At 40.0% G+C, this 72,089-nt stretch overlaps 1 protein-coding gene and 1 non-coding gene across 7 annotated transcripts; one reads left to right on the plus strand and one right to left on the minus strand.

The window, feature by feature from the left end:
* The first annotated feature begins 18,375 nt into the window (after positions 1-18,375).
* Positions 18,376-18,482, plus strand: LOC136228298 (small nucleolar RNA R71). The gene has a single exon (XR_010688627.1). It is a non-coding gene; the product is annotated as a small nucleolar RNA R71 (small nucleolar RNA).
* A 24,285-nt stretch (positions 18,483-42,767) lies between these two features.
* LOC136227442 (protein EI24 homolog) lies at positions 42,768-51,601 on the minus strand. 6 transcript variants are annotated; one of them, XR_010688069.1, is made up of 13 exons: positions 51,346-51,548; positions 50,988-51,053; positions 49,612-49,762; positions 48,425-48,477; positions 47,962-48,102; positions 47,780-47,843; positions 47,504-47,589; positions 47,340-47,422; positions 46,440-46,516; positions 46,236-46,351; positions 45,445-45,545; positions 43,387-43,547; positions 42,768-43,280 (listed from the first exon to the last, which is right to left on the minus strand). XR_010688069.1 is itself a non-coding variant. In XM_066016109.1 (13 exons), the coding sequence occupies exons 2-12, from the start codon at positions 51,465-51,467 to the stop codon at positions 45,479-45,481; spliced, it is 1,026 nt and encodes a 341-aa protein (XP_065872181.1). In that variant the 5' UTR covers position 51,468; positions 51,583-51,601; the 3' UTR covers positions 45,044-45,355; positions 45,445-45,478. The 6 variants fall into 6 exon arrangements, 4 of the variants coding, with proteins under 4 accessions (XP_065872182.1, XP_065872181.1, XP_065872180.1 ...); XR_010688068.1 differs by having other exon boundaries at positions 43,364-43,547; XM_066016109.1 differs by lacking the exons at positions 42,768-43,280; positions 43,387-43,547 and adding exons at positions 45,044-45,355; positions 51,583-51,601 and having other exon boundaries at positions 51,346-51,468.
* Between the last annotated feature and the right edge of the window lie 20,488 nt (positions 51,602-72,089).

Consider the following 72,089-nt stretch of genomic DNA (forward strand, 5'->3'; position numbering starts at 1 on the left):
ACATAAAAACACCCCAATTCTCGTATGAATATTATGTTAAACTTAGTCAATTTCATGCCTAACAGTGATGAAGCACATAATTCTGATTGAGGAACAGATCCTAAGGCTTTTCAGTGCTTATCTGGAAGGACCTGCCCTCGTGTGGTTTCATGCATTACCGCTGGGAACGAATAGAGATTGGAAAGAACTGGCGAAGGCATTCATCACCCAATATAGCTTCAACACTATGTTTGAGGTTACTTTGAGGGAGCTAGAGAGCACCAAGCAGCAGGTTGGGGAGTCCTTGTCCGACTTTGTGAGTAGGTGGAGAGCTAAGGCGGCAGTTATGAAACAGAAGCCATCGGAGCAGGATCAGATCCGGGTGGTAATCGGCAATACTTTGCCATATGTTAGGAATGAGCTGTGGTATATGCCTTTCACCGATTTTAACCAGATGTATAGCTATGCCTTGACAGTTGATGGAGAGCCGAAGATAGCTCATACTAAGTGGACGAAGTTGTTAGAAATTAGGCTAAGGTATAGCAGCGGAAATATAAAAATTTTAACCTATTTCCATTTAACCACAAGATCCGTTAACCGTTATTTCATATAAAGAAGGATAAGAAGAAATACCTTTTAGAAGTTCTATCCACTGTTGCAAACGAAGTGCCCACAACTTCAAAAGAGATAGAAAATGTCTACCAATCTTCCCCTATCCGAAACAGACCTTCCAGACCTCCGAACGACAATCCCTTCGGTGGAAACGTGGAAAAATATGTCTAGAAGCTCCTGTCCAAACATCGCGACGATCTGACTGTTCAATCTCCGGGAATCCGTGAAATTGTGGACTGGCCTGATGTAGGAGTAGTAAAACGAATTTCTCCCTTTTGTTGTTTTTTCTTCTTCGAGTTCCCAAACACGAAATAAAACACGGGAAGATTAATTTAGTATCAACCATTGAATAGCAACCAAAGTAGATTGCCTCTAACTAATCAACACAAGATCAAGGATAAAAGAAATAGATGAAAATTAATTGATCAAACGAAGCCGTAGAGAAATCTCGTCCTCGAACTAGGGGTGTCAAATTTTCTCTCTCTTGGACTAGGTGAATTTCTAAAATCACAAGTAGGGTATGGCTTGCTTGGATTTCGAAAATCTCAAGGGAAGGGGTATTTATAATCTCTTGTATCTAATCCCTAGTTAGATAGAATTAGGTTACTGAATAGGAATTCCATTCGGAATAGAATTCCTAATTATTATCTCACTATATATCTAATATATTAAGGATAATAATAATAACCTTATTGGATAATAATAGGAGTATATTAATCTAATTAAAACTCCTAACTTAATTATCTCTTAATTAATTTAATTCATATTCCTAATCTAATTAGGATTAACAAAATCAAATTAATTATTCATGTATATCACTACATGAATTTCGACCCCCTTATGTCCATGGGCCTTATTGGGCTCAATTGGGCTTCTATCAATTAATTAACATCTATCTCTCTTTTAGGTTCCAAGTCTTATGTGTGATCCATTAGGTTCTTATTGCTTCTAGCCGTATGCAACGTTATTAAATTAATTTTCAAAGAATTATATTTAATCTTTTCATAACGGAATGATGTACAGAGTATGTGATTAGCAAGTCCGTAATCATTCCCCCAGAGCTATAAGAAGACAGGTTGATTCTGTCGTTAACCTTTCCGTATTAGTTACAGTATAATTCGATCCTTTTTCAACTACATCCTTGAACTGAATCTTATGACTATGGGTGATGTCAAGTCACATATAGCGAGACGTTCGTTTTACTTGTACAGGCCGAGTCAACTCAAAAAGATAGGTTAAGTGAAATCTGTATTTCTTACTCTTAAGCTATCACCTTGCAAGGATTTAGAGTCGAGTCTTCCACAAGCGATCCATGGATGTATCTCCCATTTATCGGGAGTGATAAATGCTCAATCCAATATATAACGACTCCGCAATTACTTCCTATGATACCCAACGTCTACTGTTCACACCCCATAGTCATCTCTCTTAAGGATCGTGTTACACCAGAGTCAAAGCATCACATTCCGTAATCCAGAATACCAATTAATATTCCTTTGAGTCTGAGAATTAGTTATACCTATTAATACCAATGAGATGAACAGGTGACAAGGATGAATCTACCCATCCTGTTATCTCAAATCGGATCCCCAATCCTAATGAACAACGTTTCATCGGATCTATGTAACTGTCCAGATATCTGTATATATGAAGCTTGTGAGATCAGCTTTCTGTCGGACAGAAGACATTGTTACATACAAGTCTCAACAGTGATATGTCAATCCCAAACATATCACTTGACTTGGGGTGGTTTTAAGTTTATCAGTTTACTATAAAGTTTTGTCTCACTTTATGCTTGTATGAACACTTTATAATCACTTTAAATAAACTTACGGATTTCCTTTTATTAGACTTTATTTAGTGCTTAAAAGAGATTGCCTTTATATAGTTATAAAACATATATCTCATTAAACAAATGATATAAAGAACAATTCATTTGCATTAAGTTTGTATCCTAGAACAATTGTCTATAGGACACTAAACCCCAACATACTCCCACTTGGACTAAAGCCAATTGTTTCTAAAACTTATCCCAGTAGAAATTAAATGACGATCATGTATTCTCTGGGTTAAAGGCTTTATCAACGGATCTGCAACGTTGTCCTCTGTAGGTACTCTTTCTATTCTCACATCTCCTCTAGCCACAATCTCTCTAATGATGTGGTATCGCTTAAGGTAATGCTTGGATGCATTATGAGACCGTGGTTCCTTTTCTTGTGCAATGGCTCCATTGTTATCATAGTACAGTGTAATGGGATTGACAATGTCAGGCACCACACCTAGTTCTGTATGAACTTTCTAATCCAAACCGCTTCCTTTACTGCTTCCGCAGCTGCGATATACTCTGACTCGGTCGTAGAGAAAGCTACGCTTCCCTGCTTGGAACTCTTCCAACTGATCGCGCCCCCATTCAAGATAAACAGGTATCCTGATTGGGATTTATAATCATTCTCATCTGTGAGATGACTTGCGTCTGAAAATCCTTCTATTTTCAGATCACCTTCTCCGTACACTAGGAACATATCTTTAGTTCTTCTCAAGTACTTAAGAATGTTCTTGACGGCAATCCAATGCTTATCTCCCGGATTCCCTTGGTAACGACTCGTTACAGATAACGCGAACGCTACGTCAGGTCTAGTGCATAGCATAGCATACATAATCGAACCGATTGCGCTGGCGTACGGGACTACAGCCATGCGTCGTTTATCATCATCGGTTTTAGGACATTGATGATTGTTTAACTTTACTCCATGTAACATGGGTAAGTTACCTCGTTTCGATTCAAGCATGCTAAACCGATTTAGCACCTTTTCAATGTATGTAGCCTGTGAAAGACCAAGCAGTCTTCTCGATCTATCTCTATAGATCTTTATACCAAGTATATAAGCTGCTTCACCAAGGTCTTTCATTGAGAAGTTACCAGATAACCATACTTTAACTGACTGTAAGAGAGAAACGTCATTTCCCATTAATAATATATCGTCCACATATAGTATGAGAAATGCTATAGAGCTCCCACTTGCTTTCTTGTAAATGCAAGCTTCTTCGCAATTTTGTTCAAAACCAAATTGTTTTATGGTTTCGTCAAAACGCTTATTCCAGCTTCTAGATGCTTGCTTGAGTCCATAAATGGATCTCTGAAGTTTGCAAACTTTATTTGCATCCTTCGACATGAAACCTTCAGGCTGCATCATATATACATCCTCAAGCAGGTTTCTGTTTAAGAAAGCTGTTTTCACATCCATTTGCCAAATCTCATAATCGTAGTGAGCGGCAATTGCAAGCATGATTCTGATTGATTTGGACATAGCCACAGGAGAGAAAGTTTCGTCATAATCAATTCCTTGCTTCTGACGATATCCTTTCGCTACTAACCTAGCTTTGTAGGTGCTAACCTTTCCATCCATGTCTGTCTTCTTTTTGAAGATCCACCTGCACCCAATGGGTATTATCCCTTCGGGTGGATCAACCAAAGTCCACACTTGGTTAGTATACATGGAATCCATTTCAGAATCCATGGCCTCAAGCCATGCTTTAGAATCTGGACTAGTAAGAGCCTCTTCATAGTTTTCCGGTTCGTCGTCTAACACGGGAACCTCATTATCATCTCCAACTAGAAAACCATATCTAACTGGGAGTTCAAAAACTCTTTATGATCTACGAATAAGTGGCACTGGTGGTGAAATATAGCGCGATGCAAATTGGGCCTATCAGACACCCGTTGCCAACTATCGGCAAGTATAATGAAGGCAAGGACCCCATGGAGCACTTGCATTTTTATCTATCTGCTATGGGTCCCCTAGGCTTCAAAGAAGAGGAAATTACGAGTTTGTTTTGCAACTCGTTGGAAGAAGAATCACTGGTGTGGTATATGTCTCTTTCGATGAATGTTAAGGTGAATTGGGCTGAAATGAGTAAGAGATCCATCAAGAAATACACCGTATGGGGACATCCGGAAGAAATGCATGAGTCATCCGATGAGGAGACACCGGAGGTGGTATTAACCATGGCTAAGTACAAGGGAGATGAGAACCCCATCGATCACATAAACTGTTTTCGTGCCTACATGTATGACGCAGGACTCTATCGAAGTGAGTTGGTTCAGCATTTTCTAAAGACACTCACAGGAGAAGCTTTGATATGGCACCGAATGCTCTCGGGGAAGACAAAAGGGGATTGGGGATCCCTCATGGAGGCCTTTGTACGGAGATACGACACATACATTCCGTGGACATGGTCGTTGGAGGATTTAGAAAGGATCAAGCAGTTTCCCGATGAAGCATTCGTGGATTACGCAAGAAGATGGAGGTTCAAGTATGCCTCATGTCAGGTCGCTTTGAGCAATCAAGAGCAACTTATATGCATTCGAAAGGGGGCTATTCCACTTGTGGCAAAGAGGTTGAGCATGGTGTTCTTGAAAGATTATGATGAATTGATAGGCTGGGCTCAGTATGGATCGTCGGACCCTTCCTATGTAAATCCGAACGTCCCTCACATGATGGATCTTATGGTCGTGGATATTTGGGGAAGTTCCTCGGACGAGGAAGGTATCAATCAGAGAGCTCCAATCAATATCTGCGATGAGTCCGATGAAGAGCCGGAAATTGTTGTTATGATGAGGTCGGACCGAGTGGCCGAAGGAAAGATCCTGCCAGGATTTGAGATCTTCAATGATGTTACCGACTGGGGCAAAGGAAAGACAAACTACTTCATAGAGGAGATCATGATGCTAGACCTGAATGCTGAGGAGCAAGTTATCACCGCATAGGCAACCGGGGGAGCGGTGGATGAACCAAGCACCTCCAAGGCCCATGAGAACCCTGAGAACCCCGATGATGACAACTATATTACTACTTTGTTTGAATCCGATGATGTACTAGCCAATACTATCAATGAAATGAATTCTGATTTTTCTTACTTGCTTGATGTTGATTCTGATCATTCCATGCATTCTCATTCATATAACATGCCTACATTTGAAATCAATGCAATAGAAATGTCAACTTTCAATCTTGGCACGGATGAAAATCCTAAACTTATGAAAACTGCTCAAGAATTAACTATTGAAGAGAGGAAAGAATTTGAGAGAATAATTAAAAAATACGAAATAGTGTTTGCTTGGACGTACGAAGACATGCCAGGAATTGATAAATCCATCGTAGCTCACCGCATTCCAACATACCCCGATGCTAAACCCGTAAACAAAAGCTCTGACGCATGAGGCCAGAATGGGCAGATAAGATCAGGGAAGAAGTGAAGAAACAGTTGGAGGCAGGTTTCATCGAAGTAATCGACTATCCTCCGTGGGTCGCAAATGTGGTGCCAATCGCAAAGAAAGATGGTAAAGTGAGAATGTGCGTCGATTACAGAGATCTCAACAAGGCTTGCCCCAAAGATGAGTTTGTGCTGCCTTACATCGACGTATTGATTGACAGTGCGGCATCCAACGTCTTACACACAAATGTGGATGGTTTCATGGGCTACATGCAGGTTCAGATGGCCGAGAAGCACAAAGCAAAGACCTCGTTCACTATTGAGTGGGGGACGTACTGCTATAGAGTAATGTCGTTTGGTTGGAAAAACGCCGGGGCAACTTATCAGCGAGTGGCTATGGCACTATTCCACGACATGATACACAAAGAGGTGGAGGTCTATGTGGATGACATGATGGTCAAGTCAGATGCGAAAGAAGGGCATTTCGCGGCACTTGAGAAATTTTTGGCCTGAATCGCAGAATTCAAGCTAAGGTTGAACCCGAAGAAGTGCTTCTTTGGCGTTTCGTCAGGAAAAATCTTAGGCTACATAATCAGTGACAAGGGGATTGAGGTGGATCCCGATAAAGTGAAGGCCATACAGGAAATGCCAGCACCGAAGAATGAGAAAGAAGTAAGAGGGTTCCTAGGGCAGGTTCAGTATATCAGTCGGTTCATAGCACGACTCACCACGATCTGCGAACCAATCTTTAAACTGCTGTGGAAAGATCAACCCATGGTTTGGAACGACAAGTGCCAGCAAGCGTTGGAAAGCGTCCAGACCTATTTGACTAATCCACCGGTTTTGAGGCCGCCTAAACTCGGAAAACCACTTCTCTTATATATAGCGATCGAGGAGTGATCCATTGGAGCAATGTTGGCCCAAGAAGGGGACACCAGTGTGGAGCATGCGGTGTATTATCTGAGTAAGAAGTTATTGGAATACAAGCTTAAGTATAATATGATCGAAAAGACGTGTGTGGCAGTCGTATGGCTAACAAAGAAGTTGCGGCACTATTTTCAGTCTTACAAAGTGATCATTATTTCCCGGATGGATCCCGTGAAGTATCTGTGCCAAACTCCATCCTTAACAGGGAAGCTGGCCCGGTGGTTGTTGCTTTTATCTGAATTCGACATCGAATACGTAACGAAGAAGGTTATCAAGGGAAGAGCCGTAGCGGAATTTCTGGCCAATCAACCCCTAAGCGCAGAAGAAGAAGATATAAACTATGACTTCCCCGATGAACATCTGAATGCGATAGAAGTTATACCGTGGAAAATGTTCTTTGATGGAGCGGTTAACTCGAATGGAGCCGGGATAGGAGTGTTGCTTATCTCACCAGAAGGGGAAAGGATCCCAATGGCAAAGAAGCTATCATTCCCTCTCACTAATAATATGGCCGAGTATGAAGCATGCATCTATGGGTTAGAATCATTAGCAGCGTTTGGAGAATCGTATGTCGAAATCTGGGGCGACTCAAAGCTGATTATCGAACAAGCACAAGGAAATTGGGAAGTAAGGGAACAAAGGTTGCGCCCATACCTAGATCATCTGGAGGGGTTGGCACAGAGGTTCAGCGAGGGCCGCTTTTATCATATTCCTCGAGCGCAGAACCAAGCAGCGGATGCTTTGGCCACTTTGGTGTCGGTATGGGATAATCCTCGGAACCTTGCCTCAAAGCCGCTGGTGCTGAGTTGGTCTCACAAACCATGTTATGAAGATGTAATGTTGTTAGGAGTGGATGAAAAGCCTTGGTATTTCGGCATCGTGAACTTCATGAAAAGTGGAACTTATCCGGCAGAATCAGAACTTAGGGATCAGGCCGTGATCAGAAGGTTAGCTCAGCAATTCGTCATCCACAATGATTTGCTTTACAAAAGGCACACCGATGGTTTACAATTGAGATGCTTAGACGAAGGAGAAGCCCGTGGAGCGATGGAGTCAGTGCACTCGGGAATTTAAGGAGCCTATATAGGAGGAGCAGTGTTAGCAAAGAGAATCGTAAGGTAAGGCTTCTATTGGCTCACCATGGAAAGAGATTGCAACGAATATGCGAAGAAATGTCATGATTGTCAAATCCACGGGGATTATAATCATCTGCCAGCTATGGAGCTACACGGTTGGCACTTGTTTGGCCGTTTGCAGCTTGCGGCAGCGATGTCATCAGCGAGGTGAGGCCTAATGCGTCTAGTGGACACAAGTTCATCGCAGTTGCCATTGATTACTTCACCAAGTGGGTAGAGGCAGAATCGTTTAGTAAGTTGGGATCAAAGCAGATGAGGAAGTTTATTGAAAAGCACCTAATCACTAGGTTCGGGGTGCCTCATCACATGATCACGGATAACGGGGTCCAGTTTCAGGGAGAAGTGAAAAATCTCTTCCAGGAATATGGTATTGAGCATCACAGATCTTCCCCATACCGTCTGCAAGCTATGGGGCAGTAGAGGCAACAAATAAGAACCTTAAGAGGATTCTCGTAAAGACCGTAGAGTCACATCGGAATTGGCACGAACAACTTCCACTTGCATTATGGGCCTACTGCACGACTATTAGAACACCTACTAGGGCAACGCCATTCTCCTTAGTATATGGGGCAGAAGCAGTTCTGCCGATTGAGATCGAGAAGCGGTCGTTGAGAATTACGGTAGAAGCGGAGATTCCTGAAGCGGAATGGGTGAAGAAACGGTATGAACAGTTGGCATTGGTCGACGAGAAAAGGATGGAGGCCCTTTACCACGTGCAGCTATATCAAAGGAGGAGGGCCCGAGCCTTTAACAAGAAGGTTAAGGCTAGTCCTATTAAAGAGGGAGACTTGGTGCTGAAACAGATCCGGATGACGCACGCTCACCCTAGGGGCAAGTTTAGGCCAAACTGGGAAGGACCGTTTCTCGTAAAGAAGATGCTAAGTAAAGGGGCGGTGAAGCTAACTACTATGGATGGCATTGAGTTCTCCGAACCTACCAATCTGGATAGGCTTAAGAAATACTTTTCGTAAAAAAAAAGAGAAATAAAAATTCCCGATAGGTTGAAAACCCGCAAAGGGCGATCTATGCAACAATAAGGGACATCCCAATGAGTGAAAACCCAAGAGGGCGCTCATTTGAAAATTCCGGGATAATAAATGGAGAGTTGAAAAATCATTGGGACTTGAAAACCGAAAAAAGGCGGGTCCTGGTAACAATGGTTATGTCTTGAGCAATTACAAAAATAATGTATAATTGGCTAAGTATTTCTGTTGTTTGTAAATAAATAAAGGCATGAATATATTTGAAGAGAATGATTGGAATAGTTACGATCGACTGAATGCATTGTATTATAAATCATGGGTCTTTCCTCCTTTCATAAAGCAAGTTTTATTAAAACCCCACCCAAACCAAAAAGCCACAATCAATCAACTTCACTAAAGAGTACAAACCCCACACGTGGATTATTGGAAAGCATAAAATGGTACAACACCTACCGCCAAGTGGTCATCGTAAGCCAAAACCTTGACCCTCCTAAGCCCTTCGGCTGGCCTCAACCTTCAAAGCCAACACCCTCGCCTTATAAGAATCATCTGTGACAAAGGTGGTCCCAAACCTCGGGGTGAAGTATGAAGAAGTCCACGAAGCAAGGACCTCCGGGGTATAATTGGGCCAAGAACAACAGCTATAGGTATCCGAGAGATTATCCCAGTTAACCTCCAGGGTCGCCACGCCCTGGGCCGTCAAAGGATGGACCTCTATCATCCCCAAGTCAGGGATAAATGCTTGGAACACATTGTATTGACGTGACACCCGTGGGGTATAATAGCAGGAGGATGAGCGAAGACCAACGCAAAACATTCTCCTCCCGCCAAAGCCGGTCGAAACCCTAGTCAAACGCCACCAGGGGCACATCCACATGATATCCTGATCAGAAACGCCCTCCAAGAAAATTCTCCATTGGTCAAAAGACAAGCCTCGCACCCTCAAAGTCCGATGGAGGTGCCACTTGGGTGAATACGACGAATAGGGTCCATTGAGGTCATACCGAGTCAAAGGGGGAGTCATCATTTGAAACTTCTCTTGGACCCAAATCTAAAAAGGAAAGGAAGAAGGAATGAACAAATGGAACTCAAGGAGATACATACTGAAGCATAAAGTATATCTGAAGTAGCAAAGGGCTCCCAGACAGACGGGAGGATTGTCCAGTCATCCAACTTCTCTGGCAGTCATCCAGGCCTAATAGTGTCTCCATGAGGATGGTGGGATAAACAGAGTGACCGTTGCCCAGCCGGGGAAGCAAAGTCAGAATATGATAATCCCCCTTTCCGGTAGAGGATACTAGGAGGTAATGGCTGAGAAGGAGAAACCTCACCGAGTTATTGAAACCAACAGTTGAGGGGGAGATGCTCAATATATGAGAGAGGAGATCCGGCAACTTGACAAAGTGGTGCTGGTCCGTCATAGAATGGACCCTTGCCTTGGAAAGCTCAAGGAGGGAGCACATCAATCTCGGGTACGAGGGGTTAGGATCAAGGAAAGGCTGGTCGGAAAGGGGTAACGAAGTGAGAATCCATGATGGCCTCAAACTCTTCTAAGAGGGGACACAACTCCTGGGGACCAAAGCGGAACACATGGTAATCAGGGTCCCAGAAAGTGATGGCAGCCCGGATTAAGAAGGGATCCATTTTGACTTCTCGCAAATATTTTAAGGCAGCTAGTTGGGGACAATCGAGAAGGTCCCAATCTAGACGGCGTATAAAAGAGTGAAGAACATCAGAATTGGAATCAGCCATGATGAGAAGTGTGAGAGAAAGGAAGGGATGGAAGCCTTTTTATAAGCAAATGGAATGATGTCATGGGCGTAAGGACAGGTGATGTCATGGGCGTAAGCGCAGGTGATGTCAAGAGTACAAAGAATATCGGGGGAAATAAACGTAAAAGGCAAAAAAGAGTCAGAAATACTGCGACGGGCGGAAGTCGGGTTCTGCAGAAGGATACAGTGGGGATGCTAGTCGACGAGAGACAACCAGAAGGTTGGAATTGCCGTAAAACGTCATTTGTGCGCATTCATTTCATACATACATGCATATACCACTACACGCATACAAAAATGATAAAAGAAAAAAGGGAAAAAGGTATGATGTGACGTAAAGGTAAAAAGTAAATAAATAATTACCAAGTGCACAAACCTCCGATTCGCAGTCCGTTTCAGCCTGCGTTTTTGCCAAACAGTGACCATAGTCCAGGGAGACGACTCCAGACAACAGTCAAAATTTACAGAACAGTGGCGCCAGTCAAGATACAAACAACAGTCCTCAGGAAAATAATTTTTAGCTCGAAAAGATTCCAGACGAAAGGATAAGGTCATTCCTATCAACGACTTCAGCATGCGAGATAGTAACTCCAGTCGGAACGCAGACGACGGTAGGTCGAAATCCAAAATCACCCGAGTGCGCGCACTATAGGGTGGATAGAAAGAGCTATATTACCTGCGGTCAATGTAGAGACTAGGGTCGCTAGAAAGAGCCATATTACCTGCGGTCGATTTAGAGACTAGGGTCGCTAGAGAGAGTAACTTTACCTGCGGTCGATGTAGAGACTAGGGTCGCTAGAAAGAGCCATATTACATGCGGTCGATTTAGAGACTAGGGTCGCTAGAAAGAGCTATATTACTTGCGGTTGATATAGAGACTGGGGTCGCTAGAAAGAGCAACTTTACCTGCGGTCGATGTAGAGACTAGGGTCGCTAGAAAGAGCCATATTACCTGCGGTCGATGTAGAGACTAGGGTCGCTAGAAAGAGCCATATTACCTGCGGTCGATTTAGAGACTATGGTCGCTAGAAAGAGCAACTTTACCTGCGGTCGATGTAGAGACTAGGGTCGCTAGAAAGAGCAACTTTACCTGCGGTCGATGTAGAGACTAGGGTCGCTAGAAAGAGCAACTTTACCTACGGTCGATTTAGAGACTAGGGTCGCTAGAAAGAGCCACTTACCTGCGGTCGATGTAGAGACTAGGGTCGCTAGAAAGAGCCATTTACCTGCGGTTGGTATAGAAACTAGGGTCGCTATAAAAAGCTAGGGGAAGACGGTTGATGAAGAGACTGGAGACAAGGAAGGAACTTGCGACATGGAGATCGGGTATTTCCCCTCCCATTCTATATGTGTCTTTTACTTTAATATGTTTTCCATTGCATGTGTCGCATTCGCGAAGAAGTTTTTTTCAAAAAAGCACACACGTCACTGTCAAAATAGGAAAGTAGGGGCAACTGTAGACACCGAATCGGAGGACCTATGACGAAAACCCATAGCAGACGGTTAAAGCGGTTGATTCCGATAAAAAATAATAATAATAAAAAAAACCACGAAAGGACCCCGAAGAATTACGTACCGGCAAATAGACGGCTCGCGAGCGCGAGCGCCTAGTGGCGTTGGGCAAGCACCCAGCCGCGTCAGGCACACACCCGACGGCAGTTGGGCGCACGCCCAACAGCCCGGGGCGCACGCCCAACTTGCGCTGGGCGTCCGCCCAGCGCCTGTTGGGCGTCGCCCAACCTGCGTTGGGCGTCGCCCAACTTGATGTTGGGCGTCCGCCCAACCCCCCGTTGGGCGCACGCCCAACTTTGGGATCCGTGTCTATAAAAGGCACGGATCCCCTTGCATTTGAGTGGGGGGAAATTTTTGGAGCTTCTCACTCTAAAACATTTTTTAGAGAAAGAAAGTGATTTTTTTGGGAAAAAACATTTTTTTTTCTAAAAAGTTGAATATTTTACCAAAATACGAAAAAACACCAAAAAATCATAACTCGTGGAATCAACCGACATCAAGCCGTCAATACCAAATCTTGAGGTATTATCCGAGGACTAGACTCGTTTTATTTATTTATTTCGTCTATTTATTTTATTTATAGTTTATTTTATTTATTTAGTTAGTTATTTATTTATCACGTTTATTTATTTTTCCGAATTTATTTAATTTCCGTCTCGTATTAAATAAACGTTTAGTTTTGTTTTGAAATAAAAAACCTCGTTTTAAGTCCCAACACGAACCGTGACCTGATTTAAGTGTAGTTCGGGACTAAAACGTTGTAAATATAGATTTTAAAAATATTTTCAAATAACGTTTTGAAATAAAAAACCGTTTTAGGAGTCTCTGTTATAGACTATGGCCCGATTTGGGTAGTTCGGAGGCCCAAAATGATAGAATAGATTAGATTTAAAACCTTTTAATAAATCTGGAAAGTATAGGGACTGTTTCTGTAACTTTGCTGTTTCTGTCACTAAAGGCTGATTACCAACGGATTTTCCGTCGGTAAAGCTGCTGGAATCTTAAAAATCCCATTTTTGAGCCTTTTTCCCAACTTTTTGACATTTGGACTTGTATATACATATATATAACTATTTATTATATTTATTAAAATTATTTTTGAGGGTATCTAACTAATAATTATTTATGTATTTACTTATTTTGTACATTTGGGCATAATTTACATTAATTTGGTTTTGTAAAGCTATTAGTATATATATATGTTTCCTTTGAAAATCATTTAAACTAAATTAATTATTGTTTTGGGGGGGGGGGGGGGGGGTTATTTCCTAAATATTCGTTATATATAAAAACTATTTTGGGGTTAAATATAGTTTTCTTAGTTATGGGCTTTATCCATTATCTTTACATGTTTTCAAATTAGAGTACAAGTATATCATATCTAGTAGCATATTTATTACCATTTTTACTTATTAATAACTCTTGTATATATATTATTTTATTTTTTCTTATCTTAATTTTTGATCTATAAGTATAATTATTATTTTTACCATAATGTATATTTATATAAATATGTATATTTATTCTCCTTTTTGAATTTCCTATATATATATATGTTTTAAAAGTATTTTGGTTGGGCGAATTTGGATCTAATTGGTTAGTTGTTGTAATTATGTTCAAAATAGAGATTAATTGAGTGGAAAAGGGAAAATAAACCACCAAAAGAGAATTCAATTTGTTTATTTAAACTAAAGTTTTTCTAGATATTCCTAAAGTGTAAATAAAAGGCTTTTTATCATTTTAAGCCATTTCCTAAACATCACGTTTTAAAACCTTAATTTGTTCCAACGACGGATTAAGCGAACCTTGTAATTAAAATCGTTTTCCTTATAAATAGTAGAGTTTTGAATCGTTTTCCTAACTAAACGGTTTTGTACAAAAATAAATGGACTTGTATGCTTGATCACGTTTTTGAGTTAAAGCTTCTTATTCCACGTTTTCAAACGCTCGAGTCGTTCCAACGGCGATTCGAGTGAGAATCATAAAAACCAACGGGGTTTTGAAACGCGCCTAAATCGTTCCAACGGAGATTAAGGCACGAACCATGCAAATACACTTTCTTTTCGGGGAGTGAGATTAGTTTAGATTGAATGTACGGCTTAAGACACAATTCACGTTGTAAATAAATTAATTCTTCCTTCTATCCCCCTCTTTCTTCCATATACTCTAAATTCATGTAAATGAGTGATTCTTTACTAATATGACTTTCAATAATATATGCTCAAAACGGTTTTCAAAACGAGAAAGAAAAGGTTTCAAATGAATTTTAAACTTAAAGAAATATGCGATTAGTCCGTTAGTGCCTAACATGCTAAGTAGGAGGCCGGTGGTTTATAACCGGGCGATGTCGGGGTGCCTAGTAGCCTTTCTCCGGAAAGGAGCTAGCCTTCTCGGCTCGTACCTAAGTTTCCCGAACCCTCACCGGTCTCCCGCAAGGGATCGGTGTTCATTTTCCATTCGTGGGTGGCGACTCTTCCATACTCCGAGCTCCGGCCCTGCCGAGCAGCTTGATTCCGCGATTGGTTGCTTTCGGCGCCAATCACATCATTTGTCGTTAACGGTGTCCACCCCCCGGGTCTTCCGGGCGAGGCCGCGGCACCTACATCTGTCATGACAATGGCTTAGAACAGCCTGTCCCTCCTCTTGAGATACCTACGAATAATTTGATCGGCGCACAACCTGAAAAGATAAGGTTCTTCCCAAAAATAATATTTAATTTCTGCATAGAACTTCCTCCTTTGATTAGTGGACAGTTTGTGAGGTTTCAGTGAACTGGCTAGATAATTGGCAATGTCGGCAAACCACGGAGCAGGTTGTACAGTATATAGACGCTCGTCTGGAAAATCTTCCAAAATCTCTGGTTGTTCCTGGCTGCTTTGGTGAGGAATTCTTGACAAATGATCAGCAGCCACATTTTCTGTTCCCTTCTTATCCTTAATTTCGAGATCGAACTCTTGAAGTAAGAGTAACCACCGTATCAACCTTGGCTTTGCATCCTTCTTTGCGAACAAGTAGCGTAGCGCAGCGTGGTCTGTGTGAACAATGACTTTTGACAGAACCAATTAGGGACGAAATTTGTCGAAAGCATACACTATTGCAAGGAGCTCCTTCTCGGTAGGGGTATAGTTCTGTTGGGTCTCGGTTAATGTTTTGCTTGCATAATAATAGGCCTGAACTTCTTCTCAATCCTCTGCCCAAGAACAGCTCCCACACATGTATCGCTAGCGTCACACATCATCTCAAAAGGCTGTTCCCAGTCGGGTCCTGCCAGTACGGGTGAGTTGATCAGCTTGCCTTTCAATAGTTCAAACGCTTTCAGACATTTTGTATCAAATGAAAATTCCACATCCATATGAAGCAAAGCTGACAAAGGCAGCGCAATCTTTGAAAAATCTTTGATAAACCTCCGGTAGAACCCTGCGTGTCCCAAAAAACTTCTCACATCCCTTACATTAGTTGGAACAGCCAGTTTCTCTATTACTTCCACCTTAGCTTTATCCACTTCCATTCCCTTTTCAGAAATCTTATGCCCGAGAACAATTCCACCAGTAACCATGAAGTGGCATTTCTCCCAATTCAAGACTAAGTGGGTCTCCTTGCACCGCACAAGCACAGCTTCGAGGTTGTTTAGATAATTTCCAAAAGAGTCTCCATAAACAGAGAAGTCATCCATGAAAATCTCTACAGTCCGCTCCACCATATCATGAAATATAGACATCATTCATCTTTGAAACGTGGCTGGAGCGTTGCACAGTCCGAACGGCATGCGCCTGTAGGCATAGGTTCCATATGGACATGTGAATGTTGTCTTCTCCTGATCTTCACTGTGAATTGCAATCTGATTGTACCCTGAGTAACCGTCAAGGAAGCAATAGAATGCATACCCTGCTAACCGTTCTAACATCTGGTCAATGAAGGTCAAAGGGAAATGATCCTTCCTTGTAGCTTAGTTGAGCTTCCGGTAATCCACACAAACTCGCCATCCTATTATGGTTCTCGTAGGGACCAACTCGTCTTTCTCATTGAGTACCACTGTGGTTCCTCCCTTCTTTGGTACAACATGAACAGGGCTTGTCCACACACTATCGGAAATGGGGTAAATAATTCCGGCATCTAGCAGTTTGATCACCTCTTTTCGCACGACCTCCTTCATGTGGGGGTTCAGTCTGCACTGTGGCTGGACAGATGGCTTGTGATCCTTCTCCATCAAAATTCTGTGGACACATACTGTCGGACTAATACCTTTTATATCATCAATTTTCCATGTGATTGCATCCTTGTTCCTTCGAAGCACCTCTATGAGTTGAGCTTTCTGATCACCAGTTAACTTTGAAGATATAATAACTGGGCTCCCGCTGGGTGGTTCCAAGAAGGCATACTCGAGGTGTGAGGGTAAAGGTTTTAGTTCGGGTTTAGTTAATGGCACAGTAGGTATCTCAGGTGGTTCTTGATGAGTGGGAACAGTAGGATCTAGAGGAGGGGCAGGCAGGTTTGATTCGATGGAACAACATGTTCCGTCACATAAGTTCACCTCTTCTCCCAAGAGAGTCTCCAGAGTGTCATGTTCCTGCAAAGTGGAAAGACTTTGGAAATCATCTAAGAAACAGCATGTGTCATCACTAGTGTTAGCTCGTCTCATTGCTTCATTCATTCTAAAAATGATTTCTTCCCCATTAATTCTTAAAAACAATTGTCCCTCTCCCAAATCTATCAATGCTTTACCCGTTGCTAAAAACGGTCTACCTAGGATAATAGGAACATGTAGGTTCTCATCTATGTCCATTATGATAAAATCAACAGGCAATATGAATTTTCCTACTTTGACCAACACATCTTCCGACTCCCCTAGGATAACATATTGATCGATCGGCCAACTGAATTGACATTCTGGTTGGTTGTGGTTCTCCTAATCCTAGTTTAGCATATACAGAATACGACATTAGGTTTATGCTAGCTCCTAGGTCACATAGTGCATTTTCAATATTTAACTTTCCAATTGAACATGGAATAGGAAAACTCCCTGGATCTTTTAGCTTTTTCGGAAGCCGCTGCTTGTTCTGGAGTATTGAAGAACAATCCCTGTTTAGTTGGATCATCGAAATGTTCTCCAACTTTTTCTTGTTTGACAAGATATCTTTCAGGAATTTTGCATATGTCGGCATCTGGGCAAGTGCTTCCACGAAGGGAATGTTGATATGCAGCTTCCTCAAGGTGTCTAGCACCTTAGAGTTTTGTTCTTCCAGCTTCTTGTTTATTAACCGCGTCGGATATGGCACATGTGGAACATAAGGTGGAGGTGTCTTGTACATCTTTCCTCGTTCCTCCTGATCTTGATCACTGGATAACTTTACCCCGACGGGTTCTTCTTGACTATGAACAGTTTGTTCCCGCTCACCTTCAGCATTTTCGGATGTTCCTGCACACTCAGCATTTTCATCAGTAGGTACAGTTGGTTAAGTTTTCTTACCAGATCTCAGAGTGATGGCCATGACATCGCCCTTGGGGTTTGGCTCCGTGTTGCTTGGCATTATTCCCTTTCCTTTTGACGTAGATGCAGCTAATTGGTGGACTTGTGTTTCCAGATTTTTAATTGAAGCTTGTGTCTGCTTCATGAACTGCATCATCATTGTCTTCATGTCTGGCTCTACATCTTCTTTTGGTGGAACATGTTGTTTATAATGATGCGAAGGTTGCCTCTGGTAATGTCATCCTTGCTGTTGTTGATATCTTGGTTGTTCCGGATACCTCGGTTGTTCCTGTTGGTTGGGTTGGCCTGTCCATCCGAAGTTCGGATGATTTCTTGTGGCTGGGTTATATGTGTTAGAGTATGGATTCAGTGGATTCCTTTGATTATACCCTGCATCATCACATTCTGCATGTGCACCTTTTCCTTGCTTGACTCCTAGACAGTTGATGTTAAAATGAAGCCCTCCACAAAAATCACATATATCATTGAACGGTGGTTCGTTGTGGATCGAGGACACATTTATCTTGCCGAGCTGTCTGGCAAGCTGTTCCACCTGGCTTGTCAATTTTGACACAACATCATTATTTCCCGCTCTTTTTCCTTCACTCCTGGCGGAGTGCCAGTTATAACTCGTGCTCACTACTCTCTCGATAAGTTCATACAAAGCTTGTGGTTCAAGATCTTCAAGGTTTCCATTGGCAATGGATTCGATCTGGATCTTATAAATGTTGGTGACTCCATTGTAAAAGTTCTGCATCTGCATCCACATGGGGATGCCATGATTGGATACCCTTCTCAGTAGTTCCTTGTACCTTTCCCATGCCTCGGCTAAGGATTCATCCTCTTCTTGCACGAAATGGGATACCTCGTTTCTAAGTTTAATGGCCTGTCTCGATGGAAAATATTTCATCAGAAATGCGCTGGCCATTTCTTCCCAAGTGGTGATCGTTCCTGGTTGCAAGTTTTTCAACTAGTTCTTTGCTTTATCTTTTAGAGAAAAATGGAACAGCTTTAGCCTGATCACATCGTCAGAAACGCCTCAGTTTGATCTGAAAGTGTTGCATAGTGTGATGAACTCCAGGATATGCCCATTTGGATCTTCTGACTGGTATCCATTGAACTGTACTGCTGCCTGCAACATTTGTATCATAGATGCTTTCACCTCAAACATGTTGTTTCCTTCGTTGGGCAACACAATGCACGACGAATGTCCTTCCGTGGTTGGCCTCGAATAGTCCCTGATTCTCATGACAGGAGGGTTGTTATTCTCTCACTCTTCTTCCTGATTTTGTTGGACTGGTTGTTCGGGCGATACCCTTCCAGCCATCCTTCTTTCTCTTTGTCGCTCTCTTTGTCTTGCACGTCGAGCTCCCTCTTGGGTTCGTCTACACGTTCTCTCTAACTCGAGATCAATAGGAAAAATAGGAGGTCCAGCTTTGTGCATAAACAGATAAAGACTCCTTCTGGCTGCACTATTTAGCAAACAGATTAAAAACACCTTGTTTCACAGAAAATTTCGTATAAAATTTGTTGCTTTCAATCCCCGGCAACGGCGCCAAAAACTTGTTGTCTCTTGAATAGACTCTAGCAAGTGCACTAGATACAAGTAATAAAGTGATAAGTCAAGTATCGTATCCACATGTATTGAGGACCAAAGTTTACAAGAAATACTTTGCAGAACAGGGTGTTCGTAGTGTGTGATTCTTTTATATTGACAGATGTTGGTAACTATGAAAACTAGTGACTAAACAAGTTGCTTTGCGTGTGAAACTAATTACTTGATAATGATAATAAAGGGAACAGGCTAAGCACAGCGGAACAGGTTACTACAAACCTCCAAACAACCTAATAAGTCATGAATAATGCAACTGAAGCCAAGGTTTTTGCTTTAACACTCACTTAAGTCAACTCTCGTGTGTTCTTAAGATTCTAAGACTTACTAAAACCAATAGCGTCCTACAGGTTTGTTCTTTCTTGCATTAAGATTTAAGCAGCATTTCAAATGAGAAAACCCTTGATAAAACCACCTAACATTTCTGCTTCGGGGTTGGATGTTTGATAGAGCGTTCGGTGAAGATGAAAGCAGTGTCCTATCATTCATCTAACACAAGAATACATGCATAAGCATTGGAATATAAAGCCTCAACAAACACTTCCTGCATTAACATCATTCATTCATTACTAGACTTGGGAAACTTACATTACCTGCCCCGACTGGCCGAGCCCATTCAAAAGGATTACTCACTCATACTGGCGAGTGAGCAATCTGCTAGTTTAAAGCTCTGAAACTCCATCTATGGAGCTCTCCTTCCTCTGCAAGGTCTATATTTGTGTTTTCTAAAAAGTCTGATCCCTTTCCTTCCTTACTGCCTCTATTTAAAGGAAAGGACAGGGTCCAAAACGGTACTAGAAAAGTATCTGCTCAAAATAAATTACAAAACAAAGTCAAAAGTTCAGAAATCTAAAAATTGCTAAAAGTGGTGAAGATCATTTTGACCCTTGAACACTCAAGGGCCGAGCTTTCTTTTCATTATGTTGCTTTCCGCCTGCACTTATCCGCCTCTCTACCTGCAACTATTGTCGTACCTGCGTCCCGTCTAGTCGCTGTCCATCATCAGAAGTTCCGGCGTTTGACCGCTGGATCAAAGAATGGCATAATCTCCTCTTGGTATGTGCGAACAGGCTGCTTCCAGTCTATTCGGCTAAGTCTTTCCTTATCTGCATAAAAGCACCTATAAGTCCTTCTTTCTTGCAATAAAATACTACAAACACTCTTAGCTCATTATAATTAACACGTTAAAATGTAGTCAATTTCATGCCTAACACTTCCCCTTCAAGCTTTTCTGAAGAAGACATTTCTTTCGTAAAGCTGAGTTGCATTCTACTCAGCTTATGTTGTGTGACTTTCTTACACTAACTTTAATTTGTCTTTCTTTTATAGACTTTCAGTTCCCGTTCTCGTTAGTTAACTTACTCAACATTGAACAAACACATTAGTACAATTAAATCAAAGCATTTAAATTTAATTGTTTAATCATTGGATTAACTTAAATAATTTTGTCAAATCAAAATCATGTGGAAAGGTGTTTCAACAATTAGAACTAACCTTTTTCTTTACCTTATTTTCTCTTTTTCATCTATTCTAGGAAGCCCCTTTGAGCCTGTATTTTGTAGCTTGTAGTTTTTCTTTCGTTCTAACCCAATTGTTGCAAACTATCACTTAGTCTGTTACCTAACCCGAGTTTTTGCAAAGCTCACATTGAGTCTTTGTTTTCTTCTAGCGCTTTCTCTTTGTTTATGGCATTATAGGAGCAAGCCAAAAGGCTAAGAAGTGAATGAGCATCACTATTCAAAAGAAAAAGAAAATGAGAAAAAGAAAAAGAAAAGAGACGAACAAAAAGGGGAGAACTTCATTCCCTAGTTCTTAAATTTAGAACGTCTCAGAGAAAAATATATATAAAGAAATAAAAAGCTCAAATCACTTCATATTTGCTAAAGCCATTTTAAACTTTGTTTTTCTAGCGCTAGAACTCCTAACCTTTGTTGTATCTTTAACCCTCTAACCATATTACAACCCTAATTCGAGGCTGTTTTTTTATATCATCAGAGTCATGTAGCATAGTAGAGGAACTCGGATGAAAGTGCAAAGTCAACGTAATCCTAAGCAAGAACATAAGCCGAGAGTAAACACTTTAGCCACTAAAATTGTGTGAATTGAGTGAACTACCCATGGTGAGGTGTTTTACTTAGCTATCCCCTTAAGCTCGTTTAATTGAACATGTATCCTTTTCTTAAAAATATGACCTGTGATAATTGAAATGCGGCTTTTGGATATTGTGTCTCTACTTTGTACTTCTAAATGCATGTAATTACAGATGCTCGAAATTGTGTCAAGCACCTAGTAAAACTAGGAGGCTTCATAGCTTGCTTGTGATTGCGGGTTTAGTTTTTTAGTTTACTTGGGGACAAGTAAAGTTTTAAGTGCGAGGAGGTTTGAAAGGGGTCAAAAACCCCTATCTTTGGGTACAGTTTTAGGACGGTTTTTAGTTTACTTTCTGCTAATAAGCGAGCAATTCTCGCATTTATATGCATTTGTGTGTGTTAGTTAGAATTTGTATATGTTCTATTTACTTTTGTGGTTTAGACTCATTTTCTGATAATTTTTAGGCAAATATGGCCAAAATAGCATGTACGTTAATTTTCGATTATCTTTTATCGCTAATTGATCCGCCAAAAGTCACGCCAAACGGAGTATTTACTCAAAACAAGCGATTGGTTGGTCAATTTAGCCCAGGAACTAATGTCGTTTAGAGTTTGCGTGCGTGTGCAAGTCAAAATAGGAACTAGTTTGGGTGAAAATCGCATCGCGAGAACACCCGGCAGTCACGCAAGGCGTTTGGGCATGTCGCTTGTCGAAAACATGCCTCTTTAGGCCAGTTCGGTGAGCTGGCACTGCCAGCACGACGGGGTACACTTATGCCTTAGTGAGTCTCAACCGTGAGGCGCATCATATGTGCGCCCCCAAATGGCTTTTAAGCGCCTTTTTATGGAGGAGATGCTAGAGCTTAAACACACGATCACTAACCCTTGGCTTACCATCGGGGATTTCAATTGTATTAAATCCTTTAAGGAAAAGCAAGGTGGGTCTATGAGGATTTTTGATAGATGTTCCTTTTTTGCGGATTGGATAAACAAGATGGAGTTCATTGATCTTGGTTATTAGGGACCTGGGTTTACCTGGTACAGGGGTTCTACTTATAGAACCAGAGTGGCTTGCCGGCTTGATCGTGCCTTGTGTAATGCGAGTTGGAGATACAATTTTCCCGAAGCCATGGTCAGACACCTACCATGCAATCGGTCTGATCATGCCCCCATCCTGTTAAGCATCCGTGGGCAGGATCCTACTCCCGCTCGACTTCCGTTTCGTTTCTTGGCTTCATGGATTCACCATGAGGGTTTTGTGTATTTCCTTAGAAACTCGTGGGATCCAAATTGCAGTGCCCATGAAGGCTTGCAGGTACTCACTTCAAAACTACATGTATGGAATAAGAACATTTTTGGCTCTTTAAACATCAGAAAGAAGAGGATTTATAGTAGACTAGAGGGTGTTCAATGGGAAATTGCGAGATCGGTCACTTCGGGGTTGCTTCGCCTTGAGCGTAAGCTCCTCGCGGATCTGGATGCAGTTCTTATACATGAGGAAGTTATATGGTTCCAGAAATCCTGAGTCAATTGGTTTCAGTTCGGGGATCGGGACACAAACTTTTTCCACCTTTTTACTCTTATTCGAAGATGCAAGAATTAGATTGAAGGCCTGCATGACAGTCAGGGCATGTGGCATTGGGATCCGACTTATATTGCGGAAATGGTTGTGGATTTTTACAAAAAGTTGTATATGGAGGAGGAGCCGATCTTTGCCCCCCCCCCCCCTTTACACAATGACTAACTTTTCTTCAATTGATCAAAGTCGTCTGACCCGTCTTGGGAGAGCGTTTGAAGCCTATGAGGTTCGTAATGCCCTTTTTCAGATGGCCCCTTACAAGGCCCCAAGGCCTGATGGGTATCAAGCCATCTTCTTTCAGCAGTGTTGGACAACAGTAGGCGATTAGGTCTGTCAGTATATCTTGGACATCCTGCATTCTGGCCGAGTTCCTCATGCGTTGAGTGAAACGCTGCTCACTGTGATCCCGAAGGTTCCAAGCCTCGAATACATCAACCATTTTAGGCCAATTAGCCTATGTAACGTGTTCTATAAAATGGTTACAAAGTGCATTGTAAACCACCTTAAACCAATCTTGAAGGATGTGGTTAGCCCCTGTCAGAGCAGCTTTATCCTAGGAAGGAATATCTCCGATAATGTCATTCTCGTTCAAGAGGGTATCCATACAATGAAACATAAAAAAAGGGCAGGATAGGAAGCATGATTCTGAAATTGGACCTTGAAAAGGCTTATGATCGGATCAGCTGGGAGTTTTTTAGAGAAACTCTCGTCCTGTTGGGGCTCCCAGAAGCTTTGATCACGCTAATAATAAATTGTGTAGCTGCTTCCTTTATGAATGTACTCTAGAATGGAGAGAAGTTACCGGGTTTTACTCCAACCCAGGGGCTCCGACAAGGCGACCCTTTGTCACGTTACATCTTTGTCCTTTGTCTGGAATGCCTTGGCCATTTGATTGAGGATGTGGTTTTGTGCAAGACCTGGAAGTCGGTGCCTCTCTCTAGAAATGGTACTCCTCTTTCTCATATTTTCTTTGCAGATGATATAGTACTGTTAGCTGAGGCTAGTATGAATCAGGCTACGGTAGTGAACAACATCATGAGGCAGTTCTGTAACTGTTCTGGGCAAAAAGTGAACCTTCTGAAATCAAGAGTATTCTTCTCAACAAATATGTCGAATGTGGTCATCCGAGGTATCTGTGACATGTTAAACATTGAGCGCACTGAAAATTTGGGAACTTACTTAGGAATGCCCTTAATCTATGACAGAATCAATAAAGATACCTTCAAGTATGTAATTAATAAGGTCAATATGAGACTCTCCGGCTGGAAAGCCAAATGCTTATCTTTTGCAGGGAGAGCAACCTTGGTTAAATCGGTGACTACCGCTATCCCTTCTTATACTATGCAAACTGCAGTTCTCCCAGTTAGCATTTGCAGACGACTTGATAGGTGTAATAGAGACTTCCTTTAGGGATCGAACATGGAAGCAAGGAAGATACACCTGGTTAATTGGAAAATAGTGTGCAAATCACGAGGTGGATGGGGTCTTGGCCTGAGAAGCATGAGGGAAACTAATCTTGCCTTCCTGGGAAAGCTCAGTTGGAACCTTCTTACTAATGATAAAGCATTATGGGTTAAGGTCTTGAAATCTAAATATGGCAGAGGACGTCAGGGGATGGAGATTTTTAAAATAAGAGGACAACAGTCGCTGAACTGGAAGAGTATTCTGGCTGGGGGGGGCAGTGGTGAAGCTAGGGATTAGTCGTGTGGTGTATAATGGGAGTAGCACCCGATTTTGGAGAGATATATGGTGTGGAAATACAAACCTACTGGTCATAGCAATTAAACAAATTCCTGAGAATTGGATGAACTTGTTTGTGGTAGATTTTTGGATTACTGACCAGGGGTGAAATTGGTCGTTACTGTCGCCTTATCTTCCGCAACATGTCCTATTGAGAATGGCGTCTATTATTGTGTTTTCGCAAATGGAAGAAGCGGACTGTTGGCCGTGGAGAGGAACCAACTCAGGGGAATACTCGGTCAGTTCAGGCTACCGCAGAGTCTGTAATCAGTATAGCGCTGAGGTAAATGACAGTTCTTGGGCGAACTGCTGGAAGGTTGCGATTCCGAAAAGAATTCAGTATTTCATTTGGCTAGCGAAACACAACAGGATACTGTGTAACGAAAATAGGGTTCGACGAAAGATTTCGAATGATCTGTCGTGTGGTGTCTTTGGGCAAGTTGAATCTACCCTCCATATTCTACCGGATTGTGAATAGGCGAAGAAGATTTGCCTGAATCTTTTGCCTACGACGGTGCGAAATAGTTTCTTTGCCTTATCGTGTGAAGATTGGCTAACAGTGAATATTAATACTCACACCGATGTGCTTGGGCTACAATGGAATATGATTTTCGGGTTTGCAATCTGGTGGATCTGGAAAACCTGAAACAATAGAATTTTTGACAGTAGAGGAGGTTCAGAGTTGGAATCGGAGTTCATCATAGGGCGGGCACGTGAGTACTGTGTGGCTATTAATTTAATCTCGACTTCTAGCATGAGAGGGAAAGAGGAGAGATGGATTTGTTGGAGGCCACCCAACGGGGACTGGGTTAAGATGAACACGGATGGCGCCAGTAAAGGAAACCCGGGCCCTGGAGCTGCGGGAGGTGTTCTTAGAGATGGAAATGGGAATTGGCTAAAAGGGTTTGTTGTTAACCTTGGAATCTGTACTGCCTTCCTAGCCGAGTTATGGGGGCTTTATTTTGGTTTAAAGATGGCGTGGAACCGGGGATACAAGAAAGTTGTTGTTGAATTAGACTCAAGCCCCGCTCTATGCTTATGACCAGTAGTTCGAGTGCTCGCCATCCTCTAGGATGGTTAATCCACGGACGTCAGGAGATTCGGGATCGTAATTGGCTAGTTCGTTTCACTCATACTTATAGGGAAGGAAAACAAAGCAGCTGACTGGATGGCAAATTTCACAGGCTCTTTCGCCTTGGGACATCACGAGTGTGGTGCGCCTCCTGCAGGCATCCATGATATTTTTTATGATGATCGGACTGGCCGAGCTTCGACTAGAATGATCAGTATCTAGCTCAGTTTTCTCTCCTCGCTTTCTTACTTTCGCTTTTGTTTTCTGTTTGCTTGCCCGGGCTTGTAAGCCTTCCATTCTTTAAAAAAAAAAATCTTTTCATTCTTCGAATCTTTTGTCTAATAGTCTCTTTTAAAAGTAAATATCAAAAAACACATAAAAATCAAATTAGAAATCAGTTTTCTTGGCATGTTGGCAAAAACGCCAACAAATCAAACTTGAAATTGGCTTCTTTTTTTTTTTTTTTGGTTTTAAACATCGCTATATATTAAAATACTCTAGGATAAATGTTAGCAACTAATACAATAATTGTCAAATGAAAAAATGTTAGATACCCTAAATGGAAATAAGCTTTTATGTTTTCTTTTTGTTTTTTTTTAAATGAAATGACATGTTTTTCCGTCAAAAAAAAGATCGTAAAATGGTTGCTTCTGAGGGGCATATTTGTAAGTTCAAAAATAATATCTGTAACATTAATTAAATAAGAGTGTTGTCTGGTAGGCAAGGACAGGCAGAGGTCCCAGAAGAAATTACTACTGTTTATGCATCATATCAACTTGGGTTGTCTACCCTTTTTTAGGGGAATTTTCCATTTTTACTTTTCCTTTTCAATTTTATTATTGCAGACAAATTATACCTGAACTGAACAACATATTTTTTATATCAAATGGTTTTTAAATGAAATTAAACGGACCCAAAAATCCATAGTCTACTCTACTTCTTCTGGAAAATTAAAAGCTCTTGTATATTTTAAAAATATCATAATTACCCTCCTAATTTTGTTCCTTTAATGTGATACAAAAAACAAAGATGAAATATATACATTTTATTATTATAAGCAAATCCAAAACACTTTAAACAAATTCAAATAGTATATAAAACATTTTTAAAATATAAGATATTTTACTTTGTTTCTTAGATAATTATAAAACGTTAGAGGTGCATTAATCCAAAGAAAATATTTATATCATGAAAACAAAAGGCAAAAGCTTTATATATATAAATGGTGAGAACACTCAAAACTACGTCGTTTTGAATGTAAAAATCAATTAAAAACAATGAATGTTGTGAATGGGATTCAAACTCTAGCCACTTAATTGTACTACACTCTACTTACCACTAAGACAATTGCTTCTCTTGTATATTATATCACGTGCGCTGCTTAATATACTATTGTGCTAGTAGCTTCTATTGTTTAATATTTGACGCATACACTTATTAATATCGATTAAATATGCATAATAATAATTTATTAATAGAAAAAAAGAAATATGCATAATAATGAATTATTAATAGAAAAAAAATACAAGAACATGGTCTAATTTCTTATTTATTTAATTCCTTTATATTTTTGTAATTTATGTTATATAAGAAAATATACGTTATGTTTTTTTAGAACATGTGTTATGTTTTTTCGAACATGAGTTATAAATTATATTATAGAACAAATGAAAAAACGATCCAGATATCTACTGATTTTTTTAGAACATTATACTTAATTTTTGAAACACAAACTATAAACTTTAGAACATACATTATGTTTTTTAGAATATGCGTTACGTTTTTTCGAACATGAGTTATAAATTATATTATAGAACAAACACGAACTATGAAGTTTAGAACGTATGACATATTTTTTAGAATATACATTATGTTTTTTTAGAACATGTGTTATGTTTTTTCGAACATGAGTTATAAATTATTATAGAACAAATGAAAAAACGATCCAGATATCTACTGATTTTTTTAGAACATTATACTTAATTTTTGGAACACAAACTATAAACTTTAGAACATACGTTATGTTTTTTAGAACATGCGTTATGTTTTTTCGAACATGAGTTATAAATTATATTATAAAACAAATACGAACTATGAAGTTTAAAACGTACGACATATTTTTTAGAACATACGTTATGTTTTTTTAGAACATGTGTTATGTTTTTTCGAACATGAGTTATATAAATTATATTATAGAACAAATGAAAAAACGATCCAGATATCTACTGATTTTTTTAAAACATTATACTTAATTTTTGGAACATAAACTATAAACTTTAGAACATGTGTTATGTTTTTTAGAACATGCATTACGTTTTTTCGAACATGAGTTATAAATTATATTATAGAACAAATGCAAAAATGATCGAGATATTTACTGATTTTTTTAAACATTATACTTAATTTGGAGAACGTAAATTATAAAGTTTAGAATTATGTAACATTATTTAGAATATCGTCCTTAACATTTAAAAACATAAATTACAAAAAAAAATATAGAGAAATTAAATAAATAAAAAATTGGAGCATGTTTTTGGATTTTTTGTTCTATTAATAATTCATTATTATGCACATTTCTTTTTTTTCTATTAATAATTTATTATTATGCACATTTAATCGATATTAATAAGTGCATGTGTCAAATATTAAACAATAGAAGCTACATGGATAATGGTATATTAATCAGCGCGCTCCATAATAGAGAAGGAAAACAATTGTCTCAGTGGTAAGTAGCATGGAGTATATGTGAAGTGGCTAGGGTTTGAATCCCACTATATATATATATATATATATATATATATATATATATATATATATATATATATATATATATATATATATATATATATATATATATATATATATATATATATATATCATTCACTAAATAATGTGACATGCATTATATCAGTACCATTTTCATTACGGTCCAAATTCAAAATAATAAAGGCTCAAAAAACGTTTATGACGGTTTGTGATCCACTTTTGCAACCCGAAGGTATCCATAGTGGTCCAAGCCTAACAAATTGTAGCCCAACGCGACTAACAGGGTTCTGACCTCTAAACATAAAAGAATCTTCCGGAATCCTATAGGACAAAAAAATTCTCCCAAGATTCGAACTCCTTTAGGGATTAGGACTCATAGCTCCATAAGAATTCCTAAAGAGATGACAATCTTAAAATCTAATCGAACACTATAAATAGACAGGTTTAAACACACGGTTTGGTATGTTAACTATTATCTCATAATTAGTTCATACTCTTCCATTTGATCCTAATCAGAATCTGACTTAGGTATCAGAGCTGGTTTATCGGATTCCGGTCCCGTCTGACATGCATACGTAAGCCAAATGAAGTAACAAGTTATCAATCAACGAATTTAAATTCACAACCTTCAATATGTTTTGTTGGTAACAAATAAAATTTTGTAGGAAAAAAATTCTAGAAATGTTTTTTTTTTCTCTAACATGATATTTGTTTTGAATTTGGTAGTTAAATAATTAGATTTTTTATGTTTTTTTGGACACATGGTTTTTTTATGTTTTAGACAGTAGTGGAGCCAGAAATTGACAGTTGGAGGGCTAATTTTAATCCGACTATTGAGAGTAATTTTTCGAAGTCCAGTCTGTCAGGGCTGGGTAAATTTTTGTAAGCTTCCAACACACTGAAACTTTATCGTTTTAGTATGTTGACTAAAAATTATAATATTTTCACACTTTTTTTATTTTTAGCTATAAATTTTTTATATTTTTCATAAATTTTAATTTAAAAATTAAGTTAATTGAGTCTCAAAAGTAAGAAGTTGATTTTTTTATAGATAATAAATTCTTAAAAAAAATAGATATAATAAAAATAAGTGTGATGATTAATTGATTCATTTTCTTAAAAAAAAAAAGATATATTGCGAGAATAAACGTTGTAAAAAATCCCAAATTATTTATGAATTAAGAAACAAAAATGAAAATTGTTAGTAGGAAAGAAATTGAGCAATAATTAAAAAATTTGTTTCCGACCTAACTGAAAAAAGTACTAATAATTATTTTTTAAACAATTATTATTATTTTGAAGAAATTATTATTGTTTTATTGTAAAGATGAAGTAGTTTTAGTGTAAAGATGAAATTGCAAAATGATGGTATGGAAGGACAGTCAGGAAATTTGCAGAATCCCACATGGATATTTCTTGTAATTAGTGGTCTGTCTGAATTGGTGACATTTACTGCCAATTCCCATTTATTTATTTACCCTTTCAATGATTTCAAGTGCTTCATTTCTTTCTGTTCCAATTTACTTTCCCTATTTAACCTTTTCACTCACTTGCTAAAATAAAAAGCTTCAAATTAACTTACTAATTAAATAAATAAAGCTGCATTTTCAATTCAAACTTCAAACTCTACAATGAAAAAAGCTGCTATTCACTCTCTCACTTTTCTTTTCTTTTCTTTTTTAAACCTACTGACTTTTCTCACTTTTCTTAATTTGAGAGTCTTCTGGTTGTAATTTTAAAGAGAAGAAGGGTAAAAATATAAAAGTTCAATTTTCACTTTTCTGTTCAACTTTTCTATTTCTGTACTTTGCCCCATATAATTCTATATATTTCCTTATCTTACGCATTTTAATCTTTGAAAGTTAAAAACTGATTTTTGGTAGATTACCAAGTATAAATACTCAACTTTTTGAGTTGATTTTATTAGTAAAAAAAGTTTAAATCGTTTAAGTTTGAGATCTCAAATTCGAATAATAATACATTAACAAAGAATATAAGTTGTCTAATAGTAGATGTATATATTGTAGGAAGTCTTTATCTTTCACGGATTAGGCAGTAATATTGCCTTATATCTCTACCTAATAGTTCGGCCTATATATATGTATAATGTTTGTTGATAACAATATATCGAGGTAATTTTTCCAATCTTATATGGTATCAGAGCTACCTTAGGATTTAAAAGCCTTTTTTTCCCTTCTCAATTATCGATGTCTTATTCTTCGTGTTCGAATAGTTCATATCCTATGCTTCAATGTCTTCTTTGTATGTGTCTAACAATTCATCATCCACCATGTTTTTAGCCCAAATACCTTTGGGTTACACAACAACTCATTCCAAGCTCCACACACTCGAACTATCTCATGTTGTCTCTCAAACAATTTGAATTCCACAAAATCCTTGATATGGCGAACTCAAGTTGATTTAGTGTTGCGTGGCTCCCATCTTCAAAATCACATCAATGACATTGTTCCCCTATCGTGTTGAGTTAAATGCTTGGGAACACAAGGGTTTTCAAATCCTCGCTTTGGTCTATTCCTCAATATCGGATAATATGTTACTCCAGTTGATAAGATCAACGACTGCTAAAAGCCACGACCATTAGCCTTATCCTTGCACCAACAGTTTCTCTTGGTTGGTCGGTCTTGTAGCTTGATGTTTTCCTATGCATTTGTGCATGGTGATTTACATGAGAATAAGTATATGGTTCAACCTCGGAGGTTTATGGACCCCACTCATCCATACAGTGTTTGCAAGCTCCGTAAATCATTATATGGCCTTAAACAGTTGTCTCGCATGTGGCATGAGAAGCTCACTGAAAAACTGGTCTTTTTTGGTTTGTGCGAGGCTAAAATAAACAATTATTTGTACTACTACCTTAAAGGATTTGTGCGGCTCTACTGTCTTATATATGTGGATGATTTGTTGTTTATCGGGAACTCTTCTTCTCTCATTCGGCAACTTATGTCATTCTAGGAAGGCAATTTTGCGATTAGGAACCTAGGGTAGGTTCATTATTTTCTGGATGTTGAGGTGGATTGGTACAAGGATGCTCTCTTTCCCCATCAAACGAAATATTATGCCTCTATTTTATCCAAGGCTAAAATGGCGGACTCTCAGCCTGTGTCAAGCCCGACTATAACCCCGCGAAAAAATTTCAGTTGGCCGATGGGATCATGTTTCCGATCCTTCATTGTATATGCACATTATGAGTAGTTTGTCGTATCCCACATCTACACGTCCATATATTTCCTTTGCAATAAATAAAGTGTGTTAGTTTATGCATGCTCCCACTAACATTCCCTAGAGTGCGGTGAAATGCATTTTTCTAGAGGTCATGTACATGGGTTGCACTATTTTTTTATGCAGATTGGGGTGGTTGCAAGGATGGTCGGTAGTCTACAAGTGGCTTTATTTTTGTTTTACGGAATCGTTATTGCCATAGTCATCTCTTCTATTAAGGCTGAATATTGTTCCATTGTCACTGCCACTTCTAAGTTTAGCTGGATTCAAATGTTGTGAAAGAAATAAGCTTTCCTTTGACTGAGCCACTTATTTTATGGTGTGATAATCTTAGTGTGGTTTATCTCTCAGCTAATCATGTTTTTCATAACTCTAATAAGTATTTGGAAAATGATTTCTAATTTGTTCGAGATCGAGTGTGTTTCAAGGCACTTGTGGTTCGTTACATTTTCACTGAAGATCAAATTCTTGATGTTTTTACCAAGCCTTTAGGGTGGACTCACTTTTAATTCTTACGAGACAAGCTTATAGTTCGTACACGACCTGTACATCTTGAGGGGAGTGAATATTACTTGTATTAGAAGTATTCCTTTTTTTTTTGATAATTAAGCAAATTTCATTAGATAACCAAATTGGATACATCAGATACAACAGCAGAAAAGTAAGATTGTGGAAAGTCTTCATATTGAAGATCTTTGTGAATACATTGTTTGGCTTGTAATGCAAGAAGATGGGCGGGCATGTTTGCCAGTCTATTTTCATGAAGTATGCTCACTATATTCAATCCCTTGGAGATCACCTGAATGTCGTCTAGAGTACTCCCTAGCCAGTTAATGCACTCGATCTGTCCTTTGAGAAGATTTACAGCTTCAAGAGAGTCTGATGCCACTGTTATACAATTCAGACTGGCTCTTCGAATGGCGGAGATCCCATTAAATATCGCTCGGAGTTCGGCGTGGAGAGCACATAGGGAGGGGCCAAGTGACCCACCGCCTGCAAGGAGAACTGAGCCCCTATTGTCCCGAATAACAAACCCGAATGCACTTTGATTATTTATTGGGTCAAAAGCTGCATCACAGTTGAGTTTGAGGACACCCGGTGGGGGGGGCTTCCATTGAACTTTTTGAGTCGGTGAAGTGTGAGCGGCGCCTAAGATTAGTTCCTGGCTATTCTGATGTTTCTCCAACCCAAAATTAATGTTTGAGATGCAGTTCATAGCTTTTACCACCCCTAACCTTTTATCCCCGTGAGTTGTTCGATTACGTTCATACCACAAGATCCATAGTACTTTGCATACCTCAGCCATCTCCATCTTGGTTGTCTGAAGGGATATATTGGAAAACCATTCCAAAGTTGAGGAGCCGGCGACTTTGTGTGGATTGAAACAGAGATTGGAGCTCTTCCAATAATACTTAGATATGTGGCAGTCCCTAAAGAGATGGAGTAGTGATTCGAGCTTTTGTCCACACAGTTGACACTCAGGGTGCACTGGAATGTTCTTATTGCTTAATGCTTCTGCACATGGGAGGGTGTTATTTAGCATGGACCAGATTGTATGAAGAATTTTTGGTGGTAACTGGAGCTGCCACAAGTAATTCCAGATTGATTTTGAGCTATCGGATGTCGATGCTCGTCCTCCCCAATCGGAGCATAAGGTTGAAGAGAGTCTATAACCTGTTTTCACTGTGTAGTCCCCCCATTTTGAGTGATTCCAAAAGACCGAGTCAGCCATTCTTCGTTTACTTAGAGGGAGTCGTAGTATAGCTGAGGCAGTGTCTCTAGCAAAACAGTAATGGATTAGATCTGTCTTCCATGTGAATGTATCATAATCGATGAGGCTGGATACCCAATTAGAAGGGGGGTCATGAAGGACTTGAAGAGGTCTGTTGCATGGAACATTCGGGATCCATTTCTGAGTGAACATATCAATTGATTGACCATTACCAACCCTCCAACAGCTGCCTTCCACAATAATATGTCGTATCTGCATTAGACTTCGCCAGACGAAGCTAGGGACATAACCAACTTTTGCAGACATCACCTCGTTTTGGGGAAAGTATTTGTGTTTGAAAACTTGGCTACATAGAGACTCCGGATTGCGGATAATACGCCATAGTTGTTTTGCTAGGAGTGCTTGGTTGAAAGCATATAGGTTCCGAAAGCCTAGTCCTCCATCCTGTTTGGGAAGACATAGTTTGTCCCATCGGACCCAATGGATTTTTCGCTCTTTTGTAGTGTTATTCCACCAAAATTTAGCCAAAATTTGTTGGATCTCGGCACAGAATGATTTCGGCAGAAGGAAACAACTCATAATGTATTGTGGAATTGCTTGAGCTATAGATTTGATAAGAACTTCTTTGCCACCTCTTGAGAGCCACTTCTCTTTCCATCCACCTACTCGCTTGCAGATTCTATCCTTAAGAAAGCCAAAAATGGATTTTTTTGATTTTCCTACAATTGCAGGGATGCCCAGGTATGTTGAGAACTGGTGGACTTCCTTGACTCCAAGGCACTCAGTTAGTGCACGTCTTTTATCAGCATTTACCTCGGAGCTGAATGACATCTCAGTTTTGTCAAAGTTGATCCGCTGACCAGATGCCTTCTCATACTGTTGTAGGATACTCTTAAGCTTCACACACTCGGTAACTGATGCACGACAAAAGATTATCGAGTCATCTGCGAAGAACAAGTGGGAGATGGACAGACTGCTCTTGCTAATTCTGATACCGTGGATAGACCGGTTAACTTCAGCTCTCCTTATCAATGCTGAAAGCCCTTCTGCACAAATTAGAAACAAATAGGGCGATAGAGGATCTCCCTGACGAAGACCCCTTGTTGGTTTAACGTAACCTTTCTGAGCCCCATTTATAAGGAAAGAGAAGGATACTGAAGATAAACAGTTCTGAACCATATTAATCCATTGTGTTGGAAAGCGCATAACAGTCATCATACCTTTGAGGAAAGACCATTCTACCCTGTCATATGCTTTGCTCATGTCTAGCTTTAGGGCACATGCTCCTTTCTTCCCCTTAATTCTGTGTTTCATAGAGTGGAATAAATCAAAAGCAATTAGAGCGTTGTCGGTGATAAGGCGACCTGGGACAAAAGCGCTTTGTGATTGGTGAATGATGGATCCCAAAGAGACCTTAAGTCGATTAGCAAGTGTCTTGGTGACTAGTTTATAAATCACATTGCATAGGCTTATCGGTCGAAGGTCCTTCAGATTGTTGGGATTCTTTTTTTTGGAATTAGTGTTATGAGGGTATGATTCATGCCAGGGGGGAGGTGCATACCGTTGAGAATATTGAGCACAAGTTTGACCGTTTCTTCTCCAACAACGTCCCAGAAAGCTGTGTAGAACATTCCTGACATGCCATCTGGTCCCGGTGCTTTCGATCCGTCCATTTGTTTGAGAGATTCCACTACCTCCTTAGCCTCAAAGGGTCGTGATAAGTTGCGAATATGTTCCTCTGAGAGGAACAAGTCCACTGCCTGTAGGATATCATCTGGAGCTTCAGGTTGAAATGTATGGTCAATTATTAAGAGTTAACTTTTAAGGTTGACATGAACATATTAGTTCACTATAAGAAAATTCGTTATCACTACGGAAAAAGTATAAAACTTCCATTTGATTTTATGGATTTATATTAATAGGTACCTAACCCTCTAAATTTGTAACTTTTTTTCACCTGGTCCCCTCAACTTAGGGGACAACCTCTCAACTCCCTCAACTCTCCAAAAACATCACATACAGCCCCTTACACCCCTATTTTCGGTCAAAATATTGACCCGTGTAGAAAACGCACTTGACTGTTGACCACACCAATGCCACGTGTCATTTTTTTATTAAATTTTTCCATTGAGACCTGCTCGGCGAGCAACTACCAGAGATGAATTTCGATCAGAATTCTTATACCAGAATGGAAAATTTTAATAAAAAAATGACACGTGACATTTGGTGTGGTCAATAGTCAAGCGTGTTTTCTACACGTGTCAATATTTTGACCGAATATAGAGGTGTAAGAGGTTGTATGTGATGTTTTTGGAGAGTTGAGGGGGTTGAGAGGTTGTCCCCTAAATTGAGGGGGCCAGGTGAAAAAAAGTTGCAAGTTTAGAGGGCTGGGTATATATTAAGCCTATTATATATTGAATTTATTAAAAATTAGATAAAAATATAAAACTTCAACGTGGTTTAATGGATTTATTTTTTGGAAAAACATAATATCCATATCTATATATATTAATAGAAGATTTTACATTTCACAGATATATACACTTTGTCAAAAACAAAGTAAACATAGCATTTACCTTTTATCATTGATAGTATAAAACATTATATTGGGATATACTGTAATTTTTCTTATTAGTTTTTAATAATATATTTTTTGTTATTGTTTTTTTCAATAAGTTGTAAAATCATTTAATGATAATTGATAATTTTTTATATTTTTTTATAAAAAGCTATTTAGATTTTTTTTTTTTTTTGAGGAACTACTATTTAGATTTTTAATATGGGTAGAGTACAGGAAGAGTTGAATACACGAGAAAATTAAAAATGCTAATTAATTAAATTTTATAAGAACATAAAGTTAAATTAGAAAGATTAAGAGACCATTTAAGAAATTAATATTAAAAAAATATTTAAATTATGTAATTTATACAGTTAATATACTTTTTTTTTTACTAACATCATTATCATGTCATAAAATCTTCCACATTATCAAGCTAACACGTAAAAAAAATCAAATTATTCATTGAATTATAACACATCAACAAGGTCAATGTCAATGAATCAATATATCATGTTATTAAAGTTAACATATCACATCAATAAAGTTCAAGAAAAATTATAAAATTAGACTAATGGTAAAACCTATTTACATATTTAGGCCCATTTCATCACATGCTATCTAATTAGACTATTCACCTTCTACAATACCCATAACACCTCTATAACTACCCATCCTTGCCCATTCACTTCCTCCCTCGAACGGTAACATCGTTTTGCGATCGGTAAAAACGAATTTGCGATCGCATTTTCAACACCGGCGAAATGGCTAGTACAGGAAAGAAGAATGTAGATAAGGTGGACGAGAAACAGAAGAAGAAGGTATGTGATTTACTTGACTAATTTTGAGTTTTTATATATATATTGTGGGGTTATGTAATAATGTTTATATATACATTAGTGATTTTCTGGAGTAATTTTGACTGTATGCATGTGAACCATGCTTAGTAGGGGTCTGTTCGTTCCAAAATGGTCTGAGAACTACAGCGGACTATGCTCGCAAATTTTGAATACGCATTGTATTTTGTAAAATGCGATCGCATTTTATGAATCCCCATCGCATTTCGTAAAATGCGATCGTATTTTATGAATTTGAATCACATTTCGTAAAATGTGATCGTATTTGAGCTAAAACCCTACCGCAAATGCGATCCAAAAGGAGAAAATGCGTTTCGCATTTAGTTCTCTAGATCGCATTTTACTCAAATGTGATTATCGCATTTGCTTAATTGGATCGCATTTGCTTGTAAGGGTAAGGAGGATGGAGCGGGTGATACATATCAGGACGATAATGAAGAAGAGGGTGAAAGGTATCAAGAGGGTGATGGAGTTGATGAGAAAGATATGCCATCCCACGATGTCATATCTGAGATCTGTACTTTGTTCGTCGAACTTGACCAAATCTGTGAGCTTGTTATCTAAACTTGAAACCTTTTTATCCATTGATTCAAATTGACCCCTACACCACTCTTGGTGTTCAACGAACAAAGTACGGATCTCAGATATGACATCGTGGGATGGCATATCTTTCCAAGATACGATGTCATATTTGAGATCCATACTTTGTTCGTCGAACACCAAGAGTGGTGTAGGGGTCAATTTGAATCAATGGATACAAAGGTTTCGGATTTAGATAACAAACTCACGGATTTGGTCAAAGATGTACGGACCTTAGAGGACAAGGTTCGTATCTTGGAAGGTTTGGGATGGGAGGATGCTGAGGTACTTACTTTATTGTTTTTTGAATTCTATCTAATTGACAGTGGGAAGACGAACATGGACAATGTGTTGAGCAACCATTGCTTCTTACAGATAGTCTTGATGTAGCTATCACTGAAGAAAAGAGACGTATAAAGAAACGACGACCTTTGCTGCAGTCCCCGTATACTGCTTACGATACTATAAAGGCAAAAAAGATCAAGCAAATGGAGAAAGTCCGTACTATTTTAGGCCCGGGCAATTTAATCGATCCGAACTTGCAAGAGGAATACACGAAATGGAAATTGGTGCACGTGATAGTTTGAGAGTTGTTCCTGGCATTATGTTAAATCCGGATGTTGACTGGTTCACCTTGTTAGACACTAGACCTAATTGGGTTAAGGGAGATGTATGTTATTGATATTGTTATCGTTATTGATATCGTTATGTTTATTATTTTTATTGTTTGTTTGGATGTATCAGCACATCAATGCATTTTTTTGGTTAATGAAGCATCGTCAACATGATATGGTTAATGTTTGTTCGGATTGGACTGTGGTTGATGCATTTGTGACGGGATGGTTACGGTAAAAGTTGGTGTCCAAATCTTTGTACCTTGACCCGGGTACAAATATGAGCAATTATATGTTGATATTGTTAATGGGGCCGTGAAAGATGCTTATTTGAAACCTTTGAAGGAAATTCGAAGGGTAGTTATGCCATTTAGCATCGACAATCAACATTGGATATGTGGTGAGCTTAATTTGGCAGAGGGGCATCTCTGTATATTCGACAGCCTACATACATACTGTAATAAGGAGAAAATGGCCAAATTTTTGGAGCCACTTCTCATTGCCATTCCTAGGATCATGCAACAAGCCGGATATTACGGACCAACTCCAACCAACGTACCAATGATTCGATGGAGCAGGGTAGCTAGAGTGCCACAGCAGGAGTGTCAATCTAATGATTGTGGTGCTTTTACGTGTACTTTTGCACAGTATTTGTCCGAGGGTCGTGAGTTTGATTTTAGTGGAACTGACAGTGTTTATTTTAGGAATCGTATAACTGTAGAGTTATTTCATAGTACTTTATTAGACTATTAGACTGGTGTATGTATGCATTTTGTGTGAATATTGTATGAAATAGGTTGAAAGTGCATGAAATTTGTGTTGAAATTGTATAAAATGTGATCGCAATTGTTCAAAATGCGAAATGCATTTATGGTTCTGAATCGCATGTGTTCAAACTGCGATCGCAATTGTTCAAAATGTGAAACGAATTTATGGTTCTGAATCGCATTTTGTCTAAATGCGATCACAATTGTGTAAACGCGAAACGCATTTGACAAATTGCGATTCATAAACACCCATATAATATATTTGAAATTGAGTGAAATTAATTGAAACTAAATGAAATTTGTGTTGAAACTAATTTAAATTGGGTGAAACTAATTGAAAATGAGTTCAATATTACATTTAATGTAAACATTGGGATGCCCTAGAGATCGAAGAACTTGGTATATCACTAGGCGGCCGTGATGTATTCGGTACAGGGCGATGACAATTCAAACGATTATGTCCAATAATTCCGCACTGACTACATCTTCTGGGAATTACATCTTCACCTTGGGATGGTCTTCTATTTTGACTTCTCGGTCGTCCAGCTGATTGATTTCCAATTATAGGGGGAGTACCTTCATAGGGTTCTCACACATCTTCCATTCGGACTGGTGTCCAACTGGATATATAGACTCCGCATAAGCCAATTTCAGTGTATCATTTTTGTAATATTTATCAACCCACTGATATGCACTCGTTAACCTGAACTCCAATGCAACTCTACACACGTGTCTACATGGGCACCCAGATAGTTGCCATTTTTTACATGTGCATGTTCTTGACTCTAAATCAACAATTCCACCCTTGTTTTGATCGCGAATCTCAAATGTGTGATTGTCGATTCCACGAAACGAACAAGTAACTGCTTTTTGTACATGTCGGCTCATCTGAACTTCGGCCCATTCTGTCAAGTACAATGTCCGTTCTACTGAACAATAAATACATTATGTTAGCTCTGCATTTAAGCATGACATAACCGAAAATAAATTTAAATCGTTACTTGTCGCATTTCGCCTAACTAAGGAGATGCTCTACATCTCGAGTTTATCCTTCTTTCCTTTGATCTTTTTTCATCTGATGCCTAATATTGCAAATAGTGAGGGCACGAACTTCTGTATAATGAGCATTATTGGCTAAAATATACTACTTTCTCTTATCGAGTTTTTGTTCCTCCCGCCCAAATGGATGCTGGTTATTCTGTCTCCTATGGCTCGAGCTATGGGCATCATTTATTTGTTCATGAGATTCCCTCTTACCATTGACTTGTCTTCCTTTTCCTCTTGGATAGATTCCGTCTTTTATGGCTCGAGCTATGGCATTTTATATCGTTATAGGGGACGAAACTCTGGCTCATAGCCATCAACTCCTCAAAAGTATGAGGCATGTCTATGTAACACTTTTGTTTCAAAGGTTCATAAGTTGTACCTTTTTCTAGGGCATCTAGGGAAACCTCTACATTTAAAGATTTAATGAAAGAGGCCATTTGATGAAACCTCGTGAGTTAATCTAGAAGAAGTTTTGTAAACCGTTGTCAAACATTGTGAAGGTCAGTACTTATTCTCTGAGCTTCCAATGCTCCCACGAATTAAGTCGTGTATATATCCTTCAAATATCGAAATGAATCTACAAATATTATCGCCATCTCCTTGTACCACCCATGTGCCACTCCTAATAGGGTGGTGGGGAAAAACTTACGTTGTATAGCATCCTCTTGAGTGTACAAGTTCATCATGCTCATGAATGTCATGTAGTGCTCATTTGAATCTTCTACACCAAAATAAGGAGGGAGACGGAGAGTTTCCAAATGAGGTGATAAAAGAGTGTCAATAATGCATTGTGAATGGAGAGTATGAGATGGTATATGATAGCCCACCATTCCATCAAGCACTTTTTTTATGTAGAAAACATTAAAATAATACTTCTCACGATTCTCATGTTGAAGTTTTCTAAGTGTTTCCCTTGGGGCTAACATCATCTAAGACTTGTTTTTCTTTCTTCTGTCGAGTGCTTTGTTTCTCAGGCAAAGAATTATCACTGCCACTCTCATCATGGCTTTTCAGCCTATCCCCCCCCCCCCTCCTTTCTCGTATTTAGGGAAGGATGTCTTGTCTTTTATTAGATAAGCCCATAATTATTGATTCTCTTATTGTAATTATAATTGGATCTATGTCATCTCGGCTTGAGTCTCTTGCATTTTTTGCAATGTAGTGAGTAGCATCACATTAGAATCTGTCGTGAAGTTTGGAGTTATATCGAGTTCTCGATAACTCGAGGTCTTGTTGGTCATTGTTTGAGATTTTTTTCTCTCCCCCTATTATGAGATCTACTGCATTTTTTGGGTCCTCGAATTGAGGAATGGATTTCTTTCGACTAATATCCTCAGAAAGTTGCATGTTCATGTTTTTGGAAAATGTTTCGAGTTGTTCGGACTGAAGATCTAGAGATCGTGGAATAGGTTTCACACTCATTGTACCAAACATTGAGTCCAGTCCAACTTTCAAGTTGACTTCCTTAGCTGCTTGTTGACTTATGCTAGGATGAACCTAACTCTGATACCAAAAGTCCGTAATGAGAGTAAAGAAAGTGAAAGCATAAATAGTACCTATTTATAAACTTACACTAGTGCGGAAATATCATTTTACTCATTGCCTAGTCTCCTTTATCAGTGAGTTTTTTTTAGAGTTGAATGATCTCTAAAAAAAGCGAATTGAATTTTTATTTTCTTAAGACCAATAATATTTAGAATTGTTGAATTATTGGTTTATTAATATTTTATATTTATATAAGATGCAGAGGGTGGAAGAAGCATTTGTAATGGCAAAGAATAGAAGTAATTTAGAAAAAGAATGAAAGAGACAATTAATATTAATGAAGTAGGACCTATGAACATGATAAGATCTACTAAAAAGCAAGCAATGTCATAATCAACTAGACAATCTAATTTTTGTTTTTGAAAATCTTGTATTGCACCACAAATTCAACTTAAATGTGTGAAACCTTCCAGACCCATCAAATTCTTTCAAAGCTCTTTTACTTAATTACTTCCTCCATCCACCAACAATACACTAATTAATATTCTAATAGACTATGGACCGTCTTATTTTCACACTTGATGTACTTTTAAATTAGAAAATTTTAATTGCTTATATGATACGAACAATTATTATTTTTTTCGAAAAAAATAAAAAAAAATAAAAAGAGAGAATATTAGTTAAGTTTGTTGTGTGTACCAAGTTAGTTAGTTACATAGGTCCTTGATATAAAGGAGATTAAGTATTGTAGCAATCTATCTTGAAGAATAAAATTCTTTGTATCTTATTTCATTTGATATGCTCATTTCTCATTTTTTAATCTTTCTTCAAGATCCTTGGAATATCTTCAAAAGATAGAATCTGTCTATTTTTTTAATATTGTTGGAAACCATTTTTTCTAAAATGATTTTTTTTTTTTGCGTGTTCTTTTTTTCAATTACTCTCAACTAAATTACTAAAGAGTTTAAAAGACAGAAAAAAAAAAGATGAGAATAAATCTCTTATTTGAATCGAAAAAAGATATCTGCAATTTGTAGCAATTACAAACACAGTAATTTTCACTTGGTCAGTGATGGAGATTAAAAGCATCGTAAGGCTTAGATTCATCCATTGTAGATCTAACGGTGACTGACCAAATTCACTTGGTCAGTGACTGACCAGGTGAAAATCACCGTTACAAACATAAAATAGAGAAAAGAGTGTAGATGAGTCGACAACAACATTCATATAATTACTGTAACTAAACCAAAATGTGCTAATAAGCTAATTGCCTAATCAGCGCACTAATATCTCAACGTCTATCCCTCACTTTAGGAGTGTTATAGAAAACAATCCTAACTTGAAGAATATTGGCTTTATATGTGCACTGGACAAGTTCATTTACTCGCCAAGAACTTGTCTGCTATATACCATAACACAAGCACCCAATGCTTAAGATCCTTGTGATTGAGTTTGAAATAGAGACTTTGCCAGTTTACAACTCTAATAGGAAGTATATTAATTAAATAAGTAGCATGTAATATAGATTGAAAAAGCATAGCCCTCCCTAGGTGTCTCAGCCAAAAATTGATGTTTTCTCCATTCTTCCTAGGTGTATGAATGCAGGACTTCTGGTGTGTATTATACCAAACTGCTGGAATCCTGTTTCCATTGTCTGTTCAAACTTTGTAAATCACAACAATGAATTTTGTTATAACCAATTGAAAATATTATTGTATTAACAATGGGACTTCATCTTTTGTACTGACAAAAAAAAAATCCACGTGATCTGTGTAAACATCCACCATAGTGAGCATATATTTAGCAGAATCAAGTTTTCCTGGCAGAGTCTTGGTAGCCAACCACAACATAACAGAAATGACCCAAGGGTCCTTTAGATTGATATCTGAACCATAGAGATCCTACCATATCCTATATTGGATATCTCCAGGCCCCGAAATCCTGCAATAAATGCACAAAAGTTAGGAGGCAACTAAAAGCCTATCCAGTATAAATGAAATGAAAGAAAAAGATGCCTCTCAGACCTTCCTCTTTCCTTTATCCTTACAAGTCTTGGTTCTAGATTTGGCAAGTCTCTTTGGGGAGAAAAAATGGAATCCGAATTGAGGGGATGCGACGCGGGTTCTGCCATATCAACTATGGATTCAAGGGTTACATTGGTGATAGGAACTAGTGTGGGAGCACCTGTCATTACCTCTAACAACATATCTGCAAAGGGAGCTTCCATGATTTAAACTCATGTGAAAGGAGGACGAAAATAAGATATATATAGAAGGAAAGAAAGGAGATACATGATTCATGTTCAACTTCGGTATAAAAATGGGATCCTCACTTCTATGAATCCCATTCCACCAAAGGTTTGCAAAATCCAATCAACAACAGGAGACGAAAAGTAGCAATAACTCCCTTAAGGAACTGCATTCCAAGGCGTTTAAATGTTCCTTCAGCATGTTGCTAAATATCTGTCTCGGACCTCACTAGGTAGGGAAATTTGTTCACTTATCCTTCTGGATGAAGACAAAACTAGTTGCCCAACTCCTCAAGGGTGCAGTCAGGTACTCGAAGAGACGAAAAATCCTCTTTCTTGTAGAGATTCAGAAAATTCTTCAGTACCCTTCCTGATTGGAGGAGCAAAGGAATGAAATAGCCATATGGTGAAAGGAGGCTTATGTTGCAACAGAGCCAGTGGAGGGCAGTGAGTTCCCTCCAAACATTGGGATGGAGCTGTGTCGGACAAATATCGAAGTGCCTAAGCACGGAGGACACTGGGTTGGGCAGTGGATACAAAAAGCCACCAATTTTTTTTTTGGCTATACAACGTGAAGTATCCCTCGGGAGCCCAGTCCGCCCTCTTGTCTTTACAAGGAAGACTGATGATGCATTGGCTTAGCAAGGGAAAACGTGGGTTAGATGAATCCAATCCTGGGATGTGGCTATAGACACTGCATTTCTTATTGAGGGATCTGTCCACCAAGACCTCATGTCATTTTAAGGCGACAAGAACATACATAGGGTATCTATAATCTAAAAGGATCTCTTGGGCGCTGTCAAGAGCTTTTGACAAATCAGAAGATCCACCACTAGAGACCTCTTCCATGAAATCAACGATGACCCCAGGCCTGACTTGAGCATCAGAGTATCCCTCACCTGGAAACCGACCAAGTTTTTCTTTCATTGTCCTAATCGAATCATTACCGGATCCTGTTCTAGCATTAGGCAGATCCATAAAAAGACGGAATCTTACACTGTATTATCAACGCCATTGACACAAAGTCGGGATACAAATCTTCAACAATATGTCGAGATCATGGATGAAAGAGATCTATCTATTCAGAACTAGATGAATATGCTCAGGAGCTGGAACCCAAGTTAATTTCTTAACTTCCAACGAAGATCATTGGATGAGTATAACCGAGCTTAGTGATCAAACGATACATCTCACTTGACAGTGAGCCCCTTACTGTTACAAGTAAACCATTTTTTTGTTTTTCTAACTTTTGCGTAAAGTTAATGGTTAAAAGACTTGAATACTTTAATCCAGCAAATTTCACACTAAAGTCATTCTATACGGGCTTGAGTAGTAAGAGTATCAGCTCGTTTAAACTAGAGGAATGAAAAAGCAGAATGAATGAAATTGCAATAGAGTTTATTCAATTGAAGCATACCCTGAATTATATCAAAAATAATAAATAAAAAACACATCATCAAGAAAGAACACAAATCAAATACTCTTTTCACATTGCAAACTCACATCTATACATTACAGGTCACTGTAACAATTTTGGACAGCTCTTGTTGATTTCCCAAATTTGACAGGAAAAGATTGTCCATAAATTTAATTTTCATGATTACAGCGCCTATACATGCTTCCCATCCATAATTATCTAAAACACCAAAAAAAAAAATCTATACAATTACACTCTGGATGATGTTTGATTTCTATGTACAGTGCACTCAAGGTGCAAAGAATCCTTGAAGCCATTTCTTAGAAATGATTGAACTATAGCATTTAATTTCTGTAAAAATGTCAAGGAAGTTTGTAATCAAATTAGTGCGATTATTCTGAATGAAACGAATACAAGAAATCAAGAGTTTTCTAACTTACACTTTATATATATATATATGGTGTGAGAATCGACTCAGAGTGCCTTGTAATCTTGCATCATATGTTGAGATTTTGAGGAGATGAGAGACAATATCCGCATCCTACAGATGAACATGCGATTAGACTCAACAGGAAAAAGTAAGAAATGAAGAAAGAGATCAATCATATGACTAGCAGTAAGGTCGCTTTCTCTGGCAATTTCAAGGTTCAGACATCTCTGCCTTCCTTGAATGTCATTTTAATCAAGCATCATATTGATTCAATGTGGATTAGGATTATTGAAATCTGACTGTGCTCGAGTGAGACCCGAAAATAGGCTGGAGAGGTTGTCAAACATGTCTAAGTCAGCATTTAAGCCGGTCAGAAGTCAAGTTCCATCCAATTAGACTTTGTTTGCTACATTAGTGCACATTTCAACTACTTTTACGTGAAGAGTTGAGGCACTCAAGTGTAGAAACAGCTTAAATTAGAGGACCACCAATTAGAGGGCAGGCCTTGGCGCAACGGTAAACGTTGTTGTCGTGTGACCAAGAGGTCACGGGTTCGAGTCTTAGGAGCGGCCTCTTGCCAAATAAATTGGTAGGGGAAGGCTTGCCCCCAGTACACCCTTGTGGTGGGACCCCTCCCCGGACCCTCGCGTAGTGCACCGGGCCGCCCTAGAGATTTCAAAACTTTAAGTTGTATGACAGACAAAAGTGCCTTTTCTGATAGTTTACAGTTTACTGCACACCATTAGCATGCTGAGATCCCAAATATTTTCAGCAAGAGTTGCTGCTACAAAGATAACTTACGATACTGTATCTGCTGCATAAAATATTGGAAGCCTTCCCAATCCAACACCTTTCCATTTCATTCTCTGAAGGAAGATATCTTGCTCCGCGCCTGTGCTGGTCGCAGTCAAAACAAACTGCCCAAGAAAATAAGAACACACATGCTTATTAGGAAAATTTAATGACAAATAGCTCATTAACCACAAAAGGAAACAAATTACTTACCAGTGGGAAAAGTATGGCCATGACACCATAGCTTACAAGAGAGGAGAAGAAGAAAATAGCTAGAACACAAGGGCTTCCTGCAAAGCCAACAAAGAAATATAATGTCCGTGCTACCCATAGACGCGTTTCACTATGCAGCACCAACACAGATACGAGTACAGAAAATGGCATTTTTAGAAAATATGAGATATGGGTACGGCGGGGACACGCCAAATTATATATATATATATATATATATATATATATATATATATTACATTTGTAATAAAAATAATTAAAAGATATGTAAATATATAAACCATAAATAACATTCATAATTCATTAGTTCAGAAAAAGTAAACATTTAATAATTCAAACTATTTAAACTACCAAAACTAAAACTAATCTAGAACAGTTTCAAGCACTTCATCAATTTCTTCTTCATCTACAAACACCAATAACTCAAATTCTGGTTGATCAAGAGATAGATTGGCAATCTCAAGGATCCTTGACCATCTAGTTTAGATGTTTAGTTTAGTTTATCCTTTTTTGTGAAGTTATTTAGAAAAGAACCCTATATTTTACATAATTAACTGAAGGATATGTGTCCCAGCTTTCCCCAGCTTTAAAAAAAGGGACAAAAGATTTGGTGTGTCCGACACACTTATGTTAACCTCTTAGAAGTGTCGGTGCTTCATAGGCATTCCAAATGCACGTATGAAGTCTATACCAATTTTTATGCACTGTGTTCAACAATGAAGATATGAGGCAAAAACACAACAGTGATGATTTCCCGATTCTTCAATTTACATTATTAAGTACCAAATGAAGAATTCAAGTGCACAAGACCTTTATTATATAGTGGTGGGATAAAATTATGAAGTCACGTGAAAAATGGACTTCAGAGAAAAACTATTTTACCAAAACCAGCAAAGAAGGCCCAGTTCGATTCAAAGAAGTCTAGCCGTCTGTCAAGGGACACTTCAGACAAATTCCACTTGTACCTAAGTTCGAAAGAAATAATTAGAAATTATCCATTCAGTGATGTGCAAGACATCAAATAGCAGATCCACATTTTCACCTACTCGAAACAGTAGTAAGCATACATCCAGGAAAGAAGTATGAAATTGATTGCTTTCCCTATGTATGGTATCACTCCAGTAGCATATACCTGCATATAGTTATCATGCAAACCAGAAAGTAAGTAAAGTGGAACCCAGTTCATTGCAAGCCAAAAGGTAAATCTGCTGATAAAAGTTGGGTTTGAAGAAAGAGCTCTTCCAGAAGCTAATGATAGCATGAACAAAGAGAATACTAGATTGAATTGTTTATGAGCTGGTGTATTCAAACGTATACCATACCTCTAGGAAGAAGAAGCTCAAAAGCAGTATAGAGTAGACCTGCTCTCCAATTCCAATCATAATACTGGGAAAAAAATTACACAACAAAAATGAACTGGTACTACCTACTTCGAAGCATGGTTTTAAATTTAAAAAGGAAAAGTGAGTAAAGCAGGGAAAAATCAATTTCAGAGAATCCATACCCTCCTAGACCAGCATGCTTTTCTGTTGGCAGTGTTGTGTCTGATGATGTTGTTGGTGTCGCATTCTGGCTTGTGGGTTCCACAATATTATGTTCGTTTCTTCCCATTGCATCATAACCAAATTTAGCAATTTCATTGTACCTTGATTAAGATTAATGCAACAGAACAGATGAATAACAACACTTCCATGAGAAGCACCCTTTATTCAGATATAAATGACCACAAAAATGGTGATGATGCAATTCCGAATTCATGATCAATAGCACATAGTGAAAACATATTCTCTCGAGATAGGAAGATGTAATATCTTACATCAGAAGTAGAAATAATGTCTAGAATAAAATATAAGGTTATCTACATACATCTCAATCTTCAACAGATGGCTATAGTTACCAAGCTAAAACAACTGAGTTGAAGTACAGAAAATGACAATAGCAAAGGTAAAACAGAAAGAGAACAATACCACATAGCACTTAGAACGATGCTGAATACATACATTGGATAGAACCAAAATACCTGCATGCAATGAGCAGTAAATCAATAGATTGCTAACATTAAGCCTTGAAGACTCACAGAAATACTTTGAACATAATATCAAAACAAATGAACATTCTTTTTGCATATTGAATGCAACAGAAGGGAAAAAGAATACCATCACATTAACTGTATCAATAAATTTGAGATTTAGGGAGATGCGTCTCAATCTTGCGTAAAGAAAGGAAAGAGCATAGCTGTATAAACAAATGCATTTCCAGAACTGGGAATGATGCAAACATGAGGGTTGATGAAAAAAAACTGAAAACTACAGATATCCAAGACTGTCCTATTTTTCTTGCATCTGAACCACTCAGGACATGACGTAGCTTTCACCAGCCAGCCCTTAGTTCCCGTTTTTTGGGTTTATATGCTGCTGGTGCATGGTTCTGTCTTTGAATTCTGTTCAATTTAACGAGCCAAAAGCATCTTGGTGAATTCATGTTTGTCAAGATCGTATCACCACAGAACTTTGTGGACCTATTATCCAGTATGTCATGTAACTGGGACTTAAAGAAAGACCTTATTGACTAAACAAGTTTTCAAGTCCACTTATAGAACGAGAGATACCTATATGGCTAAAATATAATGTCTTAAAACACTACGGAGACCAGCTAGGTTACACATGCAGCGACTATAAATCACAAAAACAACATATGTCAAAGGGTGGTTCGGCATTTTTAATATATTTATGGGAACTCTGTGTCTATGCTATGATTAGGAGAAAAATATACTCTTTGAAAAACAAAGCAAGTACTATGGACTAGCAGATAAGGATATATTTTGGCTAAAGAAATTGCAGTTGCATCCACTATCAACTAACAAATTTTGTGTATTTACTTTTTACTCAAAATTTCATGATGGATTACAGATTTGGGTATATAGATCTTTCTGAACCCCTTCAGTTGAACTTTGTAAGTACTTGTCCCTCAATATTAGATCCTCAATTTGATGTTTGTAGACCTCCCTAAAAAGACTGAAATATGTTCTTCAGGATGCAACTATGAAACATATTCTACTTTTGGAACAAAAATTAAGGAGCACATACACATAAAGAGACGGTTAACTTCGTGGAATTTACAGAAGTGAGATCATGAAAATGATCCACATACTCACATAAAAGAGTTGTATGAGTCCCGAGCGCAAGAAGGAATGAAGTTTTAGAATGTTCCCATATGAAGATATTTCTTGAGAGCTAATATTTGAGACCTGACCAGGTAGTATCCATTGTAATGTTGGAACGACAACTGAATGTAGGACAAATATACTGCATGGAAGAAAAGATCACAACATTTTAACATAACATCATTACCCGTTTTGATCACATGAACCTTAATGATCATGTAATATTTGGTCATTCACCATTAGCCTTAGGCTTATTAGAATCCTAAGGCGGAGATTCAAAACATCCTAAGACTTAAATTTATTAAGCCTAGATTTAACAATGAATGACCAAATTCATTTGGCCATTAAGGTCCATGTGAACACTACTGATATCATTACATTACATGCACGATATAAGAAATAGTGTCTAGAAGCCAAACAGAAATGTCATAAACAAAGTAAGTGAAGTGTACAACACAATAATAGAAAACCAGAAATATTTTTCTTGCACCAAGTTATGGTTATATTCTGTTCTGATAAGACGTACATAGATATTAATGACATCAACAGTGTTACTTATTGGTGGCCTAGAAGGGAAAGATATAGTAGCAGTATTGCTATGTCCACAAGTTATACTAAGCTGGCTCTTATACCAGTATGATGATCTTTGACATGGTAATCAAGTTAGCACGCATAATTCTGGGTATAGAACCAAAAAGGCTACCACAGCTTTGGACAATTCTAAAATGATTAACCAAGAGTTAATAGAAGAGTTCTTCATAACTACTTATGCATCTCAGATCAAACTAATGTGGAATTGACGTAGTACTCAAAACTCCCCAGACAGTCATAATAGACTCTCTCCCACTAAAATACGTAAAATCACCAGTGCAGGCTTATCAAGTGTGGTTTTGTTATATGTTGATAGGAAAAAGAAAGAAGGATTCTAATTCACCTCATTAATGCATCTACCATGCCTGAAGAGTTTCTGCTCAATAAATCTATCAAAATATACTAAATACCTCTATTTATCCATAAAAATCTAGCTCAATTTAGTCTGTGTTAAGCCAGGCCATGAAACCAATCAAACTATGATTACGAAAAATTAAATTTCAACTGTTCCTAATGAAACTGAGTAGTTAAAGTGTCAAGGAACTAGCCACTATAAGAATGATAAATGTAAACTTTACCAGGAAGAACTTAGAGATCACATTTAAATAATAATGCAGTTCAAAAAAGTTAAGTTTGATTTCTGTCATCGGAATGAGAAATAATTTAAAGAAACAAACTAGGTACTCTTAATCACTATACATTGTTCCATCAATTTGCAAAATTGAACTTAATGATGAGATTGTGAAAATTAAAGTAGAGCCGGGAAGAAAGCATACCTTCCTAAGAAGATGAAACCATTTAAAAGGAAACATTGCGCAGTTCTAATCAAAAGCTTTCTTGACCTGAAACCCACGATAAAAACAGCAATTATAACATTAATTCCAGATGAATTTCCATCAAGCAGAAGCTAAGCAAAACTCAAATTCCAGATTTGATATGATCAAACAAACGCATAGCAAAGTAATGTAATCCGAAGAAGAGAGAATACACAAGTAATAATAGCAAAAAAAGCAAACAGATTTTTCCAGACGGGTCTCTTTGTATTTGTCGTCAATCAAACATAAAGCGGATTTATAAGGAAAACGTGGAAAGCTGAGAAAATAAATATAAGGAAGAAAGAGAGAGAGAGAGAACCTGAGACAGAGAAGGACAACTCTGTGAAGGCAACATGCTTCCCTAAAACCTTCAATCCATAATAAAGATGCTTGCTTTACGTTGGTTGTCAACACTCTTATTAACGGCTTTGTTGTTTCCATCCTAGAGAGAGAGAGAGAGAGAGAGAGGAGAGAGAGTTAAAGAACAAATAAGCAAATCGGGCGAGCGAGGGAAAGGCAATGATAATGAGATTGTTGGGCTTTAATGGCTGCTTACACTTCCAGGCCCCAATTATGCTTACACTTTTCTTTTAAAGAAAAAAAAAATAAGGATTTTATGGGCGGGGATGGGGAAAAAAGGTATCCCGTCCCTGCGGGAATTTCTATTCTCAATTCCTAATAGAAGTTTCCGATTATTTTTCTTGATAATTGAATTTATAATTTTTATTATATTTATAATTTATAAGTCATATAAAATATTTTTTTTACTTTTTTTTTTGAAACAAAGATGAACATTCCTTAAACCAAATCAGCAACAATAGACTCCTGCAACCAATCCGGGGCAGAAAAAGACACAAACTCGCTAGTATTGGACAGGGCATGTCGTGCAACGACATGAGCTCCCTTGTTCGCTAGGCGTGGAGAGAAAGACACTTTATAATCGTGTCGGCAACTTAACAAAGACTTACAATCATGAATAATTGACCCATAAACTGACAAATCTGGATCAGACGAATTGACACTATTAACCACAGACAATGAGTCACTCTCAAACAAAACATTAATACAATTAAGAAAAATACACCAAAGCATTGCATCCCGAAGGGCTAAAGCTTCAGCTTCCCTGATATCTTCAACAATAGGGATTAGGCGACTACGGCACGCCATAAAAGAACCATCGGAGGATCTAAGCAAGGCTCCCACCCCACTCCGGGCCTCAGCTTTAAAGGTAGCTGCGTCACAATTGCATTTGACAAAGCCAAGAGGGGGGCAAGACCAACTAGTATCACGTACCTGTGCCGCAATAGGCCGTTGTGTGTGCACGTGGTGATGGACAACCGTGCCGACGTTTTCGGTTGCATTGTTGGTAGTGGTAGAAGGTGGCCGGTTCTGCGTAGGAGGATAGGCAGGGGCCGGGCCAACCACCTGAGGACATAGGATCGGGCGGTGTTGTGCAGTATAGTCAGCTGCGTTTGCCGTTGAGTCTGTGGACGGATGACTGGCCGCAATCGGCCGATTCTTCAGCTGGGACTGACGCCAAGCAGCAAGATAATTCTTCGCGAGAGAGATCGCCGTTTCTGGTAGTTGGACTTTACTCTCCCAGACTATCTGGTTCCTTTGATTCCAAATAACCCACAACGTCATGGCCATCTTGGTTATGGTGTCGGCATCATTGGATAAGAGTACCTGCAAAATAGAACCCGTTAGAAAATCAGGTTGGAATACATCCGTATTGATCCCGGATAGGTTCCAACATTCCTGGGCGTATACACAATCCACAAAGAGGTGGTGGTCATGCTCAGTATCAGAATGACAGAAGGGGCATTGCGTTGGGATTTGCAACCCTCTTCCTGCCAATCTATGCCTAGTAGCCATACAACCCGAGACCAACTTCCAAACAAACATTCTAACTTTTGGGGGGACATGCATCTTCCAAATTCTACTCCACCCTTCCTCCTGGATCTCACCACCATAATCCTCACAAAGAGTTTTGTAGCCTGACTTACTAGTATACATGCCATTTTTGGTAAAGTTCCACATTGGTCCATCCTCAACTTCTCTAGTTGGTAATACCATCCTACACACAATTCTGGCATCTGCCTCATTCAACATTTGTTCTACCTTCCCTCTGTCCCACAACTTCCTACCAGGAATAAACAAGTCGGCCACTTTTGTATCATCCTGCTGCATAACATCATCACCATGTACCCTAAATGGAGCCGTAGTATTTACCCAAGGGTCTTTCCATACAAATATTGACTTGTCATTCCCAATTCTCCAACGAACTCCCAATCTCAGTACCTCAATGGCTCTCCAAACACTCCCCCAAACAAAACTAGGATTATTGCCTAATTTGGAGGAAAAGAAGGGGTCCCTAGGGAAATATTTAGCTTTGAACATTCTACCCACTAAAGAATTTGGATTAACCACTAACTTCCAGGCTTGTTTGCCTAATAAGGCCAAGTTGAACTTTTGGAGATTCCTAAAACCCAAGCCACCCTCTCTCTTATCCCTACAGAGCCCGTCCCAACTCTGCCAATGAATCGATCTCCTACCCCCTGGTTTCATAGCCCACCAAAAGGAATTCATTATCTTCTCCAAATCCAAGCAAAGGGATTTAGGCAATTTAAAGACACTCATACAAAAAGTTGGTAGTGCCTGTGCAACTGCCTTAATTAGCACTTCCTTACCAGCCGCAGAAAGAAACCTAAAGGTCCATGCACTCAACCTCTTCCTAAGTCTATCTTTGAGAAAACTGAAAATCGCCACTTTGGACTTCCCAATTAGTGAGGGGAGACCCAAGTAGCGGCCAGTATCCAGAGGGTGAAAAACCTGGAGAGAATTACATACCTCATTTCGTAGATCCATGCCTACATTTGGACTAAAGAAAATCCCAGATTTTTGCAGATTGATAGCCTGGCCAGATGCTGCCTCATACTCAGATAGGATCAACCCAACTTTATTACACTCATCCATAGAGGCCCTGAAAAAAAGGAAGCTGTCATCTGCAAAGAACAAATGTGTGATAGTAGGCGCGTTTCTCGCGATAAGGCATCCATTGAGGGATCCCTCCTCCGCCGCCCTTGTAATCAGTTTAGATAAGACTTCGGCACACAGTATAAATAGATACGGCGACAGAGGGTCACCTTGTCTCAGGCCCCTACCAGGTGTAATTGGCCCCACAAATGTACCATTAAGTGACACAGAATATTCCACAGTAGAGATACACATCATGATCCACTCAATCCACATCGCAGGGAAGCCTAATTTTTGCATGACAAGTCTCAAGAAGGTCCAATCAACCCTACCATAGGCCTTGCTAATATCCAATTTTAAAGCCACCTCACCAATTCTACCCCTGTTCTTTCTCTTCATAAAGTGTAATGACTCAAAAGCCACCATAATGCTGTCAGAGATAGACCTGCCAGGGACAAAAGCAGATTAAGTCTCAGAAACCAAGAAAGGTAGCACAAGTTTGAGCCTATTAGCTAGGACCTTGGCAATCAGTTTGTACAGCACATTGCAAAGGGAGATAGGGCGAAAATCTTTCATACCCTCAGGCCTGTCAATTTTGGGAATAAGGACAATTATCGTGTCGTTTAAATGCGGGGGAAATTCTTTGCGATCCAGATAACCTCTACATGCATTAACAACCTCAGGTCCAATCAGGTCCCAAAAGTGTTGAAAGAAACCCGGATTTAGTCCATCAGGGCCCGGGGATTTATCAGGGTGCATTTGGAACATGGCAGTCTTGAATTCATCAAAAGTGAAAGGTGAACACAGGTCTGCCTGCATTTCAGGTGAAACAAGAGGGGCAAGGGAATCCACAGCATCATAACACGGGCTATTAGGGCCAGCAAATAGGTCGGAGAAATAAGCCTTGGCAATAACCCCCATGTCATAAGCTCCATCTACTACCAGGCCATTCGCATCCTTCAGATAGCGAATAGTATTCCTCTGCTTTCTAGATTTGACACAGGCATGGAAAAACTTAGTATTTTGGTCCCCCTCCTGTAGCCAAAAATTCTTTGCCCTTTGTTGCCAATGTATTGCCTCGGCATCAAGTAGAGTAGTCAGTTCCCTTTTGGCCTGAAGGAAACTGGCCACATCGGTCGGAGCGCTGCTGTCCACTAGGATATCCAACTTCCTCTTACATCCTTCAATTTGCTTCCTGAACCTCATCCGATACTTCTTCCCCCATTGTTCCATGCTGCTAGCACAGACTGCCAGCTTTGCAGCAAGAGTATAGCAGTTACTACTTACCCAGCAAGTCCTCACCAGAAACTTGAACTCAGGTGTTAGACGAGGTGCCGCGGCCTAATCTCCCGGGCGAACCAGGGAGTGGACAACCTCATGGCGACGTAAGCGGTGATTGGCGCCGAAAGCAACCAATTGTGGAATCAAGCTGCTCGGTAGGACCGGAGCTCGGAGATATGGAAGAGTCGCCACCCACGAATGGGAAAATGAACACCGATCCCTTGCGGGAGACCGGTGTGGGTTCGGGAAACTTAGGTACGAGCCGAGAAGGCTAGCTCCTTTCCAGAGAAAGGCTACTAGGCACCCCGACATCGCCCGGTTATGAACCACCGGCCTCCTACTCAGCATGTTAGGCGATAACGGACTAATCGTATACTTCTTTAAGTTTAAAATTCATTTGAAACCCTTTTCTTTCTCTTTTTAGAAACCGTTTTGAGCATATATTATTGGAAAGCCATATTAGTAAAGAATCACCCATTTACGTTATACATACACAGAGAGGGGGGAGAAAGAAGTGATTTATTTACAACCGCATTTAAAGGTCATGTTGTGTGTTTATTATACACTAACTTATTCTCCCAAAACGAGTTTATTTACATGGTTCGCACCTTAATCGCCGTTGGAACGATTTAGGTGCGTTTTAAAACCCCGTTTGATGAGGTTTACCCGAATCGCTATTGGAACGACTCGAGTATTTGAAAACGTTTGAGATAAAAACCTTTTTCATACAAGTCAATTTTATTTTGTACAAATCCTTTAAGAAAATGATTCAAAAATTCTATTATTCACAAAGAAAATGATTTTAATTACAATGTTTGCTTAATCCGCCTTTGGAACGGATTAAGGTTTTAAAACGTGGTGTTTTGAAAACGATTTGAACTATTGCAAAAAAACGACTCTATTTATTTACATTAGGAATCTCTAAAAATTCATTAGTTTAAATGATTAAGTTGAAAAACTCTCTTTTTGTGATTTATTTTCCCCACTTATTTAATGGACTCTCTACCTATTATAATTACATTAATAAACCCATTTAAACTAATATTCATACTCAAATAATACTCATTTGGAACATGGACCCATGAATGGGCCAAAAGAATAAAGAAAATAATTTAGACATATATATATATATATACATTTAAATCAAAAAAGAAGATATGAAAATAAGAGTTAACACAAAAGAAACTATATGTATATGAAAATAATAGGTACAACACATTTATACAAAAAAAAAATGTGAAAATAATAAGTAAATCTTATGAATAAGAAAATAACATTTACCCAAAAATAATTTCATTCAATAATCAACAAAATAACCCAAATATCCCAACACTATATATATATACATAACTAATATAGTTTTAAATACCAAAAATAACATATACTAATATCTATCAATTATTTCTCAAAATATCAAATAACTATCATTTAAAACATAGCCTAAATTAATAAAAAGGAAATACATATACATAATTATACTTATATTTAGAAAATAGTATAAAAAATGGTATACAAATATTATCAAATAATTATATATGCTAAAGGTCCAAAATAATTTGAAAAACATATATTACATAACTATACATATATATATTAAGGATTAAAAGCTTAAAAGTTAAGAAAAAGGGACTGAAATGGCATCTTTTACGTTTTGGCAGATTTACCGACGGAAAATCCGTCGGTAAACATCATTTAGTGACAGAAATGACAAATTACAGTAGCACTCCAATATTTTCCAGATTTATTCGAAAGCTTTAAATTAAATCTAATTCAATCGTTGTGGATTTCCGAACTACCAAAAATGGATCATAGTCGAAAACGGAAGTTCCTAAACGACGTTTTTTATTTCAAATCATTATTTGGAAATTTCTTTTAAATTAAAAACTTGTAATTACAACGTTTTCGATACCCGAACTACCTTTTTATCGGATCACGGTTCGTATTGGGATATCAAAACGAGGTTTTTTATTTTAAAACAAAACCGAATTTTATTCAACACGAAATGGAAATTAAATAAATACGCTAATTAAATAAAATATGACAACATAAATAAATAACTAAATAAATAAAAACTATAACATAAAAATAAATAGGAGAAGAAGATAAATAAAATAAAATAAAAGAGAGTCTAGTCCTCGGATAATACCTTAAATTCGGTATCTGACAGTCGAAGCCGATTGATTCCACGAACCATGATCTTCCGTTTTTAATGAAAATTTAGTAAAAATTGAACTTTAGGAAATTTGGAATTTTTGAGAAAAAAATATTTTTCTCAAAAAAATTCACTCTCTCTCTCTCTAAAAATGTTTAGAGTGAGAAAGCTCTCTCCAAAAAAATCCTCTTCCCTTTTTTGCATGGGGATCCGTGCCTTTTATAGGCAAACGGGTCCCCGGACCAACGGTCGTTGGGCGTTCGCCCGACGTGGTTGGGCGCCCGCCCGACTACCCTCGGGGCGTGCCTCGCGCCGTCGGGCGTGCGCACCCCGCGACAGCCGAGCGCGCGTTCCGCGCCGTCGGACGCTCACACGTCGCGGCCGCCGAACGCGCGCTTCGCGCTACCGGGCGCATGCGCTCAGCGGCCCACGAGAGCGCGCATCGTGCCACCGGACCCGGGCATTGCTCGGACGTCGAGAGCGTGCCACTCGCGGTGCGTCCGACGGACGCCGAGCGCACGTCCCGCGCCACCGATTTTCCTTCGCTTATTATTCTTTATATATTTTTCAAAACTTCCGGAATCAATTGCTTCAACCGTCTTGTTTTCAGGTTTTCGTCACAGGTCCTCCGACTCAGTGTCTACAGTTGCCCCTACTTTTCTATTTTGACAGTGATGTGTGTGTTTCGAAAACGTTTTTTGCTAACATAACACATGCAATGTAAAACATATAAAAGTAAAAGACACGTAAAGAGTAGGAGGGAGCATACCTGACCTTTGCGCTGTGCGTTCCGGTGTCGTCCTCTGATTCCTTCCATCGTCATCTTCGGAGTGGCCGTCGATGAATGTTCTTTTCTCGGAATCTAGCGTACGTTGACTATGGGTAAGAATGGCTCAAAAGTAACCTCGGTCGTGGACCGTAGGTAAGATGGCTAAAAAGCTACCTCGGTCGTGAACCGTATGTAAAATGGCTAAAAAGCTACCTCGATCGTGAACCGTAGGTAAGATGGCTAAAGAGCTACCTCGGTCGTGAACCGTAGGTAAGATGGCTAAAGAGCTACCTCGGTCGTGAACCGTAGGTAAGATGGCTAAAGAGCTACCTCGGTCGTGAACCGTAGGTAAGATGGCTAAAGAGCTACCTCGGTCGTGAACCGTAGGTAAGATGGCTAAAAAGCTACCTCGGTCGTGAATCGTAGGGGCTAAAAAGCTACCTCGGTCGTGAACCGTAGGTAAGATGGCTAAAAAACTACCTCGGTCGTGAACCGTAGGTAAGATGGCTAAAAAGCTACCTCGGTCGTGAACCGTAGGTAAGATGGCTAAAAAGCTACCTCGGTCGTGAACCGTAGGTAAGATGGCTAAAGAGCTACCTCGGTCGTGAACCGTAGGTAAGATGGCTAAAAAGCTAACTCGGTCGTGAACCATAGGTAAGATGGCTAAAAAGCTACCTCGGTCGTGAACCGTAGGTAAGATGGCTAAAAAGCTACCTCTGTCGTGAACCGTAGGTAAGAGGGCTAAGAAGCTACCTCGGTCGTGAACCGTAGGTAAGATGGCTCAAGGGCAAAAAAGTTCTTTCTAACGATTCTGAATTCTTTTAAAACACCATTGTCTGGAGCTAGTGTCTCGGAGGTTTAATGGGAACGTGTTTTGGTCTGGAATGATATGGACTAATGATTATTTTTCTGTCGACTGTTGTCTGTATTTTGACTGGTGTCACTGTCCTATAAAAATTGGCTGTTGTCTGGAGTTCATATCTTGGCAATGTTGGTCGTTGTCTGGGAGAAATGCAGACTGAAACGGACTGCAAATCGGAGGTCTGTGCACCTAGTAATTAATTATTTACTTTTTACCTTTATGTCAAATCGTACTTTTTTCACTATTTATGGGAATGCCATTCCATTTTCCTATATAAGGTGGTGGAGTTTCATTTCAACCCCACACATTCTCTCTCTTCTTTCTTTCACTAGACTTCAATTTGGATTATTCTCGGGATGGATTTAGATGAATGGGATGGCACTAGACGCATGGACGAGGTTTACGTAAACCTGGATAGAGTGGATACCTTCCACGACCTTACGACGCATTTGAGCAGGACACGCTGCAACGAGGTAAGTAATTTCTCACTTTTATTTGATTCGAACTCTAGACTTTAGCATTCCTATCCGAACATGATTTGCATGCTAACACTTAGACTGCCTTAGAGGACTCTAGCTAGAAAACGTGAATTCCTTTATTTACAAGTAGCACTTGTTTATTTTTGTAAGAACGCGCGTTATATGCATGTGAATAGTGACACTGCGAATTTATGCATGCTAACAGTAAAAAAACAACATGAATAGTGAAGACGTGGATAGTGCACGTGAATAGTAAAACGTGAATATGCACGTGAATAGTAAAAACGTGAATAGTGCACATGAATAGTGAAAACGCGAATAGTGCACGTGAATAGTGAAAACGTGAATAGTGCGCGTGAATAGTGCACGTGAATAGTAAAAACTTAACTAATGCACGTGAATAGTAAAAACTTAGCTAATGCACGTGAATAGTGAAACCTAAACTATGCTCCTCGTCCCCGCAGACGAGAGTGGATTAAAGAATTGACTAAACCCTACGTGAATGACCCTACAGGAGAGATTTTTACAGAAAATTGGTCCTAACTGACCGGATGTCTCTATGAAAGAATACCTAGTCTTAACGCGTTCTTATCAATTGCATGCTTTAGGAGCTGTATTTAAATTTTCTTGTCTTGTTCTTTTTAGTTCATTGAGATTTCGGGGACCACCGCCGAGATTCACTCGTGGTACGATAGGCTAGGTGCCGCGGCGAGAGCCCGCGTGCGTGAGTTGGGCTTCGAGCCTTTTATTGCAGCGCTGCCCCGCACCAACGGGGTATGCGATCAGTTTGGCCTACGAGCCTTATGTGAGCGGTGGGTTGACTCGACCCACACCTTCCACCTTTCCTTTGGGGAGATGACCATCTCGCCCCGAGATTTTTCGCTGCTGACAGGGTTGCGAAGGAGCAACACTCCCGTTCCTTTCCATTTCGGTATGATACGACCACGGGTCGACCTTGCTAGGCTCGCTGCCTTGATTGGACCGGGAGTTCGCCTATACGCCAAATCTACTCCAGCGAAGTTTATTTCCACAGCGAGCCTCTTGAGTCGGCGAGATTTCTGCGAGACAGACGATACCGACTTGGCGGTTCGCAGCTTCTTAGTGTATACTCTGAGTGAGACGATTTTCCGCACGAAGGGCGGAAAGGTACACGCAGGTCTCATTCAGGCGCTCAGCGATCTGGATGCAGCGGCTTCCTACGATTGGGCAGGGGCAGGCTTAGCCTTTCTCTACAAGTTTTTGGATCTGACTTGCCGGAAGCGCAAGGATTTCGGTGGTTACACCTTTGCTCTGCTGGTACGTGACGCCTTCTTGACTTGCCCGTCTTATCTTCTTTGCGTTTTTCACACTCCTAGTCCTTGTTTTTACCGCAGGTGTGGGCGTATGAGAGGCACATCCTTCCCAGCCGGTCTCGATCTTGACCGAGAGTACCGAGGCCGCCTTTCATGACTCGATGGAGGGATTTTGACTTGAGCGCCGAAAGGAGTCGGACGGTGCCACGGCTCCTAGATTGGATCGACTCGCTGACCCTCACACAGGTAGATTTTGCCTAATCATGCTCGGTTTTTGTTTGAGTCTTTCTGACTTTCTCTTTGTGCATTTTTTAGATTAAGTTCAGGTGGGACGATCTCGACTTCGGCCCTGATTATACATATGTATCGATGATCCAGGAGCAGCAGTGTGTGCTCACCGGCCCCTGCGTGCGGGCATGGTATTTAGGGGATCGAGGCATCACCGGAGTTAGGGACGCTCACTGGACACCGGGTGAGATTCCCGTTTCTATGTTCGCGGTGCGAACCATGCCCTTATCGACCGTTCGTCGGGACTTGACCCGTCAGTTTGTTGGTAGAGCGGTGTGGATTCACGCCGAGGGCCGTGAGCCTTACTTATCTACTCTACTGAGCGCGAGGGATGCCCCAGCGGCAGCGATGGAGGTGGATCCGGTGGCAGAGGTATTTTCGAGGGAGGCTATCGTGGCAGTCTTCGCTCAGGAGGAGGTCCCGGTAAGTGGTTCCACCCCCTTCTTATTTTACCTTTCATTCATGAGATGTTTAGGGGTTTTTATTGTGTTTTTTTTTGCAGGAGGGGTCCTGGAGGAGTGCCCATTTATCTGATTTCTTTGACAGTACTCGAGCTCAGACGCCTGTGTGCGAGCAGCCCTACTACGTCGGTGAGTCCTCCAGCGCTGCCCGACCGGAGGGGTCTTCCCTAGGCGTGCCCCTACCAGACTACGGGAGAGATTATGCCAAGATTTGCTATGACGAGTCCGGGGTAGCTTATGCGGGATTCGAGGCGGCTCCTCCTATCTTCTCCTCGAGGGTCCCATTTGATCCCTCAGACGCTTCTCTGACCACGAGGGAGACTTGTACGGATTACGTGGGGCTGTCTGGTTACCTACGAGATCGCCTCAGCTTGCGCTGCACCGATCACCTGGTATGTATCATTACTTTACTTTAGTGTATTGGAATGTATGCATGTATGTATGATTTATGTTTTTGCCTATGCTGCTTTTTATCTGTTCTTTTTTTTTTCTTTTTCTGTAGAGTGATCTGCATGCCCACGAGCGGAGGCAGAGCGAGTTGGTGTGGGAGGCCGACGCCCGGGTTGGTCAGGTGTATCAGGAGAGAAATGACCACTGGTCAGGGATGATGCGACGGGAGACTGAGGGTCGCCTTGCCGTCGAGGAGAGGGCGCGTGATGAGTCGACCAGACGCCTTGCTGCAGAGGAGAGAGCCCGAGTTGCTGATGAGAGAGCACGCGCCTCTGATGAGAGAGCACGAGTTTCTAATGAGAGAGCGCGTGCTGTCGAGGAGGCACTATCTGCGGAGCGGGCATCGCACCTGAGAGATTTTGAGGACTATTGGGACTTCCCTCCGTATTAGGCTCATTATGTATTGCTTTGTAGCTTTCATTATTGCTTTGTAGCTTTTATTAGAGTTTCCCCGATGTATAGCTGATGTATAGGGAGTGGGGTGGATAGTAGGTAGGCTTTTTGTGAAAAGTAGGGTAGGAAATGTATAACTCGTGATTCATATTACCATGCATTCAGTAGATTATGATGATTCCAATCATTCTCGTCAAATATATTCATGCCTTTATTTATTTACAAACAACAGAAATACTTAGTCTCTTATACATTGTTTTTGTAATTGCTCAAGTCATAACTATTGTTACCAGGACCCGCCTTTCGGTTTTTGGATCGCGACGATTTTTTTCCTCTCCTTTTACTATCCCGGAATTTTTAAATGAGTGCCCTTTCGGGTTTTCACCCATTGGGATTCCCCTCATTGTTGCATAGGTCGCCCTTTGCGGGTTTTCAACCTATCAGGAATTTTTCTTTATTTTTCTTTTTTTTTTTTTACGAAAAGTATTTCTTAAGCCTATCCAGGTTGGTAGGTTCGGAGAATTCCATGCCGTCCATTGTGGTTAACTTCACCGCTCCTTTGCTTAGTATCTTCTTCACGACGAATGGCCCTTCCCAGTTAGGCCTAAACTTCCCCCTTGGGTCGGTGTGCGTCACACGGATCTGTTTCAGCACCAAATCTCCTTCTTTGATAGGGCTGGTCTTGACTTTTTTATTGAAAGCCCGAGCCATCCTTCTTTGATATAACTATACGTGGTAAAGGGCTTCCATCCTTTTCTCGTCAACTAGAGCCAACTACTCACATCGCCTCTTCACCCATTCCGTCTCGGGGATTTCTGCTTCCACTGCGATTCTCAACGATCGCTTTTCGATCTCAATCGGCAGGACTGCTTCTGTTCCGTATACCAAGGAGAATGGCGTTGCCCCAGTCGAGGTTCTGATTGTCGTGTGATAAGCCCACAACGCGAGTGGGAGGTGCTCATGCCAGTTCCGATGTGATTCCACCGTCTTTACGAGAATCCTTTTAAGGTTCTTATTAGCTGCTTCTACTACCCCATTAGCTTGTGGACGATACGGAGAAGATCTGGTATGTTCAATGCCATATTCTCGGAAAAGATTCCTTACTTCCCCCTGAAACTGGACCCCGTTATCCGTAATCATGTGATGAGGCACTCCAAACCTGGTGATCAAGTGTTTTTCAATGAACTTTCTCATCTGCTTGGATCCCAGTTTGCTAAACGACTCTGCTTCTACCCACTTGGTGAAATAATCGATGGCGACAACAATAAACTTATGTCCATTTGAAGCATTAGGCCTTACTTCGCCGATGATGTCAATGCCCCAGGCAGCGAATGGCCAAATAGGTGCTAGCACATGTAGTTCCATGGCCGGAAGATGACTGCAATCGTGGATTTGACAATCGTGGCATTTCTTTGCATACTCGTTACAATCTCTTTCCATGGTGAGCCAATAGAAGCCTTGTCTGATAATTTTCTTAGCTAGTACTGCTCCCCCCATATGGGCTCCACAAATTCCTGAATGTACTGATTCCATTGCCTCGCGGGCTTCTCCCGTATCCAAGCATCTTAGTTGTAATCCATCAATGTGCCTTTTGTAAAGCAAGTCGTTATGGATGACGAACTGACGAGCTAGCCTTCTAATCACAGCTTGATCCCTAGGTTCTGACTTTGCCGGATATGTCCCATCTTTCATGAAGTTCACGATATCGAAATACCACGGTTTTTCATCTGTCCCTAACAGCATTACGTCTTCGTAGCACGGTTTGTGAGATCTTCTCAATACCAACGGCTTCGAAGCAAGGTTCCGGGGGTTATCCCAAACTGACACCAAAGTGGCCAAAGCATCCGTCGCCTGGTTCTGTGCTCGAGAAATATGATAGAAACGACATTCCTTGAATCTTTGTGCCAACCCTTCTAGCTGATCTAGATATGGACGTAGCCTTTCTTCCCTTACTTCCCAGTTTCCTTATGCCTGTTCGATGATCAACTTGGAGTCACCCCAAATTTCGACATATGATGCTCCCAGTGCTGCTAATGACTCTAGACCATAAATGCACGCTTCATACTCGGCCATATTATTGGTAAGAGGGAACGACAACTTCTTGGCCATCGGGATCCTTTCTCCCTCTGGTGAGATAAGTAGTACTCCAACTCCAGCTCCATTCGAATTAACTGCTCCGTCGAAGAACATTTTCCACGGTATGACTTCGATTGCGTTCAAGTGCTCATTGGGGAAATCATAACTTATCTCTTCTTCCTCTGCATTCAGGGGTTGGTTGGCCAGAAATTCTGCCACGGCCCTCCCTTTGATAACCTTCTTCGTCACATATTCAATGTCAAACTCGGATAAAAGCAACAACCATCTGGCTAACTTCCCCGTCAAGGATGAAGTTCGGTATAGATACTTCACGGGGTCCATCCGAGAAATAATGATCACTTTGTACGATTGGAAATAGTGCCGCAGTTTCTTTGTCAACCATACTACTGCCACACATGTCTTTTCGATCATGTTGTACTTGAGCTCGTACTCCAGGAACTTCTTACTCAAATAATACACCGCGTGCTCCACACCGGTGTCTCCCTCTTGAGCCAACATTGCCCCAATAGATCGCTCCTTAATTGCTACGTAGAGGAGAAGCGGCTTTCCCAGTTTAGGCGGTCTCAGCACTGGCGGATTAGACAAATAGCTCCGGACGCTCTCCAAAGCTTGCTGACACTTATCATTCCAAACAGCGGGTTGGTCTTTCCTTAGCAACTTAAAGATTGGCTCGCAGATTATGGTGAGTCTTGCTATGAACCGACTGATATACTGAACCTGCCCCAGAAACCCTCTCACTTCCTTCTCATTTCTCGGCATCGGCATCTCCTGTATAGCCTTCACTTTATCAGGATCTACCTCGATTCCCTTATTTCCGATTACATAGCCTAAGATTTTCCCCGACGAAACGCCGAAAAAGCACTTCTTCGGGTTTAACCTTAGCTTGAATTCTGCAAATTCGGGCCAAAAACTTCTCGAGCGCGGTAAAATGCCCTTCTCTTGTCTCTGATTTGACCATCATATCGTCCACGTAGACTTCTACCTCCTTGTGTATCATATCATGGAACAGTGCTGTGGCCATTCGCTGGTAAGTTGCCCTGGCATTTTTCAAACCGAACGGCATTACTCTGTAACAGTATGTCCCCCACTCAGTTGTGAACGAGGTTTTTGCTTTGTGCTTTTCGACCATTTGAACTTGCATGTAGCCCATGAAACCATCCACATTCGTGTGTAATACACTTGACGCTGCACTATCGATTAATACGTCGATATGAGGCAATGCGAACTCATCCTTGGGGCATGCCTTGTTAAGATCTCTGTAATCAACGCACATCCTCACTTTGCCGTCCTTTTTTGCGATTGGCACCACATTTGCGACCCAAGGGGGATAGTCGATCACTTCGATGAATCCTGCTTCTAACTGCTTCTTCACCTCCTCTCTGATCTTATCTGCCCATTCGGGTCTCATACGTCGGAGCTTCTGCTTTACGGGCTTTGCTTCGGGATAAGTTGGAATGCGGTGAGTTACGATAGATTGATCAATTCCAGGCATGTCTTCGTATGTCCAAGCAAACACTATTTCGTATTTTTTAATTATTCTCTCAAATTCTTTTCTCTCTTCAATAGTTAATTCTTGAGCAATTTGTATAAGTTTAGGATTTTCATCCGTACCAAGATTGAAAGTTGACATTTCTATCGTATTGATTTCAAATGTAGGCATGTTATATGAATGAGAATGCATGGAATGATCATGATCAACATCAAGCAAGTAAGCAAAATCAGAATTCATTTCATTGATAGCATGTGTGATTACATCCTCTGATTCAAACAAAGCAGTAATACAATTTTCATCATCAAGGTCTTCGGACTTCTCATGAATTTTGGAGGTGCTAGGCTCATTCACCGCTCCTGCAGTTGCTTCAATGGTGATGACTTGCTCCTCGGCATTCAAGTCTAGCACCATAATCTCCTCGACAAAGCAGCTCGCCTTTCCTTTGCCCCAGTCGGCAACATCATTGAAGATTTCGAACCTTGGCAGAATCTTCCCTTCTGTGCTAGTCCATGCCTCGGGGGTCCCTGAATATGCCTTTCCATGCCCTTCGTTCACGAAGTACTTCCTTAGGCCCACTTTTCCTTCACCACTCACATTGGACGGACCTCCCTGCTCATATCCCAAACCCCTCCGGGTTTTCTGACTCTTAAAATCCGGAAATTCTGGCAACCCCTGATGGTGTGCTCCTAAACCCATTCCTAGGATGAAACCTCCTTTCATCATCTTCACCACATCGGTGGTCATGCTGGACTCATAAATCCCGGAGACTTGGAATCCGGAGAAAAGTTGAGGCTCAATTCCCAATGCTGCCACCGAGCTCAATTTCTCAGCTCTGATTGTCACTATCTCCTCCCCGAAGGGGAATTTAATCATTTGGTGGAGCGTGGAGGGCACACCTCCCAGCTTATGGAACCAAGGGCGTCCCAACAGTATAGCAAAGGTTACCGGTATATCCAGCACGGTGAACTCAGTTTCTTCTTCATGTGGCCCTACTTTGAACTTGGCCTTGAAGACTCCCTCAATGTGCCTACGGCTGTCATCATACGCTCTAATCACAGTTTCAGAGGCTGTCAGGTCTCCTCTCTCCACTCCCAACTTCGACAAGAGTTTCAAAGGACAAACATTAATGGTTGATCCATCATCGACCATCACGCAACTAGTCTTCTTTCCGTTAATTTCTGCTCGGATATACAAAGGCTTATTGTGAGCCTTCCCCTCTTCTGGGAGATCCTCGTCGGTAAATGTGATCTCAGTCTTCTTTCGGGCCATAATTGCCCCTACTAGCGCTGCCGGCTCAGTATCGGTGGAAATAACCAGATTCTGCAATTCTTTCATCAAGTTCTCACGATGGTACTTAGAATGGCATAGAACTTCCCAGACTGTAGACTTAGCTTGTGTCTTCTTCAACTGCTCAAGAACTTGGTCATCGGGCTTAGGAGCCGACCCTTCTCCTATCTCAGTTTCTATCATAGGTGCCTTTCCTTCGGCCACACGACCTGATCTCGTCATTACCGCGATTTCTGGCTCATCATCTGATTCGTCCCAAATGTTAATAGGAATCCTTTGATTGGCATCCTCCTCGTCCGAAGAACTCTCCCAAATGTCCACGACCATTAAATCCATGACGTGAGGAACATTCAAATTCAAGTAAAAGGGATCCACCGATCCATACAAAGCCCAACCTATCAACTCATCATAGTCACGGAGGGACACTCTGCTCATCCTTCTTGCGGCCAACGGAATAGCACCTCGTTGTATGCATATAAGCTGCACCTTATCACTCATTGTTTCATCACACTGCTCATAACGGCGTCTCCACCTCCTAGCATAATCCGCGAATGGTTCCTCGGGGAACTGCCTGATCCTATCCAGATCCTCCAGGGATCCCGTCCATGGAACATACATCTCATATCTTGCCACAAAGGCACTCTTGAGCGGTACCCAATGACCCATTTCCTCCTCTGATAGGCCTTGATGCCACAATAAGGCTTCACCCATCAAGGTTTCCGGAAAATGTTCATGCAACTCACATTGCGGAAATCCAGCGTCATACATATGATTGCGGAATAACCTCGCGTGCTCCACAGGATCCTGGTATCCACCATACCTAGGCATTGCTAACACCGCATCAGGTGTTTGGTAAGACGGAGAATCAGGGGTTTGCTCTGCTAGCATCCACACTGTATACTCCTTGATAAATCTCTTCGTCATTGCTGCCCAATCGGTCTTGACATACATTGGCAATGACATGTACCACATTAACGGTTCACCCACCAACGAATTGCAAAACAAGCTAGTGATCTCTTCCTCTTTAAAACCCAAGGGCGCCATAGCCGACAAGTAGAAGTGAAGGTGCTCCATTGGGTCCTTATTGCCGTTATATTTGCTAACCCTCGGTAGCGGACGCTTGATAGGTCCAATCTGCATTGCGAAGCGCTCTGCGGCCCTGTCCTCGGCTTTTTGGTACTTTTCTAAGAATAAATCTGATAATTGATCCCAATCATGCTTGCAAGAGTCGGGTAATGAGTGGAACCATTCCAAAGGCTCGCCTATCAGCGAATGGTGAAACCACTGAGCAATCTCATCCACCCCGAAGGATTCGACAAACATATCGCGCATATATTCACGCAAGTGCACCTCGGGGTTTTCTCCACCACTAAACAGACCCAATTCTGGCACAATAGTCCGAGATGACCCTTCCCCGGTCTCTTCGGCACTATCTTCATCATACGGTGCTCCACCGTCCAACCCTTCATCCATTAGTTCATTCTCCTGTTCCTCGCCAAGGAAGGACACATATAGACCATTTCCCACATTGTTCTTTTCGTCGGAGTCCAACAACTCCTCTACATTCTCCTCGAAGGATTCCATCACTACACGTTTTGTCAGACCTATTCCGATCATGCTTACCCTATGATTAGGTAATGGATTACGCCTAGTGGAAGGGTTCGCTGACGAAGGATCAGCTATCTTTTTCTCCTCGATTAAATCTTGGATTTCGTGTTTCAATCTCTCACAATTCTCAATTGTATGCCCATAATTGCTGTGGAACTCGCAATATCCCCTAGCTTGTATCTGTGGAGGAGGCGGTGTCTTGTTATAATGAGTAAGAGCTTTCAGCAGCCCCTTTTTCTGCAATCGTTCGAAAACTTTTGCGTAGGTCTGATCAAATTTGGCGAACTGCCTCTTTTCGATAGCATTAAGATCAAGCACTTTCACTGCAACGGATTCTGTACTCGCACTAGGCCCTCCGGCACTATATCCAGACTTCGTCCACTTGGTATAAGCTTTCTTTGGCTCCCCATCCCCTTCAACGGTCAAAGCACAACTATACATCTGATTGAAATCGGTAAACGGCATATACCGCAACTCATTCTTGATATATGGCAAAGTGTTGCCAACCACCATTCGGATCTGATCCTGCTTGAGCGGCTTTTGTTTCATCATTGCGGCCTTAGCCCTCCATCTTTTCATAAAATCGGAAAAGGATTCCCCAGCCTGTTGCTTAGTGCTCTCTAACTCTTTCAAAGTGACCTCAAGCATGGTGTTGAAGCTATACTGAGCGATGAATGACTTCGCTAATTCCTTCCAATCCCTCTTTGTCACCATCGGCAATGCATGGAACCATGTGAGGGCAGCCCCCTCTAGGTAGGTGTTAAACAGCCCTAGGACTTGATCCTCAGTCAGGATCGTGTGCTTCATCACAGCAACATACTGATTCATGTGAGCGGTGGGATCTCCCGTTCCATCGAACTTTTTCATGTCAGGGAGCCGGAATTTCAAAGGCAAAGTTGTTGCCGACAAACAATTCTTCAAGTTATAGAAGTCCTGACTTCCGGAACTTCCTCCACGCAAGTCCTGCACTTCTTGTGTGATGTGTTGCTTCCACTCCTCTTCCTTAGCTTTCTCTTTCTCTAACTGTTTTCGGATATAATCCTGATAATCCTCCTCATTCCCAAAGCGAGGACCATCGTTCACCTCATTCTCAGCACGCTTACTACCACTCTTGTTGTCCTTCAATGCTAACTCAGCTAGCTGGGCCAAGATCGCGGCCAGCTGATCATTGATATTGTTCACAGAATTCTCCAATTCAGCCACTTTCTCGTCGGTCGCAGACATACTGACGGAAGACTGAGTATACCCAGACGAAGATGATTCAGAAGCCACAACTACTGATTCTGAATTGTCTACTCGTAGCTGATCAAACTGTCTGACAAGCCGATCACTCTCGCGAAACCACAACCGCTTAATGATGATGTCTGCGCGAACGGTATCCATTAGTATGTATGTATGATTTTATATGCATGATTCGTGGTGTGTGCGTTTATTTATTTACGATTATAAGATAAGAAAAACAAACGTTAGTTCTATTTACACGTATCATAACATCTCTCTTCCACCCTTATTCCTCCACACACTCGTTGGTCCAGGTCTCTTTCTTAGGATTTTGGTTTTTGGCTCACATTGCGGTCCAGGGGACGCATGATGCCGTCGATTATTACGGGAAATTAAATCATCCATCAGACAATACAGTTCGTTTTGACGTATCCATGTTCGGTGACTAAGAAATCGACCACAGTTCGTTAGACGAGGTGCCGCGGCCTAATCTCCCGGGCGGACCGGGGGGTGGACAACCTCATGGCGATGTAAGCGGTGATTGGCGTCGAAAGCAACCAATCGTGGAATCAAGCTGCTCGGCAGGACCGGAGCTCGGAGATATGGAAGAGTCGCCATCCACGAATGGGAAAATGAACACCGATCCCTTGCGGGAGACCGGTGTGGGTTCGGGAAACTTAGGTACGAGCCGAGAAGGCTAGCTCCTTTCCGGAGAAAGGCTACTAGGCACCCCGACATCGCCCGGTTATGAACCACCGGCCTCCTACTCAGCATGTTAGGCGATAACGGACTAATCGTATACTTCTTTAAGTTTAAAATTCATTTGAAACCCTTTTCTTTCTCTTTTTAGAAACCGTTTTGAGCATATATTATTGGAAAGCCATATTAGTAAAGAATCACCCATTTACGTTATACATACACAGAGAGGGGGAGAAAGAAGTGATTTATTTACAACCGTATTTAAAGGTCATGTTGTGTGTTTATTCTACACTAACTTATTCCCCCAAAACGAGTTTATTTACATGGTTCGCACCTTAATCGCCGTTGGAACGATTTAGGTGCGTTTTAAAATCCCGTTTAATGAGGTTTACCCGAATCGCCGTTGGAACGACTCGAGTATTTGAAAACGTTTGAGATAAAAACCTTTTAATGAGAAAACGTGGTTAAACATACAAGTCAATTTTATTTTGTACAAATCCTTTAAGAAAATGATTCAAAAATTCTATTATTCACAAAGAAAATGATTTTAATTACAATGTTTGCTTAATCTGCCTTTGGAACGGATTAAGGTTTTAAAACGTGGTGTTTTGAAAACGATTTGAACTATTGCAAAAAAACGACTCTATTTATTTACATTAGGAATCTCTAAAAATTCATTAGTTTAAATGATTAAGTTGAAAAACTCCCTTTTTGTGATTTATTTTCCCCACTTATTTAATGGACTCTCTACCTATTATAATTACATTAATAAACCCATTTAAACTAATATTCACACTCAAATAATACTCATTTGGAACATGGACCCATGAATGGGCCAAAAGAATAAAGAAAATAATTTAGACATATATATATATACATTTAAATCAAAAAAGAAGATATGAAAATAAGAGTTAACACAAAAGAAACTATATGTATATGAAAATAATAGGTACAACACATTTATACAAAAAAAAAGGTGAAAATAATAAGTAAATCTTATGAATAAGAAAATAACATTTACCCAAAAATAATTTCATTCAATAATCAACAAAATAACCCAAATATCCCAACACTATATATATATACATAACTAATATAGTTTTAAATACCAAAAATAACATATACTAATATCTATCAATTATTTCTCAAAATATCAAATAACTATCATTTAAAACATAGCCTAACTATCATTTAAAACATAGCCTAAATTAATAAAAAGGAAATACATATACATAATTATACTTATATTTAGAAAA

Source organism: Euphorbia lathyris, chromosome 4, assembly GCF_963576675.1.
Source record: "Euphorbia lathyris chromosome 4, ddEupLath1.1, whole genome shotgun sequence".
Lineage (NCBI taxonomy): Eukaryota > Viridiplantae > Streptophyta > Magnoliopsida > Malpighiales > Euphorbiaceae > Euphorbia > Euphorbia lathyris.

Coding starts and splice junctions, on each gene's coding strand:
- LOC136227442 (XM_066016110.1), bottom strand. CDS start 51,467: ATGGAAACAACAAAGCCGTTAATAAGAGTGTTGACAACCAACGTAAAG. Junction 48,103..48,424: donor ATCGTTCTAAGTGCTATGTG/GTATTGTTCTCT, acceptor ATCTTAATCAAG/GTACAATGAAATTGCTAAAT. Junction 47,590..47,779: donor TGAGCTTCTTCTTCCTAGAG/GTATGGTATACG, acceptor AACTATATGCAG/GTATATGCTACTGGAGTGAT.